Source organism: Phaseolus vulgaris, chromosome 10 (assembly GCF_000499845.2).
Source record: "Phaseolus vulgaris cultivar G19833 chromosome 10, P. vulgaris v2.0, whole genome shotgun sequence".
In the NCBI taxonomy this organism is placed as follows: Eukaryota; Viridiplantae; Streptophyta; class Magnoliopsida; order Fabales; family Fabaceae; genus Phaseolus; species Phaseolus vulgaris.
The window spans coordinates 998,903-1,068,891 of NC_023750.2; the positions used below are offsets into that span (position 1 = coordinate 998,903).

The following is a 69,989-nucleotide window of genomic DNA, read 5'->3' on the forward strand; positions in this document are numbered from 1 at the left end:
AAGGAGGCACGTCCATAAACAAATCACAAAAAGAAGATACGGGGAGAAAAGCCAGGACGTTTTGTTTTCGGAAAACCAGTTTTGTTCACTCTCGGTCTGGGACTTACTACGCCTTACTCCTTGGGTATTTTGGTCTGAAATTTTTACCAGACGTTCGTCACTGTGTCTACTGAGTTTTGGCTGAGATTGAGCCCAGATTCGTCCCACAAGATTGGCAATAAATTTTTATTCATCACTGCCAGGGCTGAAAGGAAGGTTCGTTTGTGTGTGAAACTGTTTGATTTTTTTCGTGGGTGAATACTCATCCGTTTGACCTGAAATTTGTCGCGTTTTGTCCCAAATTCAGTGGAGATTCTTACGTGGAATTTCAGGAAAAACTATTTCGGAGAATTTTTCAGAAATTTTGTGCAAACCAAGGCTATCCTCTACCAAAACTTGTGAAATTTCGCCCTACTTTCTGAAATTTTATTCTGGGTCCGTATTGCGCTGAAAAAATTCACACAAGTACTTTCATATGTTGTTTGCACCCAGGTAAGGAGGCACGTCCATAAACAAATCACAAAAAGAAGATACGGGGAGAAAAGCCAGGACGTTTTGTTTTCGGAAAACCAGTTTTGTTCACTCTCGGTCTGGGACTTACTACGCCTTACTCCTTGGGTATTTTGGTCTGAAATTTTTACCAGACGTTCGTCACTGTGTCTACTGAGTTTTGGCTGAGATTTGAGCCCAGATTCGTCCCACAAGATTCAATAAATTTTTTATTCATCACTGCCAGGCTGAAAGGAAGGTTCGTTTGTGTGTGAAACTGTTTGATTTTTTTCGTGGGTGAATACTCATCCGTTTGACCTGAAATTTGTCGCTTTTGTCCCAAATTCAGTGGAGATTCTTACGTGGAATTTCAGGAAAAAACTATTTCGGGAGAATTTTCAGAAATTTTGTGCAAACCAAGGCTATCCTCTACCAAACTTGTGAAATTTCGCCCTATTATCTGAAATTTTATTCTGGTCCGTATTGCGCTGAAAAAATTCACACAAGTACTTTCATATGTTGTTTGCACCCAGGTAAGGAGGCACGTCCATAAACAAATCACAAAAAGAAGATACGGGGAGAAAAGCCAGGACGTTTGTTTTCGGAAAACCAGTTTTGTTCACTCTCGGTCTGGGACTTACTACGCCTTACTCCTTGGGTATTTTGGTCTGAAATTTTTACCAGACGTTCGTCACTGTGTCTACTGAGTTTTGGCTGAGATTTGAGCCCAGATTCGTCCCACAAGATTGGCAATAAATTTTTTATTCATCACTGCCAGGGCTGAAAGGAAGGTTCGTTTGTGTGTGAAACTGTTTGATTTTTTCGTGGGTGAATACTCATCCGTTTGACCTGAAATTTGTCGCGTTTTGTCCCAAATTCAGTGGAGATTCTTACGTGGAATTTCAGGAAAAAACTATTTCGGGAGAATTTTTCAGAAATTTTGTGCAAATCAAGACTATCCTCTACCAAACTTGTGAAATTTCGCCCTACTTTCTGAAATTTTATTCTGGGTCCGTATTGCGCTGAAAAAATTCACACAAGTACTTTCATATGTTGTTTGCACCCATGTAAGGAGGCACTCCATAAACATATCACAAAATGAAGATACGGGGAGAAAAGCCAGGATGTTTTGTTTTCGGAAAACCAGTTTTGTTCACTCTCGGTCTGGGATTACTACGCCTTACTCCTTGGGTATTTTGGTATGAAATTTTTACCAGACGTTCGTCACTGTGTCTACTGAGTTTTGGCTGAGATTTGAGCCCCAGATTCGTCCCATGAGATTGTCAATAAATTTTTATTCATCACTGCCGGGCTGAAAGGAAGGTTCGTTTGTGTGTGAAACTTATTGATTTTTTTCGTGGGTGAATACTCATCCGTTTGACCTGAAATTTGTCGCGTTTTGTCCCAAATTCAGTGGAATTCTTGCATGGAATTTCAGGAAAAAACTATTTAGGGAGAATTTTTCAGAAATTTTGTGCAAACCAAGGACTATCCTCTACCAAACTTGTGAAATTTCGCCTGTATTTTGAAATTTTATTCTGGGTCCTATTGCGCTGAAAAAATTACACAAGTACTTTCATATGTTGTTTGCATCCAGGTAAGAGGCACGTCCATAAACAAATCACAAAAGAAGATACGGGGAGAAAAGCCAGGTAGTTTTGTTTTCGGAAAACCAGTTTTGTTCATTCGGTCTGGGACTTACTACGCCTTACTCCTTGGGTATTTTGGTCAGAAATTTTTACCAGACGTTCGTCACTGTGTCTACTGAGTTTTGGCTGAGATTTGAGCCCCAGATTCGTCCCACGAGACTGGTCAATAAAGTTTTTATTCATCACTGCCAGGGCTGAAAGGAAGGTTCGTTTGTGTGTGAAACTGTTTGATTTTTTTCGTGGGTGAATACTCATCCGTTTGACCTGAAATATGTCGTGTTTTGTCCCAAATTCAGTGGGACTCTTACGTGGAATTTCAGGAAGAAACAATTTCGGGAGAATTTTTCAGAAATTTTGTGCAAACCAAGGATACCAAAACTTGTGAAATTTCGCCCTAGTATCTGAAATTTTATTCTGGGTCCGTATTGCGCTGAAAAAATTCACACAAGTACTTTCATATGTTGTTTGCACCCAGGTAAGGAGGCACGTCCATAAACAAACCACAAAAAAAAACGGGGGAAAAAGCTAGGACGTTTTGTTTTCGGAAAACCAGTTTTGTTCACTCTCGGTCTGGGACTTACTACGCCTTACTACTTGGGTATTTTGGTATGAAATTTTTACCAGACGTTCGTCCTGTGTTAATGAGTTTTGGTTAGATTTGAGCCCTCAGATTCGTCCCACGAGATGTCAATAAATTTTTATTCATCACTGCCAGGCTGAGAGGAAGGTTCGTTTGTGTGTGAAACTGTTTGATTTTTTTCGTGGGTGAATACTCATTGTTTGACCTGAAATCTGTCGCGTTTTGTCCCAAATTCAGTGGAGACTCTTACGTGGAATTTCAGGAAAAAACTATTTCTGAAGATTTTTTCAGAAATTTTGTGCAAACCAAGGCATACTCTACCAAACTTGTGAAATTTCGCCCTAGTATCTAAATTTTATTCTGGGTCCGTATTGCGCTGAAAAAATTCACACAAGTACTTTCATATGTTGTTTGCACCCTAGGTAAGGAGGCACGTCCATAAAAAATCACAAAAAGAAGATACTGGGGAGAAAGCCAGGACGTTTTGTTTTCGAAAATCCAGTTTTGTTCACTCTCGGTCTGGGACTTACTACGCCTTACTCCTGGGTATTTTGGTATGAAATTTTGACCAGACGTTCGTCACTGTGTAACTGAGGTTTGACTGAGATTTGAGCCCCAGATTCGTCCTACGAGACTTTCAATAAATTTTTTATTCATCACTGCCAGGGCTAAAGGAAGGTTCATTTGTGTGTGAAACTGTTTGATTTTTTTCATGGGTGAATACTCATCCGTTTGACCTGAAATCTGTTGCGTTTTGTCCCAAACTTTGTGGAGACTCTTACTTGGAATTACAGGAAAAAACTATTTCGGGAAATTTTTCAGAAATTTTGTGCAAATGTAGGCTACCAAAACATGTGAAATTTCGCCCTAGTATCGGAAATTTTATTCTGGGTCCGTATTGCGCAGAAAAAATTCACACAAGTACTTTCATATGTTGTTTGCACCCAGGTAAGGAGGCACGCCATAAACAAATCACAAAAAGAAGATACGGGGAGAAAAGCCAGGACGTTTTGTTTTCGGAAATCCAGTTTTGTTCACTCTCGGTCTGGGACTTACTACGCCTTTCTCCTTGGGTATTTTGGTCTAAATTTTTACCAGACGTTCGTCACTGTGTAACTGAGGTTTGGCTGAGATTTGAGCCCCAGATTCGTCCTACGAGACTTTCAATAAATTTTTTATTCATCACTGCCAGGGCTAAGAGAAGGTTCATTTGTGTGTGAAACTGTTTAATTTTTTCATGGGTGAATACTCATCCGTTTGACCTGAAATCTGTCGCATTTTGTCCCAAACTTTGTGGAGACTCTTACGTGGAATTACAGGAAAAAACTATTTCGGGAAAATTTTCAGAAATTTTGAGCAAATCTAGGCTACCAAAACTTGTGAAATTTCGCCCTAGTATCTGAAATTTTATTTTGGGCCGTATTGCGCTGAAAAAATCACACAAGTACTTTCATATGTTGTTTGCACCCAGGTAAGGAGGCATGTCCATAAACAAATCACAAAATGAAGATACGGGGGAGAAAAGCCAGGACGTTTTATTTTCGGAAAACCAGTTTTGTTCACTCTCGGTTTGGGACTTACTACACCTCTCTCCTTGGGTATTTTGGTCTGAAATTTTACCGAGATGTTCGTCACTGTGTCTACTGAGTTTTGGCTGAGATTTGAGCCCCAGATTCGTCCTACGAGACTGTGAATAAATTTTTTATTCATCACTGCCAGGGCTGAGAGGAAGGTTCGTTTGTGTGTGAAACTGTTTGATTTTTTTCGTGGGTGAATACTCATCTCTTTGACCTGAAATTTATCGCGTTTTGTCCCAAATTCAGTGGACACTCTTACGTGGAATTTAGGAAAAAATATTTCGGGAGAATTTTTCAGAACTTTTATGCAAACCAAGGCTATCCTCTACCAAAACTTGTGAATTTTCACCCTAGTATCTGAAATTTTATTCTGTGTCCGTATTGCGCTGAAAAAATTCATACAAGTACTTTCATATGTTGTTTTCACCCAGGTAAGGAGGCACGTCCATAAACAAATCACAAAAAGAAGATACGGGGTAGAAAAGCCAGGACGTTTTGTTTTCGGAAAACCAGTTTTGTTCACTCTCGATCTGGGACTTACTACGCCTTACTCCTTGAGTATTTTGGTATGGAATTTTTCCAGACGTTCGTCACTGTGTCTACTGAGTTCTGGCTGAGATTTAAGTCCTAGATTCGTCCCACGAGACTGTCAATAAATTTTTTATTCATCACTGCCAGGGCTAAGAGGAAGGTTCGTTTGTGTGTGAAACTGTTTGATATTTTTCGTGGGTGAATAATCATCCGTTTGACCTGAAATCTGTCGCGTTTTGTCCCAAATTCAGTGGAGACTCTTATGTGGAATTTTAGGAAAAAACTATTTCGGGAAAATTTTTCAGAAATTTTATGCAAACCAAGGCTATCCTCTACCAAAACTTGTGAAATTTCTCCCTAGTCTCTGAAATTTTATTCTGGGTCCGTATTGCGATGAAAAAATTCACACAGGTACTTTCAATGTTGTTTGCACCCAGGTAAGGAGGCACGTCCATAAACAAATCACAAAATGAAGATACGGGGGAGAAAAGCCAGGACGTTTAGTTCTCGGAAAACCATTTTGTTCACTCTCGATGTGGGACTTACTACCCCTCAGTCCTTGGGTATTCTGGTCTGAAATTTTTACCAGACGTTCGTCACTGTGTCTACTGAGTTTTGACTGAGATTTGAGCCCTAGATTCGTCCCACGAGACTGTCAATAAATTTTTTATTCATCACTGCCAGGGCTGAGAGGAAGGTTTGTTTGTGTGTGAAACTGTTTGATTTTTTTCGTGGGTGGATACTCATCCGTTTGACTTGAACTCGGTTGCGTTTTGTCCCAAATTCTGTGGAGACTCTTACGTGGAATTTCAGGAAAAAACTGTTTCGAGAGAATTTTTCAGAAATTTTGGGCAAACCAAGGCTACCAAAACTTGTGAAATTTCGCCCTAGTATCTGAAATTTTATTCTAAGTCCGTATTGCGCTGAAAAAATTCAAACAAATACTTTCAAATGTTGTTTGCACCCAGGTAAGGAGGCACGTCCATAAAAGAATCACAAAAAGAAGATACGGGGGAGAAAAGCCAGGACGTTTAGCTTTCGGAAAACCAGTTTTGTTCACTCTCGGTGTGGGACTTACTACGCCTTACTCCTTGGGTATTTTCGTTTGAAATTTTTAACTGACGTTCGTAACTGTGTCTACTGAGTTTTAGCTGAGATTTGATCACCAGATTCGTCCCACGAAACTGTCAATAAATTTGTATTCATCACTGCCAGGGTTGAGAGGAAGGTTCGTTTGTGTGTGAAACTGTTTGATTTTTTTCGTGGGTGGATACTCATCCGTTTGACCTGAAATCTGTCGCGTTTCGTCCCAAATTCAGTGGAGACTCTTACATGGAATTTCAGGAAAAAAACTATTTCGAAAGAATTTTCAGAAATTTTATGCAAACCAAGGTTATCCTCTACCTAAACATGTGAAATTTCGCCTTAGTATTTGAAGTTTTATTTTGGGTCCGTATTGCGCTGAAAAAATTCACACAAGTACTTTCATTTGTTGTTTGCACCCAGGTAAAGAGGCACGTCCATAAACAAATCACAAAAAGAAGATATGGGGAAAAAAGACAGGACGTTTTGTTTTCGGAAAACCAGTTTTGTTCACTCTCGGTCTGGGACTTACTATGCCTTACTTCTTGGGTATTTTGGTCTGAAATTTTTAACAGACGTTCGTCAATGTATCTACTGAGTTTTGGCTGAGATTTGAGACACAGATTCGTCCCACGGGACTGGCAATAAAGTTTTTATTCATCACTGCCAGGGCTGAGAGGAAGGTTCGTTTGTGTGTGAAACTGTTTGATTTTTTTCGTGGGTTGATACTCATCCGTTTCACCTGAAATCTGTTGCGTTTTGTCCCAAATTCAGTGGAGACTCTTACGTGGAATTTCAGGAAAAAACTATTTCTAAAGAATTTTTCAGAAATTTTGTGCAAACCAAGGCTATCCTCTAGCAAAACTTGTGAAATTTCGTCCTAGTATCTGAAATTTTATTGTGGGTCCGTATTGCGCTGAAAAAATTCACACAAGTACTTTCATATGTTGTTTGCACCCAGGTAAGGGGGCACGTCCATAAAAAAATCACAAAAATAAGATACGAGGGAAAAAAGATAGGACGTTTTTTTTTTCGGAGAACCAGTTATGTTCACTCTCGGTCTGGGACTTACTACGCCTTACTTCTTGGGTATTTTGGTCTGAAATTTTTACCAAACATTTGTCACTGTGTCTACTGAGTTTTGGCTGAGATTTGAGCCCCAGATTCGTCCCACGAGACTGTCAATAAATTTTTATTCATCACGGCCAGGGCTGAGAGGAAGGTTCGTTTGTTTGTAAAACTGTTTGATTTTTTTCGTGGGTGAATACTTATCCGTTTGACCTGAAATCTGTCGCGTTTTTTCCCAAATTTAGTGGAGACTCTTACGTGGAATTTCAGGAAAAAACTATTTCGGGAAAATTTTTCAGAAATTTTTTGCAAACTAAGGCTATCCTCTACCAAAACTTGTGAAATTTCGCCATAGTATCTGAAATTTTATTCTAGATCCGTATTGCGCCGAAAAAATTCACACAAGTACTTTCATATGTTGTTTGCACCCAGGTAAGGAGGCACGTCCATAAACAAATCACAAAAAGAAGATACGGGGGAGAAAAGCCAGGACGTTTTGTTTTAGGAAAACGAGTTTTATTCACTCTCGGTCTGGGACTTACTACGCCTTACTCCTTGGGCATTTTGGTCTTAAATTTTTACCCGACGTTCGTCACTGTGTCTACTGAGTTTTGGCTGAGATTTGAGTCCCAGATTCGTCCCACGAGACTGTCAATAAATTTTTTATTCATCACTGCCAGAACTGAGACGAAGGTTCGTTTGTGTGGGAAACTGTTTGATTTTTTTGGGGGGTGAATACTCATCCGTTGACCTGAAATTTGTCGCATTATGTCCCAAATTCAATGGAGACTCTTACGTGGAATTTCAAGAAAATACTATTTCGGGAGAACTTTTCAGAAATTTTGTGCAAACCAACGCTATCCTCTACCAAAACTTGTGAAATTTCGCCCTAGTATCTGAAATTTTATTCTGGGTCCGTATTGCGCTGAAAAAATTCACACAAGTACTTTCACATGTTGTTTGCACCCAGTTAAGGAGGCACGTCCATAAGAAAATCACAAAAAGAAGATACGGGGTAGAAAAGCCAGGACGTTTTGTTTTCGAAAAACCAGTTTTGTTCACTCTCGGTCTCGGACTTACTACGCCTTACATCTTGGGTATTTTTGTCTTAAATTTTTACCAGAAGTTCGTCACTGTGTCTACTGAGTGTTGGCTGAGATTTGAGCCCCAAATTCGTCCCACGAGACTGTCAATAAATTTTTTATTCATCACTGTCAAGGTTGAGAGGAAGGTTCGTTTGTGTGTGAAACTGTTTGATTTTTTCGTGGGTGAATACTCCTCCGTTTGACCTGAAATTTGTCGCGTTTTGTCCCAAATTCATTGGAGACTCTTACGTGGAATTTCAGGAAGAAAACTAATACGGAAGAATTTTTCAGAAATTTTGTGCAAACCAAGGCTATCCTCTACCAAAACTTGTGAAATTTCGCCCTAGTATCTGAAATTTTATTCTGGGTCCGTATTGCGCTGAAAAAATTCACACAATTGCATTCATATGTTTTTTGCACTCAGGTAAAGAGTCACGTCCATAAAAAAATCCCAGAAGAAGATGAGGGGGAGAAAAGCCAAGACGTTGTGTTTTCGAAAAACCAGTTTTTTTCACTCTCGGTCTGGGACTTACTACGCCTTACATCTTGGGTATTTTGGTCTGAAATTTTTACCAAACGTTCGTCACTGTGTCTACTGAGTTTTGGCTGAGATTTGAGCCCCAGATTCATCCCACGAGACTATCAATAAATTTTTAATTCATCACTGCCAGGGCGGAGAGGAAGGTTCGTTTGTGTGTGAAACTGTTTGATTTTTTTCGTGGGTGAATACTCATCCATTTGACCTGAAATTTTGTCGCGTTTTGTCCCAAATTAAGTGGAGATTCTTACGTGAAATTTCAGGTAAAAACTATTTCTGAAGAATTTTTTAGAAATTTTGTGCAAACCAAGGCTATCCTCTACCAGAACTTGTGAAATTTCGCTCTAGTATCTGAAATTTTATTCTGGGTCCGTATTGCGCTGAACAAATTCACACAAGTACTTTCATATGTTGTTTACACCCAGGTAAGAAGGTACGTCCATAAACAAATCACAAAAAGAATATACGGGGTAGAAAAGCTTCGACTTTTTTTTCGAAAAACCTGTTTTGTTCACTCTCGGTCTGGGACTTACTACGCCTTACTCCTTGGGTATTTTGGTCTGCAATTTTAACCAGACGTTCGTCACTGTGTCTACTAAGTTTTGGTGAGATTTGAGCCCCAGATTCGTCCCACGAGACTGTCAATAAATTTTTTATTCATCACTGCCAAGGCTGACAGAAAGGTTTGTTTGTGTGTGAAACTGTTTCGTTTTTTTCGTGGGTGAATACTCGTCCGTTTGACCTTAAATTTGTCGCGTTTTGTCTCAAATTGAGTGGAGACTATTACGTGGAATTTCAGGAAAAAACTATTTCGGAAGAATTTTTCAGAAATTTTGTGCAAACTAAGGCTATCCTCTACCAAAACTTCTGCAATTTCACCATAGTATCTTAAATTTTGTTCTAGGTCCGTATTGCGCTGAAAAAATTCACACAAGTACTTTCATATGTTGTTTGAACCCAGGTAAGGAGGCACGTCCATAAACAAATCACAAAAAGAAGATACGGGGGAGAAAGCCAGGACGTTTTCTTTTCGGAAAACTAGTTTTGTTCACTCTCGGTCTGGGACTTACTAGGCCTTACTCCTTGGGTATGTTGGTCTGAAATTTTTACGAGACGTTTGTCACTGTGTCTACTGAGTTTTGGCTAAGATTTAAGCCCAAGATTAGTCCCACGAGACTGTCAATAAATTCTTTATTCATCACTGCCAGGGCTGAGAGGAAGATTCGTTTATGTGTGAAACTCTTTGATTTTTTTCGTGGGTGAATACTCATCTGTTTGACCTGAAATTTGTCGCGTTTTGTCCCAAATTCGGTGGAGATTCTTATGTGGAATTTCAGGAAAAACATATTTCGGGAGAATTTATCAGAATTTTTGTGCAAACCAAGGCTATCCTCTAGAAAAACTTGTAAAATTTCATCCTAGTATCTGAAATTTTATTCTGGGTCCATATTAAGCTGAAAAAATTCACACAAGTACTTTCATGTGTTATTTGTACCCAGGTAAAGGGGCACGTCCATAAACAAATCACAAAAAGAAGATAAGGGGGAGAAAAGCCAGGACGTTTTGTTTTCGGAAAACCAGTTTGGTTCACTCTCGGTCTGGGACATACTACGCCTTACTCCTTGGGTATTTTGGTCTCAAATTTTAACCAAACATTCGTCACTGTGTCTACTGAGTGTTTGCTGATATTTGAGCACCATATTTGTCCCGCGAGACTGACAATAAATTTTTTATTAATCAGTGTCAGGACTGAGAGCATTTATAGAGTTTTTTTTTTAGTATTTGCTGTCAAACAAAATTTATTTTTAAAACATACTTATTTAACAATTCCATAAATTAATATTTTAATTATATTTATTTTATTTTTAATATAAAATATTATTATATTATTATATATAGCTGTTATTAACAATTCAATAAATTAATATTTTAATTATATTTATTTTTTAATTTAAAATATTATTCTATTATTATAAATAGTTGTTAAATGAAAGTAAGTTAATGTTTGCTGTGTCAAACAAGTTTTTCCCAAAAAAAATTAAAACTTCAAAACCTAAAAAGAAAAAGAGGTGGCAACGGGCAAACGGTGTCCACAACTGCAGAATATCGTAGCAGAATCCCAACCATTAATTTTTGCAAGCAAAATTCCAAACGTTAACCCCTTTACAAAGAAACTCGAAGAAACATGTCACTCTTGCTATATATACTATCCAATTCCATGCTCCATCATCATCGAAATCACTAATTCTTATCTCCAAAGGCTTTTTCACTCTTTCTCTTTCTCCTTCATGGGTTTAGTATTTGGAAAAATCAGTGTGGAGACTGCAAAATACGAAGTGATCAAATCCACAAGCGAGTACGAAATCCGCAAATATGTACCCTGTGTAGTGGCTGAAGTCACATATGACCCATCACAGTTCAAGGAAAATAAAGATGGTGGCTTTATGGTTTTGGCCAGTTACATTGGTGCTGTGGGGAACCCCCAGAACACCAAGCCTGAAAAGATTGCAATGACTGCACCAGTTATAACCAAGGAGAGTGGTGGGGGTGGTGAGAAGATTGCTATGACAGCCCCAGTTGTGACAAAAGATGGTGCTGGTGAAGAAGGGAAGAAGAACAAGATGGTGACTATGCAGTTTGTTTTGCCAGCTGTGTATGGGAAAGCTGAGGAGGCGCCTAAACCTACTGATGAGAGGGTTCTGATAAAGGAAGAGGGTGAGAGGAAATATGGGGTGGTGAAGTTTGGAGGTGTGGCATCAGAGGAAGTGGTGAGGGAGAAGGTGGAGAAGCTGAGGGTGTGTTTGGAGACTGATGGGTTTAAGGTGGTTGGGGATTACGTGTTGGCCAGGTACAACCCACCTTGGACAATTCCTGTCTTCAGGACTAATGAGGTTATGATCCCAGTTGAATGAAATTGGAGGATTGTATACAAAAATTCAGTGTTTACACAAAATTCAGTGTTTTTTTTTATCTGTTATGATGTTAAGTTTTACTGGTGTTGAGAGGTTTAAAATATGTTGTAGTGCTGCCTTGTTTCAATTCAATACACAGAATAAATGTTTTATATGTTCTAGGATTTTTGGTCATGTCTCTTGTTGTCTGGTTGTTTATGATTTTGGTGACCGTTATGTAAACAGGACCAAAAGAAATCAGAAATTCAAAGGAAATTGAGAATGATAGCAAGACACATTCAAACTCAATACTTAACTAATACAACTGATTTACTCTGTTCATTATACATCAGAATTGAATTCATAGGATTGCAACTGTTCAGGGAACACAAAATGTACATATCATGCACAGAGCTTCAATGTCACTCTCTTAAGTTATCCAGAGACCAGCTTCACAATTATAAAGATAATGTTGAAGAGAATTAGAGGAAGTCTCAAGAATTGACAGGCATATATGAGCCCTATTATTTGCCCTTTAAGAGAATTCCTCCTAGGCTCTGTCATATCTCTCAAAGTCCATCCCCTTGGAGCAAGGAACCGCTCCTCATTCAAAATTGCCAATGCATTTGCAAAGAGCAAAAAGCCTTCTAAAAAAGTCCAGAAACCCATTTCCTGCCAGAAGAAACACAGAGTGTGCAACTTAGTACTCAGAGGAAATCTTCTTCACTAGTTCAACTCTACTTTTCACACAAGAATCAGATAAAGGAATTCAAATATCAACAGGGAATGAAAATAGTCAGGCACAAGCAAATTCTAAGGTCACCCATCAATAAAGGCTATCATTCTTCTGGCTTGATATGCATACAAGACCCATGCTTTAACTCCATGGAAAATCACTCAATAAGGCCAAAACCAAACTTCAAATACAAAGACGTGTTCCTTCTCTCCACAATCTGCCATTTCCTTCAAATATTAGATTGCAAAAAGACTCATATTTTGCCTATTCTGACTAATATAACATTCCACATAGAATTAACATTCTTATCCTAATACTAACATTTACATACTATAGCAAATTACTTACATTTGACAAAAAAACTCAGAAAAGTGATAAAATGCAAGCTGTTTTTCTTGAGTTGCACAGTGCTTCACAATTGTTTGGTATAATTTAATGATAGCCATATCACAAACCAGAAGAACAACAACCAAATCTCATACGCACAAGTGCAAAGAACAACCCAAAAAGCCAAATCATGGAGAACAACATGGATTGTAGAACCCCAAGAAATCAGAACAAACACTTAGCCCCACAAGGACTAAACTTTCACTCTAGTTTACTCCTCTTCTTCCACAGTTGAAATCACTGCAAAAGTGTTGCACGACATGCTGAATGAAAATAATAAACGGCGTGGTGAGATGAGAGGGAAGATGGTCAAAAGAATCTCAGTATATTCTGGTTGTCTACAATACCCTTAACAAGATAATCATACAAAACAGAGTTTATAAATAACATTCTTGATCCTCAAACACAACCAATTATGAGTAAGAAGTTCATTTTGATAGGTTTTAGAGTATAAAATGCAAAAATCAACTCGGACCAATCAAACCACACAAGATTCTTCACTGACAATCAAAGTTAAAAGACAAACAACAAATTTTACTTCCAACTTTCAACACAAGTTTTTTTCCAACTTTCAACACAAGTTTTTTTTCTTAGTAATAACTATTAACTACACATTGGTTTAACACAAATCTCTTTCTTGGACCAAATCACTCAGTAGACCGATGGCACAACCCAAACTCACATGCAAACAAAAACATATAAAATTGTAATCCCAGTTGAACAATAACAGAACCATATCAAATGAATTTTATGTGAACCCAAAACGGAAATAATCTCAATCCAACCAAGAAGTCAAACAAATTAAGAAACCAAACACAGAATTTTTTAGGGAAAAGAGAAAGAATGATGAGTTCCTTACTCACCTGAGACGCAAAAATGGAAAAAAAAAACAAGGACCTATGATGTCTGAGTCTGAAAACCCGTTCTTAAGAAAGAAATTTCTAGAAGACGATCCTATGACTTTCCGAAAACTCATCTAACGACACAGAATGGCGGTAGCTAACACGTCAGCGTGAGAAGTTAAAAAACACCCGTTGGATCAGAAGCCTAGGCGGCAACAACTGAAACACCCTGCACTCTATCATTCTCTCTAAAGTAAGTTTCACGTTACTCGATACTGTTCTTATTAGTACGAGTAACTATAGTAACTTAGATATTTGAGTGGTATTTTGAATTTTAAAAATTATTTTTGTAATAAGTACCATGGCAAAATTTATTCCCACAAATTTAAAAAAAATATTTTAATTTTTTTTTATAAAGTTGATTTTGAGGCTACGGAGAAGATGTGGTAGACTAACAAAACTTAATTTCATTTTAGTTTATAAGTATTTATTTATAGATTTTAAAGTCATTTAGTAGAAATTAAATACTTTAATCTTGTATGGGTAAATAGTAGAGTATATCTCAGCGTGGATTGGACATTTGAATAAGATAAAACTTTCTTGTAAAACCAATCCAACTCCTGAAAAACAAATTTTTTTTCCAATATGGGACTAGTGTATTATATATGATTGAATACATCATGGAATATATCGTAAAATTTGATCGGATATCCAAACGAGTACATCTTGAAAAACAGAAACAAAAGAAAACATTCCTTTAAACCATTTTATTAATTAAATCAAAGTGTATCGAATATTTGCTTAAACACTAGGATTAACTCAATAGTTCATACTAAATCAGGTGCATCGACACATCTTATCCTATAAATACATGTTCTAGAACAAGATAAAGGTACACATTTAATAATATTTATTGTCTTCAACCATCGAATACTGAGTACTTAAGTATTGGATGACCTTTTACAGGTACTCTCTCTTGACCAAGTTCGAAGACCGAGACCTATTAGAACCAATATCGAGGAGCACACACGATCACGAAGATGTCTCCTTCCGCGACCCATACAAAAACAAATTTGGACAAAACTATTAATGACCTTAAAAGTTATTAGTATGAAAATTAATGTGATGGTATGAATGATAAGGATATTTCAATCTTCTTGTATTGAGTTGATTTAAAGGATGACATAAAAAAAGTGTGTAACCTAAAAAGATTCTGAATATAAAATAAGTGAGATTAATAATGGAGAATAAATTAGATTTTGACCATGAAATAATCAAGACTAACACTCATGATTTTAACTAAGTGATAAAAGTAGTTAAGTGTAAAATATGGTCATGTTTCGTGTGTGAGACAATAATATTCATTTAACAATAGATAATATAAAACGCAAGTGTTTGGTTTGGTCTGTGGACAATACAACACTATATTATTTTTATATGTTTGATAACACATAATTATGCTATGATGATATACGCACAGAGATTTAAGTTAATCTCATACTACACAAACATTTATATGTTTATTCTATGTTGCAAGAAATGTTTGTTACTTTCGTCAGCTAGTATGAACTATTTAAAGTATAAGTCACACCAAATGATCTATTGGATAAAGAGATAAAGTTGATTTCTTCAAAAACTTCATGACACTAGCATTGTCAACTTTGGAAAGAATATGGAAACACTAGAAGTGGTTGTTTGACAAAGAATAATCTGTTATTAGTTATGAGTGATTGTTGTTCAAAAAATACTCTTAAACGGGTTACTCATAATCAAATATAATTCAAAATAATACTTGATTTTAATCAGGAGTGGTTGTGTGTCAAACAATACTTGTTTTAGCCAATAATGGTTATGTTCGAAATAAAACTTGTTTTAGCTAGAAGTGATTGTGTTCCAAACAATACTTGTTTTAGCCAGGAATAGTTTGTTTCAAGAAATACTTATTTTAATTAGGAGCAGCTACGTTTAAAAAAATACTAGGTTTTAGTCAGGAGTGGTTGCATTCTAAAAAATATACTTGAAGGGGTTAGTAAAGAGTGACTACGTTTACAAACAATACTCGAAAGAGTTAGTCAAGAGTGGCTACGTTTACAAACAATAATTGAAGGAACGAGCTTTCATTTTGTCTTTGATGAGAAGGGAAGGTCCGTCTGAAAAAGACTTTCTAATGCTTAAGTCAGTAGGAGCACAAAAGTGATATGTTCTTAACAATATAAGAGTTAAGAGTATGAGATAAGATAAAGTGTACTTCCTAGAGAGTATGTATTTATAGATTTTTTAGGTGATGTTCTTTGAGTTGGTCCATGAGACCTTTAGATTAACCATATGATTACTATTTATTGTTTCATAAATAGTCGTTCATCATTTAAGGCTCAACAATTAGACCGTTTCACTCATAATGGTCATTGATGACAATGAAGGTTGAGTTAGAAGATGTATACAGTCACCCCAAACTCTTTAATATTTCTGACCTTAAGATGAGTGGCTACATATTCATGGTCTATAATTATAAAAAACCTATTAAGTCATAATATATTTATATTAAAAAACTTTTATAATCTAATCCACATGTTATCTTAAAAAATAAATGCAATAACTTTCTTACTAATATATACATGTTCCAGCCAAGAGTCGTGGTGACCTTAGACCTAAAACATTCAGTATAGCCAATAATAAGTATACTCTTAGCTAGCGTGTGATCTGTCTTTCCCTGACATCTTCTTGAGTATATATATTGTTCTTCACCCTCTGCTTCTACATTACCTGGTTTTATTATTGACCTTCTTCCATAATAAATACTCTCCTTTACTCATATGCTGATTACTCGAAATTCTCACAATTTGTACTGATATGACATAAAATCTCTTTAAAACCACCTCAACAAATGATCCTTTAATATACGGGTTTGATTAATAACACTATAACTCCTAGTCTCGAGTAATAGTAAGTCATTAAAACTTAAAAACCAAGTTAATTCAAACTATCTTCGATCAATCTACATTTCCTTAACCTCAAATTCGACCCATATCACTACAATACCATACCAATAAAATCTAAAATTTAGACTAACGAAATTAGTGTATTTAAAAATCTAAAACAAAAATCAAATACACACAATCCGCCTGTGAGTACGCATCAAACTAGTCTCCTTAAAAACATACTTCGAACTTAAACACATTCCGACCCGATTCTTTTGAACTTGGTAGCGTGACCCGATAACATCCTTAACAAAGCCGAAAAACCAACATCAACGATAACCCTTCTACCCAACACTGATCCATCAACCCAAAATGGCGTCACTTCACCACCACCACCACCACCTTCTTCTCTCTCTTCCGTTCCCTCACTCTCCAACTCCACCCAAACGCTTGTTCTTCAAAACCACACGCCCACTCATTACAACACGCGCCACCGTCGAATCCCCAACTCCAAAACGACGCGGCCGAAAGAAGAAGCCCCCACCACCCGAAACACCACCTGCAAACGACACGCCGGAGCCCCAAAACGCAGAGGCTAAAAAGGAACAACCTTCGGAGGACGACGAGCTCTTCGACTACGACGACGGCATCGACTTCCCCTACGAGGATCCGCCTCTGGTGTGCTGCTACGGCGCGGCGCGGAGGGAGTTCATCCCCGGGGTGCGGGTGCAGTTGCATCCGATGCATGCGGACAAATACTCGGAATGGAAGATGCTGCAGTGGAAGCCACCGGAGTTCGCGCGGGCGCCGGGGGGGCCGCCCTCGAACGTGGCGGTGGCGCACGTGCGGCTTGGGGGGCGCGCCGCGTTTTTGGGGAAGGTGGGGAGGGACGAGTTCGGGGATGATTTGGTGCTGACGATGAACAAGGAGAGGGTGCAGACAAGAGGGGTTAAGTTTGATGAGGGGCGCAGAACTGGGTGCTCGTACATGAAGGTGAAGTTTGAGGAGGGGAAGATGAAGATGGAGACGGTTAAGGACTCTGCTGAGGACGCGCTTCTTGCATCTGAACTCAACCTTGCAGTTTTGAAAGAGGTATTTGTTTTGATTCTTCAACTGTTTTGTGCTTAGGCCTATGAATTATTGCTGTTGAGAAACATTAAGAATGTGTTTGGAAGTTTAATTGAATCAACTAATCAAGGTTTTTACTGAATTGAAGGGAAAGGAAATTGGTTGGAGAGAAAATGTAAGGTAAAGGTGAGTATAGATGAACTCTAGAAGTAAAAGTTCTAATTTTCCTTCCTTGTAAAATTCAAACATTTTTTTGTCTCTCTTATTTTCTTTCCATATCAAAGAGACTCTAGAGAACCACGGTTGAGCTTTGAGGAGATCAACTTAACCATTAGGTTTAAACTTAGTGACATAGAATAGAACCAACAACAACCTATTGTCTTCTTCCCAGAAGGAAGATGAAATAACTCCCATGTTTTGTTATGTTCAAGAGCCGCATTTCAGTAATCAGGGTTTGTCACCGTCTAGGATGATCAAGTGCTTTTGTCACATTTTTAGGAATAGTAATAGAAAAAACAGAATAAATAAAGGAAAAACAGGAAGGAGACAACTTGTGGTAGCTAAGAAAATTGTAAATAGGGTGAGGACCACAGGTAGAACAAGCACCTTTGCGAATGGTAATGGGCCTACTCGAGTCATCATGATCAGGAGCTCATGGTATTAAGTGATGGTTAAGGACCTGCTTGGGGCACTGAACTAGCTATTTGGTTCCTGCGTTGATAAGTAATAAGAGGTGGTGGCGATGGTTTAGGAGGATTGTGTATGGAATTTTGGGTGTAAAGAGTAGAAGGAACAGAATATTCATTAAGGGCACAGGTAGAACATGTTGGAAAAAATTAGAATCCTGTGTAGAAGGATGGAAGAAGCGAGTTGGTCCAAAAAATGTGACATTAGCATACATACTTCTTGGTGGGGAGTAACTGATATCCTTTTTAAAGTTGAGAATAGTCCAAGAAGACTCATTTGATGCTCTAGCTGAGAGTTTATCTAACCTAAATACATGCCATGGACAAACAAGTGGAGAGATATGAAAGAGGGATTATTTTTAAAATGGAATGGAGTAGGAAACTTTATTTTCAAGTTAAGAAGAAGACATTATGTTAATGAGAAAACAGGCAGTTAGGCTAGCATCATCCCAATCTGTTAATGGTTGTGGGATTTTTGAATATTGTAGTTGCATATTTCTTGGACTTGGAAAAGCATTTAGCAACTATGTATAGACTTGGTAATGCTGTAAACAATTCTCATTAAGCTGAGTGTGGAGGCACCAAGTGTTTATTTTGAATGATCTTTTTTAACACACTGCACTTTGGATAAAAAGGTGATGAAAATAGCAGCTAATCTTTTATGCAGTGCAAAAAGGATGGGTGAAATTTAATGTTTGTGCTTACTGTGAGTAGTGTGAGAAGGATGACAATTTAAGATGAAGGAAGGTTAAAAGAAATTATTGATGGACAAAGAGTGCAAATCAACAAAATATTACATAACAATTGAATACATTGCCAATTTGACTGTTGTTACATTTCTTTTGTTAGCTTGCAAACCAAACACTTTATTTTGATGTCATAAAGATACTGGGTAGGGAAATTGAATGTGACTTTAGGTGGTATAACTCCATAGATGAAGATATTTGTTACAGTAAGAGTGGGACTATGTTGCCTTGTTTGTTGTGTGAAGTGTACACTGAGTTTGTTGTGATTTCTTTTGTGTGGACTACTGCAGGCCAGGATTTTCCATTTCAATTCAGAAGTTCTTACATGCCCCACTATGGAATCAACTCTATTCAGAGCAATTAAGTGGACAAGAAAGTTTGGTGGTCTTGTATTTTTTGATTTAAATCTGCCATTATCCTTGTGGAGATCTCGCGATGAGACTAGAGAAAGAATAAAAAAAGCATGGAATGAAGCAGACATCATTGAAGTTTCAAGAAGCGAGCTAGAATTCCTTCTAGATGAAGAATATTACGAGAGAAAGAGAAATTACAGGCCACAATACTTTGCTGAAAGTTACGAACAAACCAAGAATTTACAAGAGTATTACCATTACACTCCTGAAGAAATTGCTCCTTTGTGGCATGATCGACTTAAATTCCTGTTTGTAACCGATGGAACAATTAGAATTCACTACTATACCCCTTCTTTTGATGGATCTGTTGTTGGAACTGAAGATGTGCTCATAACTCCATTTACCTGTGATAGAACTGGCTCAGGTGATGCTATTGTAGCTGCTATTTTAAGAAAGCTAACCACATGCCCAGAGATGTTTGAAAATCAAGATGTTTTGGAGAGACAACTACGCTTTGCTGTTGCAGCAGGAATTATAGCCCAATGGACTATTGGTGCTATCAGAGGTTTTCCTACTGAAAGTGCTACTCAGAACCTCAAAGAACAAGTTTATGTACCTTCAATGTGGTGATAAATTGTATGTGTAACTTCAATAGAGCTTAGCAGAGTTCAAAGGCATTAGTTGGCAGTTATTGTTTGATTATTCATTTGGTTCTTAGATTGCTAAAGTTGTTTAGTTCTTTGCTTTGGCTCCAATTCATGTCATCCAATGCCTTACTTTTTCATGACAGGAGGCAGGGTGTGAATTGAAATTTTTGTAGGTAATAGTTGTAATGTACACTATTTTTGTAACACTTTGTATTTCTAATGTTCTTCTCTTTCTTCCTCATTGTTGACCTTCTGCTGCTTTAGTTTTAGGCACCTTCGTTCTATTCATGCAACAATCTACTATTTGATTTCTTTATTTCTACAAAAAATTTAGCATAAAATAATAGATTTTGTTTGGTAATACATCTATATTTTTGAATATTTTGGTCATTTGCATATACTTTACTGTTAACAACTAAGTGAGTGAGATTATGGTTACAACTTCTTAGATGAGAGCATATTATATAAGGTTTTAGGTCTCGGGTAAAGATTACACTGTATGTGCTAAATTTTGCGATATGTGATTACACTATATGTGCTAAATTTTGTGTTTTTAGTACAAGAAAGGGACAGCAAGAGTGTTATACAAAACAATTCTTTCACATAAAATTATATCTATGTAGCACAGACACTGATACGATACCGACACGGACATGGAGATACGTAAAATCTCTAAAATGTAGGATACGAATCTATATATTATATAATTATGAATTATATAAATTGACAATAAAGAGTTATGCGCACAAGTATGTTCTAAATTAATTTTTGGAGTAGAAAGATGTTTTTCATGACTGGTTTACAATGATTTGTTTCTTATTTTTATAATAATAATAACAATTTATACAATAAAGTTTGATTTTTTAGAAAATTAATGTATTTTTCTTTTTTAAAATTGTGTTAAAACCATAATAGAATTGACATAAATCTAACAAATAATTGAAAACTTCACAGATACGTATCCTACAGGTGTCAATGAGTATCGGTGTCCGAGACACACCATTTAAGAAGAGTTTCTGAAGAATTATATTGTGTTGTGAATGTTGATTAACTTTCTAGTAATAATTTAAGTAGAGTTATCTTTCTTTATAAATCCTTCCTTTTCTTTTGAAGATATCTCAAACAAATACCTATAATTCTAGTTTTCAAATTATATGAAGCCAAACACATTTCAAATTGGACCTATTATTATTATTTTTGTCATCTTTTTAATAAGGTAATTTTAACTTTTAATAAATAAAATAATATTTTTATTTAATAAAATAATTGAGCATCCTTTTACTAATAAATAAGCCCATAACTGCTCTATTTAAAAGTAACCACCAAATAATTTTTTTCAACACTATTTCAAAAATTATATATTTTTTAAATTATATTCTTTTAATGTTTTTAATAATATCTTTTTAAAACTGTATATTTTAGAAAGTGTAATATTTTTAAAGCGTAAATAACGACAATTCGTTGCGAGGTTACTCTATTTAAAATTTCAATAATATTTTCTCATATGAATATAAAATATTAATAAAGTAATATGATTTGAAATTTTGGTTATTTACGTTTATAAAATAATAATAATAATAATATGTTTATGAAAGAAAAAAAATATTTAATAAGAATAGTGTAACCTTTTTCACACAAAACTACGATAATCTCTATCATAAAAACTATAACAAAAGATAATTAAAGTAAATAACATATTATCTTCATTTTTAACCCTCTAAATAAATTAAACTCTAATTAATATTAATTTATTAAAAAAGTAAAGGATATAACTCTTACCACTAAATTTTGATTAGTCAATTAAGAAAAAAAATCTAGTCAGAATGTTAAATAAGGAGACCTTAATAAAAATGGAAAGAAAATAAAATAAAGAAATATATATGTGAAATTAGGAAACTATATTATTGTTATCATAATAAATTTGTAATATTTTGTATTTCCCTTTTTCCCTTAAGTATAACAAACCATCTCACACTATCTCACAATATTTTCTCCACTTTCTCTTCTTCAAGTTTGATTTCAAAGTGCAAAAGATTGTGAGTTGTGTATTTGATTTGATTCGGAGTGTTTTCGTGAAACAATTTTGTTGAACGCATTCAAAGGTGTCGTTTTCAATGACTTGTGAAAGGGATAACGTTTTTCACTCTCTAGTTGCCTTCATTGTTGATCAATATCTCTCACAAAACCAATTCTCCCAAACGCAGGCCATCTTCCACAATGAAGCTTCGTCACTCTTTGCAAATTCATCAACAAATGAGGTTAATCTTTCTACTTTTTTAACCTTTTGTTGTTTTCTTTTCTCTTTCAAGTTTTCACGAATGAGTTCGCGTTCTTTTTTCACTTTTCTCCCAAATTTGTTGTTTTTGCGGTGTTTCAGAATTTGTTGAGTTTGGAGGAGATGCTGAATCAATATGTATTTATGAAGCAACAGACTATAATGTTAGAGAAAGAAAAGGTGATGGTGATGCAAGAGAAAAATAGAATCCAAATGTTGTTGCAAAACATTCAGAATGCTCTTGACAGTTTCCATGCAAGATCACCTTTGTCCAATGCCGCAACTATTATCACAAATTCTGCAGTTGTTCCTCCAATGCAAAGTTCTAATAGAAATCCTCCAGGTTGGTACACTATTTTTCTAGTTCTTAATGAATTAAAATATGGTTAATGTTGATTTTTGTATTTTTGAGTTCTTTTCATCCTAAACCTATATGCAAAACACATTGTCGTTGTCACCTATACCCGTGGACAATGTAAGCTTGTCATCACCTATGATCAAAGAGCTTGACGAAAAGAGAAAAGATACTCCCATAGTAGATGGATCTATAGTTGCAAAGAAACCTCGTGGTAGACCACCCGGCCAAAAAAATAAAGTCCAAGGTATAGAATTGTTTATATTTTTGTAAAGTATACACTAAGTTTTTATATGTGATCAATTACATTTTTTACTTTATCCTTATTTCTAGGTATAAAGAAATTGTTAACATCTCCAAATAACAAAGTAGATTTTGGATCCAATTCTGCAACAACTCAATTGGTCCAGAACTGTGCACTCGGGGAATGACATATTTCAACTAATTCATTTCAATGTTCTAATGCATCCCTGCCTATTGAGATTTCAACCAATAGAGTTATGGTTGAAACTGTAAAACAAATGGTTTGTAAAGAAGACAATCATGACATTTCTTATATTGAGGCACATAGTGATCAATCAAATAAGGAGAATACAAATTAGACAAGTTAGAGAGATGCAACCAAGACAAGTACGAGGACATTGGACAAGTCATCACCAAATGAGATTCCTACCTCTGAGTCCCATAAGGACACAATTGATTGGACACACCTTGAATTTCAAACATAAGATTCGACAATTGGTCTATAGTTGATTTTTCAAACTTCGAAATAGATGACTAAAATGTATCAATAATAATTTCACCTTCTGTTGCTTTATTTTTATGCTTTTTCTATTCCTACAACAATCTTCAAATTAGTGTGACACACTTCAAATAAGCAATGTTTCATGGAGGCTTAAGATATATCATTTTTATATTATTAACTTTTAAATTGATTAAAAGTGAACAATTTTATTATAAATTTCCCATCACATTATAAATATTATTTTTATTCATATTTGAATTGTTATTAATTATTATATTATTATATTATATAATAAAATAAACTCAAATAGATTACGTTGTTCATTAAATTTCCTTTAATACTTACCAATAACCCTAACCATAGAAAAAATAGATGTGTACTTATATATTTACAAATAAAAGAAAAAGTGTTGTACCTTGATAAATGTTGCAACTCTGAAATCAAATTATGATAAACCTTTCATAATGTGATGTTTAACAAAAGAATATAAATTAATTTTATTTGTAGTTTTAGTCTTTATATTTTATAAAATTCATAATTTAAGTTATTTAGTTTTCAATTATTTTTATTTAATTTAAATTTGCATTATATCTTATTTTTTTCCTTTATATAAAATTAAAATTATTAGACTAAAATAATATATTTCTTTGTTTGTTGAGACATCTATATTTTTTAATATTTTGATCATTTACATAATATATCATACTCTCACAAATCAAAAATTCTCCAATTGACTATATTGCTACATTCATTAGTGCAAAATGTTAAAATAACTACTATTTATTAAATGCGTTTTTACCTCAAACGTAGTCTTTCAAAAGACGGTGACATTTTTTAAATTATTTTCATTTATGAATGTGTCTATTTTTTTTTTCTTTTCATCACCATTCTATGTTGTTGTTCAACTTTCTTTTGTGCTTGACCATGACACACCTTGCTCGTGGCCTCATTTCCCGTATACTTCTCGGAGACATTAGGTAAGGTTCGAGTGGACGATCACCAAATGGGTGCTCATTGCCAGGAAAAATCCTTAATTTTTTATTCCTGTCCTGTATCCATTAATTTTTGGACACACATTGAGTCGAGTTGGTCCAAGAGAAGGTTGAGTCAATTCATTATGAACCCAAGTTAAGTCAAGTTAACCTAGGTTCAAATTGCGTTCAGTCAATCCATGTCCAAGTCAAGTTGATTCGGCTTGGACACACATCGAATTAAGTCACCCTAGACCTAAGACAAGTCGAGTTGGCCTAGATCAAGTCTAGTCAGAGTCAACCCGAGCTCGAGTCCAGCTTAGACCTAATTAAGCCGATTCGATCCAGACTCCAAATAAGTTGAGTCAACTCTAGCCTAGGTCAATTTAAGTTGGTCAGACTCAAGTCGAGCAGAGTAAGCCCAAACCTAGATAAAGTTGAGTGAGCCTAGACTTAAGTCGAATCGAGTTGATCCAACCTAGGTTACGTAGAGTCAGCCCAAACCAAGTGCAACTAAGTCAACCTAACCCAAGTCAAACTGAGCAAGCCTTAACCCAAATCAAGCTAAGTAGACATGGACAAAAGTCAAATTAAGTCATCCCATACCTAGGTCAAGCTTTGTCATTTTAGGTTAAGGTGAACAAACAAATAAATATATTATTTTAGTCTAATAATTTTATATAAAGGAAAAAATAAGATAATAGATGAAAATTAAATTAAATTAAAATAATTAAAAAATAAATAAGTTAAATTGTGAATTTTATAAAATATAAAGACTAAAAGTACAATTAAACTTAATTTATATTCTGTTGTTAAACATGACCTTATAAGCATATAAAAAGGTTTATCTTAACTTGATTTATACAACACTTTTTCTTGTTTCCAAATATATAAGTAAAAAATTATTTTTAGACGGTTATTGGTTCAGTACTGCACTAAAAGATAATTTAATGAATAATGTAATTTATTTGAATCTGCTTTACTATATAATAATTGATAACAGTTAAGATATGGATAACAAATACATTTATCATAACATAAGTTGTGATGGGTATAATAAAATTGTTCACTTTTAATCAATTCAAAAGTTAATAATATAAAAATGATATATCTTAAAGCCTCCACGAAACTCTTATAGTAGTTTTTTTTCTAAAAGCTTAACTAAGTATTTATTTCTTTGTATGCTTAAGCCGAACCAAATTCATTATGTTTTGTTACAATTTAAATAATTGCACCTAATTATTGTCATTTTTCAAATGCTCTTCTAACATGTTATGTAACTATATATTTTCTTCAAAATATGCTTGTTCAAAGTATAGGTAAGCATTACATCCAACTAATGAACCAAAGAGTAGGTTTCATCTTAAATGACAACATAACAAAATGAAACTTTGTAAGAATTGATGTAGTCAAAGTCAGACTTGAAGAAAGTCAGCTCTAGTTTTATTCTTGAAAGAAAAGAAAAAAAAACACAATTAAAGGTTTATTAATTCGAATAAATTTTCATGATGACTTTTTAAATGGACTATTTTCAATAACTTATTTTGAGTGAACCTTGCAAATCACAAATTAAGAGTGCGAGTCCACTTTGTGTCAAAAAAATGTGAATGAAAACATTAAGTAACAAAATAATTTCAAATTAAAACATACTTCTAAGGATTATCCCTTGACGATCAAAAAATTATTGATTCAGGATTTCTATATCTCTTGACATTTTAGTCATCTCATTCAAAGTTTGAAAAATTAACTTTAGATCAATCGTCCAGTTGTGTGTTTGAAAATTCAAGGTGTACCCAATCGGTTGTGTTCTTGTCAGACTTAGAAGTACGAATCTCATTTAAAAATGACTTGTCCAATGTCTTCGTACTTGTCTTGGTTGTATCCCCCTTACTTGTGTAGTTTGTATTCTCCTTATTTGTTTCACCATTGTGTGCTTCAATAGGAGAAATGTCATGATTGTTTTCTTTACAAACCATTTGTTTTATAGGTTCAACACTGACTCAATTGGTTGAAATCACATATACTTTGTTATTTGGAGATGGTAATAGTGTCTTTATACATATAATTGACGATAAAGTAAGAAAAATAATTGATGACATATGAAAACATAGTGTATACTTTACATATACATAAACAATTCTATACCTTGGACTTTATGGACTTTATTTTTCTGGTTGGGTGGTCTACCACAAGGTTTCTTTGTAACTGTGGACCCATCTACTGTTGGAGTGTCTTTTCTCTTTTTGTCAAACACTCTAATCATAGGTGATGACAAGGTATAGGTGACAACACCATTGTGTTTTGCATAGGAAAAATGGTACTAGTAGACAAAACTAACATAAAAGAGAAAAAATAAATCATTAGGAACTAAAAAATGAAAAAAATCAACATTAACAATATTTGAATTCATTAACAACTATAAAAACTGTGTAACAACATGAAAGATTTGTATTATAATTTTGCATTGGAGGAAGAACTACAAAATTTGTTATAATGGTTGCGGCATTAGACAAGGGCGATCTTGCATAGAAACTGTGGAGAGCATTATGCATTTCTTGCAATAACATTTAGATTATATTTTTCTCTTGCATCACCATCACCTTTTCTTTATGCAACACTATATTATGATTTTTCATAAACACATATCGATTCATCATCTCCTCCAAACTGAACAAATTCTGGGACACCAACAAAACAAAAAATTGAGGAGAAGAGTGAAGAAGGAACGCCAACTCATAGGTGAAAATTTGAAAGAGAAAAGAAAAGAACAAAAAAAGGTTGTTAAAGAGAAAGATTAATTCATACTTTTTTTAAAAAAATAATTATTCAATATATTGGTATAAAATTTTAATTAATTAAAATCTACATAAAAAAATCCTCATATTTTTATTATTCAGATATTTTTAGAAATAATGATAAATTTGTAAAGTTACATTTTAAATATTTTAAAAAAATTATAAATTCTCTCACAATCATCACACATCACTCACGAATTCTACTAAATATTTTCTATAAATTTACTCTACATACTTTAATCTAAAGAATCTTACTTTCTTCGTATTTTCTCTCAAATTGCTCCAAATTTACTCTGTTCTTTAATAACCTCAATTGGTAAACATTCTTTGTGTTCTTTCAACATAGCAAGGAGGCTGATTGACAATATAGGTTGACATTTTTTTTTCTATCTTCTACTCTCTTTTTTATTATCTATACAACACATTATTTATGGAGTCTCACATGAAAGCTTGAGTTTGATTATTTTTTTTCCTCAATGAATCGGTAATCTATTTGGATTAGATTTTGAATGACTTTGTTTTACAAATGATGAAATTTCAAATCTAAGAATTGTTAGAGTGTAGAAAAATTATTTGACTAAACCCTAATCTTCAATCAACGAGTTCGTGATTGTATGAGTTTTACTTATATTATTGATTAGTGTGATATTAATTAATTTAAAGTGAATTTAAATGGTGATAGTTAATAGTTGAATCAACGTAAGTAGTTAATCTGTTTTAATCTTATTCCTAATTTTACAAAATCAAATAAAATCAAACGAAATCAAAACAAATCAAATCAAAACAAATCAAAGAAAAGAAAATCAAAAGCCATAAATCAAAGCAAATAAAATAAAAATAAATCAAAGCAAATAAAATAAAAATAAATGAAATCATATAAGTAAAATAAATCAAAATGAAATCTTAACAAAATAAAAATAACCATATCAAGAACTATCCTAGACCCTAAAATATTCTTGATATTCTAAAACTAACCTAAAATCTTATCTTATTTATAAAATAATTAAATATAACACTGATGAATATAAGTAAAATTCATACAATCATTGATTCATTGATTAAAAGAAATAATTTTTCTACACTCTAACAATTCTTATATTAAAAAAATAGAAAATAGAAAGAAAGATGTGAATCCGTGTTTGGATTAAGAATAAGATGCGTCAATGACGAATTTTGAGTGATTTGTGCAGAAAGTTTATTAAGTTTGTGAAGATGAGATGGTTAGGATAGAATTTATAATTTTTTAAAATTTTAAAATTTGTTCTTATTTTTAAAAATATTTAAATAATAAAATATAATTTTTTTTGTAAGTCTCAGTTAATTAAATTTCTGTACATTATTTCTTGAATAATTATTTTCATGTTGGAACATGACTATAAAAATAAAAATAATACTTGTAAAGGAAATATTTTTAACTAAGAAATCACCATTGTTTTAACTCACAACTCAGGATAGAAAAGAAAACCATCTTGATTGAATTTAAAAACGATTAAATTTAATTTAAAAATAAAAGATCAAACTAAATCTAATTAAAAATAAAATTATAATTTAACCTAAATAAAGGAACCACGTGTCATAAACGTGTACATATGTCCCTTCTAAAATAAAATAAAAATGTGCATGTATTAAGGGTAATATGGTAATGTGATGTGTTTGGACCAGCCCATCATATTATTAATAGAATAAAAAGGATAAAAAAAGATAAAACTCTGAGTAAATGTGTGTGAATAATGAAGATAAAGATATAGAGATAATATTAGATAAAAGAAGATATGAAAAGATAAAAAAAATGGAAAGATAAAATAAAGAAAATTGGGAAAGTATAAATAAATTTGAAACTTTTATATTTTCCTTTTTCTTCAAAACTCACTTACCCTCTCACACTACTCACACTATCTTCTTCCTTTCTCTAATTTTAGAGTGCAAAAAATCTTGAGTTCTGTATTAGATCGTCATTTTGGTATTCCTCTTTTGTTTGATTTGATTGGGTACTGTGTTTTTGAAACCATCTTGTTAAAGGTATTCAAAGTTGTGCTTCACAATGACCTGTGAAAGAGGTAACTTTTCTCGTGCTCTAGTTGCATTCATTGTGGATCAACATCTCTCTCGCAACCAACTCTTCCAAACGCGAGCTTCCTTTCACAACGAAGCTTCCTCACTCTTTGCCAATGCGCCACCAAATCAGGTTATTCATTTGTTCTTTCTTTCTTAATCTTCTTCTTCTTTTCTTTTTTCTTTCAAATTTCTTTCTTCACTCTTCTACTCAATCTTTGTTTTCTTTGTCTCCCAGAATTTATTGAGTTTGGAGGATATGCTGAATCAATATATATTCATAAAGAAGCAGAATGTAGAGTTGAATAAAGAAAAGGTGATGCTGATGCAAGAGAAAAATAGAATCCAGAGACTGTTGCAAGACATGCAGAATGCTGTGGACATTTTCAATACAAGATCACCCTTGTCGAATGTCGCAACCATGATCACTAATTCTGCACTTGTTCCTCCAATGCAAAATTATAATACAACTCCTCCAAGTAGGTGCACACTTTTTCTGATTATTAATCTTTGAGTTCTTTTCATTTTTTAACCTTTGGATTTGTATTTTTTTCCCTTTTTGTTAGTTGCATCTACTAGTACCGTTTTTCCTTTGCAAAACACAATATCGTTGCCACCTAAATCCATGAACACTGTAAACGTCTCATCGCCTATGGTTAGAGGATTTGACAAGAAGAGAAAAGATAGTACAACAATATATGAGTCTGGAGTTGCAAAGAAACCTCATGGTAGACCACATGGTAAGAAGAAACAAGTCCAATGTATAATTGTTTATGTTTTTGTAAACCCTAAACCCTAAACCTTAAAGTCTACAATAAATTTTTATGTCGTCAATTATATTTTTACTTTATCCTCTTTTGTAGGTATAAACATGCCGCTACCATCTCCTATTAACAAAGTAGATTTTGGATCCTCATCTGCAATGACTCAATCATTGGTCGGGAACTTCGCAACCAGCGTATCACACATTTCAACTAATTCAGTTTCGACAACACATCCCACACCCAGTTCATTTCATAGTGATACACATGACGTATCCCCGCCTACTAATATTTCTCCTATTGCAACATGTAATGGGGAGGTCATTGACCCTTCTTATAATGCGATTTCAATCAAGAGAGTTATTGTTAAACCTCATGAACAAATGGTTTATAAAGAAGACAATCGTGACATTTCTCCTCGTGATGTTGGTAAGAAGGATATGGTGGACAAGACAAGTATGAGGGTGTTGGGCGTTACTTCTTCCCATATAGTTGAAAACTTGGACAAGTCATTTTCAAACAAGATTCCTATTTCTGAGTCTGAAAAGGAAAAAGACGATAGCGCACATCTTGATTTGTCAAACAGAGAATTGGAAGACTGGTTACAAATTGATTTTTCAAAGAGAGAATTGGAAGACTGGTTAAAAAATGATTTTCAAACTTCGAAATAGTGGACTCATTCACTAACTTGTCAAGAGATATAAAAATGCTGAATCAAGAATTTTTTGATCATTCATCTTAGAAGTAGTGCTCAAAGGTAGAAGTAGTGTCAAAGGTATGTTTTAATTTTGAATTTTGTTGTTATTTAATGTTTCTATTTCACATTATTTTATTGTAAATTGTATTTGGTAGTCAAATTGAACTTGTTACTTTAGGTGGTATAACCAAAAAGGTGGAGATGATAACAATTTGTTATTTTAAGAGGAATAATACTCTTCTGCATGAACATTTTGTCATGTGAAGAGAAAAACTGAATTTGTTTTAACTTTTTTTTCTTCTTCTTTTTTTTGTGTGGATTATTACAGGCTATGATTTTCAATTTCAATTCAGAAGTTCTAACATGACCACCATGCAATCAACACTACATAGAACTTAAATGAAGTTGAAAGTTTAGAGACATTTTATATTTTTTTTTTATGTAAATCTGTCATTATCTATAAGACTATGTAATATATATTTTGTTTATAAGACTATGTAATATATATTTTGTTTATGTAACTATGGTTGACTTGCTGACGATTTATTATTTAGAACTCAGAATATAAATAATGTGACAATATCACCAAGAGTTGAAATATAATAAAAAAAATTGCAATGATTTTACATGGTTTAAATTGAGGTAGTTGTTCGTTGTTGTTATAGTTTCAATTTGGTTTCTTGTTAGATGTTTTTCTTATTACTTCCACCATCATTCTATAAAACATGACACTAAAGTGTCACAATGAAGAAAGTAAAGTGTTTTGCATTTGAAAAAATATCTTGAAAAATTCAAAAGGAATCACATTTTTTAATTTATTTGATTTCCAGTTGTTAGATTCAGTTTATAATTATACTAGTTTCATTCACTTGTTACTGAAAAAAAATTATAATTAGAACATGAGATCATAAAAAGACAAGAGCAAAACAAAACATGTACGTTTATTTACGGTTTCTCCAAATTTTAAACCAAGAAAACTCAGAATATCATAAATGAAGAGACTTAAAATAAAGCATGAACATTTATTTTTATACCTTATAAGAGAGACTATTTTGATAATAATAAAAATATAATTTAAAAATATCGTGACTGAATTATGAGTATAATTTACGTTATAAATTTGTTTTTATTATTATAATTATTATTATGCACTATTTTATACACACGAATTCACATTATAAATTTGTTGTTGTTTTTATTATAACAATAATAATAAATAATAAATAATAATAATTCTTATTATTATTATGCACTCTTTTATAAAATTTATAAACAAGTTCACACAGGAATTCTGATTATAAATAATTTATTATTATTATTATTATAATTATACACTAGTTTATAAAATTTACAAATATAATTATAATTATTATTATTCAGCGAAAACACAGAGCGGATAAAACATATCATTTAAATATAATATATAATATATAATTAAATTATAACAATAATCAAATGGTATAAAACATATAATTTTAAATTTTAAATTTTTTTAAAATTTTCAAATTTTATTTATTATTTTCTTTATTTATTCTTATTGAGATAAAAATAATAAATTGTTAAGTATTATGATTCTGCCTTGGTTTGTGCTGCGTTTACTGCTAGGACTAATGTTCCGTGGATGCTTCAGAATCGATGGAATACTTGTCTTAATTTTTGTGGGACAATCAGGTTTAGGGTAACTCATATTTTTCGTGAAGGGAATGCGTGTGCTGATAAGTTGGCTAATTTAGGATTTATTCATAGAGAATCATTTCATTGGTATAATAGACTCCCAGCTAGTCTGTTCTTAGAATTCTTTATGAATAGGTATAATCTACCTATGTATCGTTTGTGTTAACATATGGATTTTGGTCTAGTCCCCCCATATTTTTGTATTTTCTTTCTTTTTTTCTTTTTTTAATAATATTTTTTTCATGTGATGGCAAATGATTGTTATTACTTGAGGTGTCAGCTTAGCTGAGATGTCAAGTTGCATAGTGATGCCTAACACAAAAACTTTATAAAAAAAAAAGTATTATGATTTATTTGATTCTCATAAGAAAAATAAAAATCGAGTTACAACGTGAAATAAATAAATTAAAAATTAAAAAAAATAATAAGTGAAAGAAGTAAAAACAGAAAGAAGTTGCTTGGTGAAACAGTTTTTAAAACAAAATTATAATATCGTTTTTAAAATGTTATAAAGCGGAATATAATAATGAAAAGAAAAATCCTATATATTTTATAATCCTTTCTTCTTCTCTACAATAATGTCGTATTCGGAACGTATTCATCTTCTGCGTTGACATCCACATCAACAATAACATCAAGATAACTTTGTACATGTGCAAAAGTCTGAATGTCCTGTATTCAAGTAAGTTCGAAATATTCTGCTTCTCTATCTTTTTCTCTTCCGCCTTTACTTGTTGTACAAAAATAAAAAGCAGAGTAAAAGAAATAAAAAATAGGGTCATTAACAATTAAACAATGAGAATTTATACAACTTGTATGAATTGATCAGAACAAAATAAACGATAATGACATTGGTTCAATAAGAAATACAAGAATGAAAAACAAGCTAAGTTTTTGTAGTTTACATCCTTTTTTGATATTTATTATTCTTTTTTTTTTTCGTTTCAATTTTTTTTTCTTACACTTCTCTTAAATTTTTCTTTCAATTGTGCCTTCTTTTTGTGTGTTCGAGGTTGTTAAAGTAACTGTTCATCAAACCAAGTTTCAATTCAAAGTTTTATTTAACTCATTCTTTTCAAATAATTGTAGTGCAGACACAGTTTCTTTCAAATTTAATATTAATTTTTTTTAGTTGAAATGTAAGTAAATGTCATAAGGTATTATATTTTGATTTTGACAATTGGAGTATGATGTGTGTTTCTCTCCTTTATAAATAAAACTGATTTTATTTGACATATTATAGGTCTGTAGTTTAGGCTAAAACTGCATCATTTTTCAAATTCAATTTTCATAGTTGTTTTCACTCTATTATTGACCACACTAGACCTGCATGGCAAAAAAACAAAATAAAAGCAAATAAAATAAAATATAAACAAATCCAATAAAAGAAAATCAAAAGCAATAAATCAAAGCAAATAAAATAAAAATAAATGAAAGCAAATAAAATAAAATCAAAACAAGAAAATCAAAGGCAATAAATCAAAGCAAATAAAATAAAAACAAACCAAAGCAAATAAAATAAAATAAAATAAAATGAAATCATATCAGTAAAATAAATCAAAATGAAATCTTAACAACATAAAATTAACCATATCAAGAATTATCCTAGAACCTAAAATATTCTTGATTGCAACAACTCCAATTTGATATTTAAGTTGTACTATACATAAAATAAAATAATTAAATATAACACTAATCAATATAAGTAAAATTCATACTGATTGATTAAAGATTAGGGTTTAGTCAAATAATTTTTCTGACAATTCTTAGATTGAAATTTCATCCTTTGGAAAATAAAATCATTCATTTTCTAAGTCTCAAATTAATATAAAATATTATTAATAATAATAATAATAATATGTTGATAAAAAAAAATCATATCTATTGATATTTTACTAAAATTTACTAAAATGTCAAGAGATATGAAAAAATATTTAATGTTTGATCTTTTTATTGTGCCCAATTCATATCATTAATAGAATAAAAAGGGTAAAAAGATAAAATTCTAACTAATGTGTGGATAATTAAGGAAAAAAAAATCTATAGAAGATATTAGATAGAAAAAGATAAAAGATAAATAAAAAAAATGGAAAGAGAAATTAAGCGAAATTGAGAAAGTATAAATAAGTTTGAAAGTTTTATATTTCTTTCTTCCCTTCAAGACTCATCACAGACTCTTACTCTGTTCTTCCTTACTCTGTTCTTCCTTTCTCTGTTTCAGAGCGCAGAAAATATTGAGTTCTGCATTTGATCGTCTTTCTGGTATTTCTCTTTCGTGTTTCTGAAACCATTGTTGAACGCATTCAAAGTTGTTCTTCGCAATGAACTGTGAAAGGGGTAATATTTCCCGCGCTCTACTTGCCTTCATCGTCGATCAATATCTTGCTCGCAACCAATTCTCCCAAACGCGAGCGTGCTTTCGCCATGAAGCTTCTTCGCTCTTTGCCAATGCGTTACCAAATCAGGTTATTCTTCCTTCTTTCTCAATCTTCTCTTTCTTTTCTTTTTCTCTTTCAAATTTCTTTCTTCACTCTTCTCTTCAATTTTATTTTTTTGTCTCACAGAATATGTTGAGTTTGGAGGAGATGCTGAGTCAGTATATACTTATGAAGAAGCAGAATATAGAGTTGGAGAAAGAGAAGGTGTTGCTGATGCAGGAGAAAAACAGAATCCAAAGGCTGTTGCAAGACATGCAGAACGCTATGACCCTTTTCAATGCATCATCACCCTGGTCGAATAACAATGTCGCAGGCGTGATCGCTAATTCTGCACTTGTTCCTCCAATGCAAAATTCCATTACAACTCTTCCTCCAGGTGTGTGTGCACACTTTTTCTGGTTTTTGATTAATTAAAATATGGTTTTCGTGTTCATCTTTCAGTTCTTTCCCATTTTTTTAACGTTGGGATTTATTGTTTTTTTCCCTTTTTTTAGTTGCATCTACTACTATGGTTTTTCCTGTGCAAAACACAACGTCCTTGCCACCTTCTAAACCCTCACCACCCATGAACAGTGTAAACTTCTCAACACCTATGGTTAGAGGATTTGACCAGAACAGAAAAGATAGTCCAGCAGTATATGAGTCTGGAGTTGCAAAGAAACCTCGTGGTAGACCACCCGGCAAGAAGAAACCAGTCCAAGGTCCGAAACAAGTCCAAGGTATAATTGTTTATCCTTTTGTAAAGTCTATACTAAATTTTCATATCCTCAATTGTATTTTTATGTTATCCTCTTTTGTTCTTTTGTAGGTATAAACATGCCGCTACCATCTCCTGTTAATAAGGTAGATTTTGGATCCTCTTCTGGAATGACTCAGTCGATGGTTGGGAATTTTGCAATCAGCGGATCACACATCTCGACTACACATCCCACACCCTTTTCATTTCACAGTGATACACATGGTGTTACTCCAGTTACTGGTATTTCTCCTGTTGCAACATGTAATGGGGAGGTCATTGTCCCTTCTTCCAATGTGATTTCAACCATTATGGTTGAACCTCAGGAACAAATGGTTTATAAGGAAAATAATCGTGGCATTTCTCCTCCTGAGGCAAGTAAGAGTGATAGTGTGGACAAGACAAGTACTGGGGTATTGGATGTTAATTCTTCCCATACACTTGAAAACTTGGACAAGTCGTTTTCAAAAGAGATTTCTACTTCTGAGTCTGAAAGGGAAAGAGACAATTATGCAGATCTTGATTTTCCAAACAGAGGATTGGACGACTGGTCAAAAATTGATTTTTCAAGCTTCGGAATAGAGGACTCATTCACTAACTTGTCAAGAGATATAGAAATGCAGAATCAAGAATTTTTTGATCATCAAGCTTAGAAGTATGTTTTAATTTTGAATTTTGTTGTTGTTTAATGTTTCTATATCTCATTCTTTTGACACAAAGTAGACCTACTTTTGCTTCTTAATTTGGGGTGTGCATTTCTAGTAGAAATAAGTAACTGAAAACCGTCTATTTGTATGACAGTTTGTCCTAGTAAATAAAGTTTTCAAATTCTTTGGTCTAGGCCTTTAATTGTGTTTTTTCTTTTCTTTCAAGAATAGAACTAGAGTTGACTTTCTTAACGTCTGAATTTGATTACTATGAAGTATTGAATGTGATGGATTGAATTGATTTTGAGAATTTTGACCATAAAGTTTTCAACAGGGAAAAGTTGGATGTGTGATTTTTATTGTAGCTACATATTTTTAGAACTTGATAATGTATTTAGGAACTAAATGAATCAACTTGTTACTGCTGTATATATTTCTCATCAACTGATTGTAGAGGCACCGATTGTTTGTTTTGAATAATCTTTTTGAATCTAGGATAGGTCAAAGTTTAAGATGTGTTTTGACTTCTTTTTCTTCTTTTTTTGTGTGGATTATTGCAGGTTAGGATTTTCAATTTCAATTCAGAAGTTCTGACATGACTCACCATGCAATCAACACTACAGAGAGCGGCAATTAAGTGGAGTTGAAAGTTTGGAGACCTTGTATAATTATAAGACTACAATAGATATTATTTCATTTGTGTAACTATGGTTGACTTGCTCACGATGTATTATTTAGAACTCAGAATATAAATAATGTGGCAATATCACCAAGAGCTGGAATATATCAGTTGATTAGATAATCAAAATTGCAATGGCTTTCTTATCGTCTAAATTTGATTACTGTGATGTACTGAATCTTACTAAGTTTCATTCTTATATTATTATTTTCACTTATCAGTTTGAACTAACATATCTTGATAAAGAAAAGGAAACTGTTGTTTAGTCAAATGGGAACCACATTCAATTCGTTTTTAGGTTGGGTTGCAACTTATTAGTACAATGTTTTTCTTATCAGTAACAACACTACTATTGCAAAACTTAATTCGTGTGAAATTGATTTCGTTAATAGTTGACTTGTTTGGGATTGATTTTGAAAATTTTGACCATGAAGATTTCAACTGGAAATAGTTGGACGTGGGGATTTTTATTGCAGCTGCATATTTTTAGAACTTGATAATGTATGTATGAACTTGTTTCTGCTGTATACATTTTTCATTGAGCTGACTGTAGCCGATTGTTTATTTTGAATGATTTTTTGAATCTAGGATAGGTCAAAGTTTAAGATGTGTTTAGTGATGTAAATTTAAGATGAGGAAAAATTAAAAGAAATTGATGGAGAAACAGAGCAGTTCAACAGAATATTATAGCACAATTGAATACATTTTTAGTTTTAATTCTTTCCCTATTACACTGTTTTTGTTTGCTTGCAAACATACCTATTTTTTTCCATGTTGTAAGTTGTATTTGGTAGGGAAATTGAACCTGTTACTTTAGGTGGTATAACTAAAATGGTGAAGATGTAACAATTTGTTATTTTAAGAGGAATAATACTCTTCTGCATGGACACTTTTGACATTTGAAGAGAACAAACTGAATTTGTTTTGTAATTAAGTGGAGTTGAAAGTTTGTATCCCCTTGCCCAATGGTTAGATAGGTCTGTAGTTTAGACTAAAACTGCATCATTTTTCAAGTTCAATATAGTTGTTTTCATTGTATTAGCAAAGAGCTGCTATTGGACTTAGACGCATTAATCTTGACGGTCTACTATGGCTGATTTTTTATGCAAAGCTAACATATAGTAACTACATGTCCACGACATTGATATTTGTTTCAATATCAAGTTAAAGCAGTTTTCTAGTGTCTATGATTTTAGGAAGTAAGCTCCTTTTGAACTTAACTGTAATGTCATAGTTTTTTGGCTATGTTTGGACTGATGGTTTGAAAATGGATGTAATAGAACAAAATCAATTTTGAGAAGGTCTACTACTGGCATACAGGGCAAGTTGTATGCACTTGTAGTATTAGTTAGCTTATTTGGTTTCTTATGCTCCTTAGTCTTCAGTTTTATTCATTCTATTTTGGCATTAAGTCATGGTATGTAGGTATATTGGCCACCTCAAGGAAAGGATTCTAGAGGATCAAATGGCCAAAGACCCTACTGAAGTCATTTGCAAAGCTGTTCTGCATATGCTGCCCAGAAACAAACTACGTGATGGAAGTGATATATTCACCAATAATTTTGGAATTTTAAGCTCAATAAGGAATTTCATTACTAGGGTAAATGAGGGTATTTTCATGTTTTGCTTGTATATTACTTAGAATCCCAGTAGAAAACCCTTTAGCAGGAGTAATTCCTGCTGTTCCTAGAGAGACCTTATTAAAATCACAACCATTTTTAGAGTTGTATCCTCATCTGAAGTTTCTTGGCAATCTTATTGCACAATTTGTTATCATTTCCTGTAAATTACGAAACTGAAAGTTCATTTTAGTCATCTGTGTCAACCAAACAGGAGCAAGTGATCATATTTTCTCAGAAAACTTCAATGAAACTTGCACCTGTAAACCTTACACAATGTGAAGAAAAAGGATTAAATTCTCCTTTGAATGATTTTCTCTCTCTTTTTTGACAGGGTAATTAGAAACATTACTTGAAGAAATCAAAAGGAATCACAGGAGGATGATAGTTCCATCTTTGTTTTTATTTTATTTTGCAAAAAAAAATCATTCTAAAATTACTTTCGCCAAATGATTAAGAAAATACAGTTATATGTAAAGCATCTGTCATATTTAATAGATTGAAATTTCGAAATAAAATGTTTATTTCACTTACTAGTGAAAACAACAAATCAAGTCATTGTTTCAATATGTTAAAGACAGACTGATAAAACCTTTTGAGAACACAAGTGATCGTAACCTATTAAAACATTATTTTAAAAGATTAAAAACATTTTAAGTAATTTTAACATATTAATTCAATAATTTAATTAGTTAAAATCTATGTAGCACAGACACAGAATACTGATACGACACGGACACGCGGATACGGAGATACGTAAAATGTAGGATACGGATATCTATATATTATATAATTATGAATTATATAAATTGATAATAAAGATTTATGTGGACAAGTCAGATTATTTTTTGGAGCATAAAGATATTTTTCTTAACTGATTCACAATAATTTGTTTTTTATTTTTATAATCATAATAACAATTTATATAATAAAGTTTGAATTTTTAAAAAATTACTGTATTTTTTCTTTTTAAAATTGTGTTAGAATCGTATTATAATTGTCATAAATCTAACAAATACTTTTTGAATTGGACATTTCACAAATACGTATCCTACCGGTATCATACGAGTGTCGGTGTCTGATACACCGACACGTCATTTAAAAGGAGTGTTCGAGTTTCATACTTTCTTAGGTTAAAATATTCATTGTAATCCTTTTAAGACTTTACAAAGAACACACACGGCTAATAGAAAAAAAGTCTTTAAACTTCACGAGAATTGAAATAGTATAATGTAACAATTGAAATATATGAAACACACAAAAAATAACCAAAACACCAACATAGCTCAAAACAGTTCATATAGTTCAAAACAATTTAAAGCATTTATCCAACAATTAAAAAAAAAACATAACATAGTCATAAAAAAAATAAAAATCATAAATAAAACAAAATGATTAGAACTAAGTAATATTGTTTTAACTCATTCTCTCTCTATATATAAAAGTTCATTGTCTTTAAGATTGCATATTTGATTGGGCATGATCTAAAAGATAAAACTTTGAATACCCCAAATGGTTATGTAATCAGTATCCAGATTTTGAGAAAATATAGAAGAATGGGCGATTACCATTTCGTGTACAAGGACGTTGAAGGAGCCTCTACTCAGTGGGACGATATTCAGACAAAGCTCGGAAATTTGCCCCCAAAGCCACCCGCTTTCAAGCCCCCACCTTTCACCCCTTCATCTGATCACCAACCCAAAGACAAAACATGGATCGATTCCCAAACCTCCGAAGAACTCGAAGACCTCGAAGACGACCTCGACGATGATCGCTTCCTCCAAGAATATAGGTTATGCTTCACTTTTTTGTTTTTTTCAAGCTTTTTCTTTCGTGGGCTGGTTTTGTTTCTCTCCATGGTGGTAGAGAATGAAGAAAGTTTAAAGCTTTTCATGAATTCGTTGGTGGGGCTCTTTGTGTTGTTTGGTAGAGAACAACTGTATGAGACTTGTATTTGTTTGTTTTTTTATTTGTTGATGAGTACAATTTGGTTGGGAAATGTTGTGGATTTGATATTTTATAGCAAATTAATGCTTAGGAGTCTATTTATTTACCCTTTTTTCCATCTTTTCTATGTTATTGAATACAATTTTGTTAGATATTGTTTTCTGGATTTAACATTTTATAGCGAATTAATGCTTAAGAGACTATTTGCCCTCTTGCTGATGGCTTTTTGGTGCTGAACTTACTTGAAAAGTAGGAATAAATGAGATTAGGAGAAAGCAAAATTAGGTGTGTGTGTGTGTGTTTGTATTTAGTCTACTTGTTCTTAATTGAATCATTTTTATGCTATAGGAAGAAGAGGTTGGCTGAGATGCAAGAGGCAGTTAAAATACCGAGGTTTGGATCTGTGATTCCTATTTCAGGATCTGATTTTGTTCGAGAGGTGTCACAGGCTCCATCTGATGTTTGGGTGGTTGTCATCCTTTATAAGGAAGGGTATGATTTGATTTTGGAATTTCTTTGATTCTATAATCTATGGTTTTTCAGGCTCGTGTTTCTCATGGTGATTGTTTATGTGTTCTTGACAGGATTCCTGAATGTGGCTTGTTGATGCAAAGCATTGAAGAATTGGCAATAAAATATCCTGCAACGAAATTTGTTAAGATAATATCTACAGATTGTATCCCAAACTATCCAGATCGAAATGTTCCCACTTTATTGGTTTACAACAATGGGGCAGTTAAAGGAAATTATGTGGGTTTGCATAGTTTTGGGCGAAGATGTACTCCTGAAGGTATTTATGTCTAAAATTGCCAGCCTCGTTGTTTTGTGTTCTTTTATTTTGATGGAATTAAGGGCAAGCTTTCAGTGGAGTTTCTAGCCAGAAGTGATGCATTTTTTATGACATACTAGAACTAGTTTAAAGGATTTTGTTTCCAGTGTGAATGTAATCCTGATCAATTTTGTTAAAGGACTAGTGCTGCCATAAGACTATAATAATGAGGTGTTGCCGCCGTCAATTTGTGAAGGGAGGCCAACTATGGCAGCATCATGGGTCACAATTGCGTCTTTATATGGTGAAATGTTGGCCTTCCTCCATCTGTCATTGATAACCTTGATCCTGATAATCTGCTTAATTAGTCAGATTTTGTTTTGGTCTACATTTTGACAACATTATTACATTTAGGTAGTGTTTGGTTAGCTGTTCTGTGGCTTTTCTTCTCCTTAGAAGGAGAAGCTGACACTCTTTTCATAAGCAGCTTATGTTTTTTTAAAGGAGCTTTTAAAGCAGCTCTTTGGAGGAGCTTAAGATCTGCTTATGCGGAGCTTTTTTGGCAAGACTCCAATTTGAATACCATCTCCATCTCTTTTCATTTTCTCTTCCTGAAACAATTTAGAAAACCTAAACTTCTCGACCAATAGACTCTTCCCACTTAGCAAATTTCCTCTGAGTAATTGCAGTTCTCTCACATTACATTGTTATTGTTGTGCGGTTCAGATCTAATGTACTGAGATTTTCGTGTTGTTGGTTAGTTTAATTTCCTGGCTTCGGACTCCTTGTCCTAGGTTTCGTACATTGTTCTGCTCTTTGATGGTATTCCTCTTTCATGTTTTGAATATTTGATGGAAAACCATCCAGCTACAACATCCACAAAATAAAAAGGTTGAAGACCTAGAGATCTAATCAGGAGCTGACAAGCAAATTGGGTCAGGCCTTAATCTGTAATAAATTGTACAGACTAGATTAAGATATTTTGGGCCTTGTATTGGACCAAGTAGTGTAGGACATTTGGGCCTTGTATTTAGGCCAAGTAGTGTGGGGTTTTGGGGTTGTACTTGGACCCTGAGTAGATTAGGGTTAGAGTAGTCTTGCTAGAGTTTCAATTGGACTCACTTAAACCAAGAGAAACCATAGAATGTCCACCATCTAGAAGGGAGCACATACTTTCCTCATTTTGAGCATATTGCTCAAATGCGGGAAGCATGAGTGGACAAGTGTCACTTGATCCACTTTATAACCTAGAATCAAGGGAATTTGAATTCAAATTTCCCTCTTGATACTTCCCTCAATGACCAGCCCCCAAGGCTATATATAGGACTCTCCACGCCTTTGTAAATTGACTTTTGAATTAGTAATGAAATGTTGTCCAAGTTAGCACTCTACTTGTTCTTGAGTCACCTTAGGAGAGCCTCCTAAATTCGGCTATCCTCGCCCATCCTTCCTAGAGGAGTTGGCCTCACCTCTCCTGTAGAATCCTTCTCCTTATTCCAATTCTTCCACCGAAATCTCTCCTCCTTCCAAGCTTCTGCAACCATCTTTCCATCTCCAAGCATTTGAAGATCAATGTGGGAAGAAGGTTATTAGTATTTGTGGCTTTTTTTTGTCTCTATCAGTCTCTACCCTTTTGGTAGTCATGCCAATATCATTAGCACTCCTTTGTCTCATACTCCACACCTCATTCTTTGTAGACAAATTTTGTGTCAATCCACTTGGTTTGACTAAGTTGGTTATTTTTTTTTACCGAATAACTTTTACCTTAAAAGCAATTTTAGGTTTGTAAAAATGTTAGGATTCAATTGCAAGGTATGACTTAAGAGTTCCACACTAAAATATGGGATTCCAGTATGCATTTTCTAAAGTTTATGGCTCTCCAACTAAAACAACTATCTTGTGGTATTGTTCCTCCAAGGTTCTTTAATAAAAAAAACATATAAGACGAAGTAGCAAACAGACAATTATTTTTTTGAAGTATTTACCTTTAGTTTTAATTTAAAGTGGCTGCTAAATTTAAAAAGAAGAAAAAGATAGACCAAACATTGTTTTCGGCTCATGTATATATAGTCTCTTTGCCACTTGACATATAACTTAGAGAACATGTAACTTAGTAAACATGTAACCATGTCCTTACTATACTAATTTACAAGATTAGCAGTGTAGACGGTGTTGTATTTACCTTATTTAGTGTCCCTTGATTAGATTTGTTCATCTCTCGTGGCAACCCTTTTCTTACCTTTTTTACATTCTTACAAAGTTGTGAAGTAGTAACTTATTGAATTATTTGCATGTTCTGGAATATCAGGTGTTGCATTAGTCTTGTGCCAATCAAATCCTGTACTTAATGATGGTCATAGTAAAAATGAAGCAGTCATTGAAGGAGTCCGCAAACAGTTTATAGAGAAAGTTGTTGCTGATCACGAAGAAGAGGGCGATGATTACTCTAGTGATTAATAGTGTTTTTTTCTTGTCTTTGTGTTGTGTTGTTTTCTTTGGAGGAGTGTGTTTTTCCAACTATCTTTTGGTCTCACTTTTAGAATTTTGCCTAAAAATATACACTAGTTGTAATGTTAAACTATCTTTGTTGTATAGTCTAGTTTCATTCCAAGTAATGAGAGTAATGAGATTATTTTGTCAGCACTACGTGTATCAAACTGATTTACTTTTTTGTAAACCTATGAGAAGTTATGGACGACTCAATGTATGTAAGATCTGTTGAATTGAACATCAAAACCTCGAAATTAGTTTACATTTCAAAACAATGACGTATAAATCATGAAGTTCGGACACGTCTGTTGAATGGTATATGGTGTATTCGTGTGTTTGACTATGAACACGTCTGTTAAATGGTGTTTCTTAAATTGTGTGTTTGTGTGTTTGACGTTTATTCTAAAATAGATATCGTTTATTTATCTTAAAAAGAATATTAGTATTAATTGATTAAAGATTTTAAATTTATTTTTTTATCTTAAAAAGAATACTACAAATTTAAAATAGAGATTGAACATTTTAAAGAAATGAAAATTGAAGAAAAAAATTATTAATTAAAATTAAAATTCATACATATTCTTTAAGAACTATACAACAATGATTTCAATTTTAAGGATTAAAAATAAAAAGGTTTATAGAAACCAAAACAATAATTTGTTACTTTTATAGGAGCTAAAAATATATTTAAGTTTATATTATATATATATATATATATATATATATCAAATGCTAAAATCTATGTATAATAGTTGTTAAAATAATTATATGAAAATTGTAAACGTGAGTAATTTTATAAAAAAAAAATCAAATGTTCGGAGTGAACTTAATAGAAATTTGCGTAAGAGTAGGGTGAGAAAATAAATCTATTTATTCATAAGTAAATGCATTCCATTTATCTATTAAAAGGTAAACAAAAATACCTTTAAACTATTAATTGATTGCAAAGCATATTAATGAAATATAGCTTCGTTGCTCTTATTTGTTGAATAACAATTAATTAAATTATGAGTAGAAACATTAAACATTACTACTACCACTTAAAACTATTAAAGAACCATTTTTCATTTTGATTAGGATCTAGAATGTTAAGTAAATTTATATTAAAGTGAAGTATATCAATCCAAAATCTAATTGAGATGTTAGTTAAATGGTAAAGGAAATAGTTTTATATTAAGAGAGCATGGACAAGTGAAACTAAAAATTTATTGTTCAGTCTAATTTAGTTCTTGATTTATGTGAAATTTCTGACAGATGTTTAATTCTTACTTGTTAAAAAAAATTAAATTCATTGATAAGTTTATAATTAAAATTAAACACATTTTTATTTCTGAAATAAAGATTCATTTTTTTGCCTTTATAATCCTTAAATTTTGATCCTATATTTTTCTTTCAATTTTGACCCTTGACAGTGTGTTTTAAATCATGTAAATTTATTTTTTTTAGAATTTATAAAAAAAAAATCAACTTGAGTTAGTCCCTTAAAAGTAAATAATATAATTAGTACAAGGAAAAAAAAATGATTATTCAAGAGGGATTAAAATAAAAATAACAATGACAAAAACTATACTCAAGCCAAGAAATTAAGGGGGGGAAATCTAAACTAAATATTATATTGTAGTTATCTCAAAACCTCACCTCAACAATTCCCTAAAATGTTTTATAAATAAAATTAATATATAAACTACATCAAGATACTTATACATAAGATATGTTTATATTTCAAGGACATAAATATTATTCTCCGCTAAGAATAGAAAAAGATTCCAAAAGAATAAAGTGGAGATGCAGTGAAAAAATACCAATGAAAATCACTACAGTTAATTAACAATGGGAAAAAATATAGCAATTTAAGTAGCAGTGTTTAACAGTGAAGGAAATAGCTGAGGACCAAAATGCTGATTATTCTAAACTTGAAAGAAATATCACTGAAAAGGATGCAAGAAACGGCTATGATGTGAATCAATCATGCTCTTAAACCATGATGCTCTTTACCAACTGTAAAAATTTTCAAAAACAATTCAACATGACATATTATAGGATTTGGTTCCATGCAAACAGAGACAGAAGATGGTTTTTCCATTTAAATGATAATCAGTTCCTCCAGCAAAACTATCTTCATGCAGTTTCTTCTTCCTGCGCTTCTCTATTTTTTCTCTTCTTTCCTTCAGCATTCTGTTGTTGCTGCTCAACTTTCTTCTGTGCTCGAACCATGGCACGCCTTGCTCGTGGCCTCATTTCCCGTACACTTCTCGGAGGCATCACATAAGGTTCGAGTGGACGATCACCAAATGGGTGCTCACTGCCAGGAAAAATCCTTAATTTTCGATCCCTGTCCTGCATCCATTAACAATAATGCAAGTAAATGCAACTTAGAAGATCAGTTCTTCAGTATTATATGGAAAAAATAAAGTAAAAACAATTAAAAAATACAAGCTATTAAGAAAACTATGCTTTAGCAAAAGATACTTGATACTTCATTTCCTCATTTCCTAACATTTATGACAATGACCTGATGATTTTATATACACTGATAACTCCGTTGGTCAATCCTAGTCTCTCTTTCAGAAACCATGTTAATAAATTACTAAAAGCAATGTTATTGGATTAAATGATAACTAGAAGGAACAATTCATGAAGTAGACAATAGGAGGTTTGGCACCTGCTGCAACTAGTAGATCGAACTTCAAAAGACAACAAAAATGGTCATGGGTTCAAAGCTTTTTTATGCACTTTCATTGGTAAATCTGCAAATACCATTGCAAAGCCATCTACAAGGCTAGTGACATGCCCTAATCTTAAGGGGAAACCTTCCCCTTTAGAAAAACCTTTCTAATTACCCTGTCAAAAAGAAAAAGGAAAAAAATCATTCAAAGGAGAATTTAATCCTCTTTTTCTTCACATTTTGTAAGGTTTACAGGTGCAAGTTTCGTTGAAGTTTTCTGAGAAACTATGATCACTTGCTCCTGTTTGGTTGACACAGATGATTAAAATGAACTCAGTTCGTAATTTACAGCAAATGAACAAATTGTGCAATAAGATTGCCAAGAAACTTCCATTCAGCATCCATAATTAAAACTGCCATGACTCATAAGTCTTGTTACAGTAACGTAAGATGAATTGTTCTTGTCTCGTGATCCAAATATCAGGAATCAGAATTACTATATACAATACTGAGAAATATTCATTCTTCCACGAGATGAGGATACAACTCTAAACATGGTTGTGATTTTAACAATGTACAATTTCTTAATATTCAATTGTGATTCTTCTTTTCTCTTTAATTGCATTTTGACTTCAAATGATGATGAGAATATTTAGGCTAGACAGTAAAGAATCATGAAAGAATTGATGCTGAGAGAATAGAATTTTAAATTTTGAATTTATTTGGGTTCTTTTGTAGGTATAATAGCAGAGATCTTTTTTTAAATCATTGGATGCACTTGGCAAACTACATTTAAAATGTTGCTCCTATTGATCCTTTCGGAAAACTATTGGGTTTTGTCCATTACAACAGCTACCTCTTGATCTCTCTAGGAACAGCAGGAATTACTTCTGGGTCTTGACCTACCATTTTGAAAAAGTCAAAGTACACTTCTCAAGGGTTTTCTACTGGGATTCTAAGTAATATACAAGCCAAACATGAAAATAACCTCATTTACCCTAGTAATGAAATTCCTTATTGAACTTAAAATTCCAAAATTATTGGTGAATATATCACTTACATCACGTAGTTTGTTTCTGGGCAGCATACGCAGAACAGCTTTGCGAATGACTTCAGTGGGGTCTTTGGCCATTTGATCCTGTAGAGTCCTTTCCTTGAGGTGGCCAACATACCTACATACCATGACTTAATGTCAAAATAAAATGAATAAAACTGTGAAGACTAAGGAGCATAAGAAACCAAATAAGCAACAATAGTGACAATAAACTAGGAAGCATTTCATAGAAGATTGGCATCTTAACAAAAAAAACTATTTATTTTACAGTATGTCAGTGAACAAAACGAATAAATAATATATTTGATTAATTCTAACTAATAGTACAAATGCATAGAACTTGCCCTGTATGCCAGTAGTAGACCTTATCTGTGAGTTTTCTACCAGTCACACAAATATCCTTTGCATTAAGAACAATGCACATATCTCCATCCTCACGATTAGGGGTGTAAGTTGGTTTATCCTTTCCTTGAACTACAGTAGCTATTTGAGATGCTAACCTCCCAAGGACCTATTAAAAAGAACATCTGTATTAGCAAAAAAATCAAATATGCAAATTGCTCAGTCGTCAACTGGACTACAAATGCCAATTGAAAGTTAATGAATTGGAAGCTTCGCTAACCCTTAGTATGATCTCTACTAGCATTTGCTTATCAGTTGCAACTTATTCCGTGATAACAACTCATGATAATGGAGACAAAATATACATGATCCCTTCTTAGTTGGTTTCAAAACTAGATATCGCAAAAGATATATATATTCATTCCAGATGGTTATCAAATGAAATCTCCATGAAATTAACTTTTCTAAATCCATAGATAACTCGTCAGAGGATTTGATTTCCAATCCTAGTCATACATGCCATGCGAGCCAATAGGCTGACTTTTGTAAAGCACTTCATTAACCTAATTTCAAACATTTTATTCTTGTACTGTGGAAATGCTAAAAATTATGCATACCAAATCACATAGACTATGCTTGGGTATCTAATTTTCTAATTATGGATAGAATGGAACAAGGTGATATGAAATAAAACAGAATAAAATTACCATACAATTAAATATATAATGGAATAGGAAAAACTGTCACCCAATGCTAGAGATTTGAAAAGAATTAGAACGCGAATGGATAATAATTTTGTTCCACCCAATTCTGTCTCATAATAAGGGGTAGAAATAGAAGTATTTCCTATTCTAAACAAACAAAATGATGGCAATTGACGTGATTCTACTCCATTTTGTTCTATTACATCCATTTTCAAACCATCAGTTCAAACATAGAAAAAAATGAAACGATAACATTACAGTTAACTTCAAAAGGAGCTTACTTTCTAAAATCAATAAGACTAGAAAACTGTTTTAACTTGACATTGAAATATAATGTCATTGGCATGTAGTCACTATATATTAGCTTTGAAGGGAAGAAACAAGAAAAGACTGCAGATCACCTGGCCTTTTGCATCGAAAACCCGCCATCGTAGACCATCAAGATTAATACGTCTAAGTCCAGCAGCAGCTCTCTGCGAATGTAGTGAAAACAACTATAAAAATTGAATTTGAAAAACAATGCAGTTTTAGCCTAAACTATAGACCTATTTAACCATTGGGCAAGGGGATCTCTTTTAAGAAAAACAGGCTCCCAAAAATTTAATCACCTTCATGTTGCCAGTAAAAGCGGTTACCATCTTCATTTTTGTCTCGGTTTCTTTGATCAATCTTCCTCACAATTCAAAAAATAAATCTTCACCTCTGGATTCAAGTAATGAGATAAAAAAAATGAACAAAAAGTAGTGTGAGAAAGGGATCAGAATATGATCAAAAGAGGAGCAGGAGCTTTAGAGAATGAATTCAGGAAAGAATGTATCATTCAGGAATATTTAAAACCAATGTAATTCAGTTGAATCACCAACTTTGTCAAGGTACTTATCACAGGTTCTACCAAACTACCATTGAGTCACTAGTATCACAGGTTCTACCAAACTACCATTGAGTCACTAGTATCACAGGTTCTACCAAACTACAATTGAGTCACTAGTCAAACACGGACACACAGATATAGAAGACATGTCAAATAAGAACTAGTTTTATTTATAAATGAGAAAAGAACACATTGACCATCAGATCATACTCCATTTATACATGAATTGTCAAAATCAAATTATAACAACCATATGACATTTTTAAGTAGCCATAAGGCCTTCAAGTCACCTTTAATCTGATCTTCCATATATGGTAGTATGGTCAACAATAATCCTCTCATTCTTGTATAAAAATACACCTCTTACTCAATGTTATCAAAAGTCGAGGGTCATAACTCTTTCAAGAGTTATGCAAATACGAAAGTTACAGGCATGAATACAAATTAAAAATTACATAGACAATAATTAAGATCCAATACATTACTCAATTAGTTTCATAAGCCATAAATTAACTCATAACAACTAATAAATTCACAATTGCTTAAAACAAATTATGAACATAACAAAAAACTACAAACCTAAATGGAAGCGCGAGAACAAATAAAATATTAAGAAGAAAAAATATAGAACAAAACAATGTAGAAGAAATATCTGTTTAACTGTAATATTTTACTAAAAACAAGAAGAAAAAAATCTGAAAAGGCAAAGCAACTACTGACGCACCACCAACAGGTCTGTGAGTCGGAGATGGTGACGCGAACTTTGTGGAGGGAGATGCAAGCGCCGCCGACAGCAACGCCGCGGGTGGTTGCGATAGTTTGCAACTACGACGCGCGAGTTTAGAATGGCCGAATACCAGTCACTGTGAGCGGAGAAGGTTGATATCTGGTTTTTCTTTGCGACCTAGGAGAAAAGGACAAAAGGGTCATTTTTTGTTTTTACTTCTTTTAATTGGGTCTATAAACCCAGCCCAGAAAGCCCAATTACAAGAGATTTCAAAATTGCGTTGATTGATTAAAAAAATTAGAAAATAGTATTTATAATGCGAATTTGTGTGTATAAATTTTATAAAATTTTATAAATTTGTGCGAATTTGTGCAATAATAATTATAATAATAACAACAAATTATTTATAATGCGACTTACAATGGTTATAAATTTTATAAAATAGTTCATAATAATAATAAATTTTTTATGATCAGAATCCTGTGTGTACTTATTTATAAATTTCATAAGATAGTGCATAATAATAATTATAACAAAATAAACAAATTTATAATGTGAATTCGTGTGCATTTTCAATGTTTATGAATCTTTTATAGTCTCATAATTCACTCGTGATATTATTAAATTATATTTTTTTATTACCAAAATAGTCTCTTTTGTAAGGTATCAAAATAAATGTTCATGCTTTATTTTAAGTCTCTTCATTCATGATATTTTGAGTTTTCTTAAGCTTGGTGTGAAATCACGTAGATGTATATGTTATGTTTTGCACATGTCTTTTTTATGTGTGTAATTATAAACTGAATCTAACAACTGGAAGAATATTGTTTTAGTATTCTTATATATATTTCTTCTTCATGCATACACTTTTTATATATATATATATATATATATATATATATATATATTTTAAAGAATCTAAATTAGATTCTCCAGTGTGATATATTCCAACTCTTCATGATGATATTGTCACATTATTTGTATTCATAAGCAACCCAACACTACTTACATAAACGAAATCTCTCATATAGTAATCTCAGAGATAATGACATATTTAAATAAAAATAAGATACACTGGAACTCCATACTTTCAACTTCACTTAATTGCTATTTATAAGTCAAAACTTCTAAATTGAAATGGAAAATCCTAGCCTTATGGAATTTATGAGATTAAAATCATGTTTTTGGAAGTTTCTTGCAAATCTTAGAGGTTATCTTGATTGTTCAAGGAGAAGTAAACATGATTGTTGTTTCAGTTTAGTAATTAAGTAAATCAGGTGATATCTTTCTTTTGTACTATTTTTGAGTAGATTACGAGGTTTTTTTTTCTGAATAGGGTGTTCAAATTGAAGATGTGTAACAGGTTTTTACAAGGTCTTTTTGAATATCTTCTTATAGGGTGCAAAAAGTTGATTCTTGACATACATGTTAATGATTTTTTCTGTGTTTAGCATTAACTTAGCTAGTGTAGCTGAATAACTAGATGTAGCTCTTCAAAAAGAGTGAATCAATATAAAATTTGTTATGTCCTTTTTGTTTTCTTGATCTTATAAATTGTTGTCATGTTCACTATTTATTGTTATTGTGATCGATTCAGATAATCAACTTGTTTAACGACATACTAAAATATTTTTAATATACTATTTCAACAAAGTATTTTCAACTAATCACAAAAGTTTTCAAACAATTGACAAAGTGTTTTATTGGTTCAATTCATCCTCTTAACTTGGGTGTCTCTTCTTTAGAATATGTTCATGTAAAGATATAGAGATTAATAAGAATAAACTTAAATAAGGCATATGACTCTAAATCAAAGAATGAAACATTACTAGAGGTTGTCATAATCCATGAACAACATTACTTAAGACATGGTAAATGTACTTAACATAAGAACATCATTTGTTGTTCAAAATTAAACAACAATTTATGAATGAATACACAATCTTAAGTAGCAATGAACCTGTGGACATAATTATTGACAAAAACAAACTAGCAACCAAATTGAAATAGCAACAAAAACAATAAGGAAAATGAAATTTGTGATTACCAATGGATTTCTAGGATTCATACCAAATTGCAATTTCAATCATGTTCTTTAGTAACCAAATGATTAGGACCAAACATGCATTGGAAGTTTATGATATGAAGATTCATTAAACATAAATTAGATAGCATGAATCTCATTTTCACTTCTTAGTGTGCATTTGGATGTCGAATCAGTTTGAATCATAAATTCTATTCAAAAAAGAAATTCAAAACAAGAATAAGAACAACAATTGAATTAAAAGAACAACTATAAGACACAAGAGAGATAATGGATTGACGAAAATATAAAGATAAGATGAAGAAGACAATTAAACTATCCAACAATTAGAAAAACGAAAAAGGTAGAAAAGACTTAAAGAGATGAAAGAAGCTCTAATGGCCAATAGAATTTGAAGACCAGTAGAATTTGAAGAAAGGTTCTTCATTTCCAAGATCATTTCCATGAGAAATTGTCAATTGATTCATGAGAGCTCAAGAAGATAAGATGCAAAGAGGATTATCACTTTTCACAAATATCTTACAAATAATTTGTCATATATTTTCAAAGTGAATTACAAGAAAAGGAGATAACTATTAATAAGCTAAGCCATGTGAAAAATTTTCATTTTTCCTTGCCACCTCTTATACTCTTCTCTTAGTCAACCTAACTAAGCCTAATCTAAACCTTATTAGTTACACCTAAAAAGATAGAAGAATGAAATCCTAGAAATTAAAGTTCAAAGAATACAAAATAATAATAAAAGAAACACTTTTTGTATTGAGCAAGAACATCTTATCTTGTAATACTTTTTATGATTCTTCTAATAATGATGTATTCAATATATAAGGAAGTGTTATTTGGACAATAATTCATGCAATAACTTACACCATTTTCCTCTATCACTTTTTAATTATATCTCTTTTTTTTTCTCTCCATTCTCATTATCTCTTTTTTCTTTCTCTACATTGTACAAATTACATTTCTGATGATTTTTTGTTGTTGCATCCATTTCATTTCATTGTTTGTGTACTGCAGTAAATGCCAACACAATAGCTCATCTCCCAGATAATTTCACCTGTGACAACCCAGACAATGTTTCATACACAATAATTACTAATACTGAACAATAATTACTAATAGTGAACATATGATTTATCACTATGAACATGGACACACTCTAATCTAATTAGATGTAGAGTTCATTCTGATATTTCAAACGTGCACTATATGAATCAACTAAGCATGTATCCAACCATGAACTTTATAGGCCAATGAATCTCAGGTAAAAACACTTAGAACTTTCACTTTTTGATTTAAAGAATTTAAAAGTAGGGGTAAAAAGGCTGCACAGATCTCATGGAATATGATGTAGAAAAAAAGTGAAAATAAAGGAAGCTTTTGGGTATTAGTAAAATATTAACTCTTTTCTATTCCTAGATGTCTAAAACTGTTTGATATCATTGTTCATCTTCCTCCATACAACACAATATGTTTTGTGCATTTTTAAAAACAAGAGAACCTTTCTTGGTCCTTTCAACAATTTGCCTTATCAATTGCTGTTCCACCTCGTTATCATCAAAACCATTACTTTCAACTTCAGTACCAGCTAGTTCATAAATTCTAGAGCTGTGCCCTTCCAACACAGTTACCTCGCTAGAATCATTTGCTCCACCATGTTGAACCCCTAATACATGCAAATCATGTAAATGTAAACCTTCCCTGTGGTCAATACTATCATGTGGTGAATTTTGTTCAGAGTCATTTATCTTTATCAGTTCTTCATAGGCCTCAGTGTATGCATCTAGAGCTTCACCTGATAAATTGAGGATTAAGGGTTGGGACATAAGGTCACAATCATCATTTCCTCTACTAAAGGAAGATGCCTTTTGAAGATAACCCTCTTGCTTTGATTCCAAAAGCATCACTTTCCTCTCGCTATTTTCGAGGGCAACCTCAAGCTCCTGCACGCGTTGCTCAAGTCGAGATTGTATAACTTCATGCAAACGCAAACTCAGTTCATGAGGCAAAACTGCATAGTTAGCAGGGAGAGGTGTTGGATCACCGGCATCCTCAGTGGATTTTGGAGGGACAGAATCTTTACCACTGACCATGTCAGCTCGTAACTCACCTTGGGAAAAATCTGCTACAAACTCTGAATCAATCTGCAAGAGTTTGTTTACCATTAACCCATTTAAGAACCATCAACTTCAACCACAAGCAATAGAAGAAAGTATAGAGTTTTCACTTGAAAAAAGCAAATGTGTATGATTTGCAAAACAAAGAAGCATTGGAACTTCCAAGAAAAATAAGGCACGTAAAATTGGCAAAGGGAGCTAAAACCAATATATATAGCAGTGCAAAGATTTCTTGTTCAGTTGATCAGCTCGCTGATGAAAGGTTGGCTGTGTGTCAGGAAGCTCAGTTATTTATTGCAGTATTCTGATTTCTACTGTCATGATAAATTAGTTATGTGAATTAGAATCCTAATAGATCAAAACAAGTGGAAGTTGCCCTTCTTGTTACAGACCAAGGTTATACTTTGTACTCTCCATAAAGGTGAAAAAGGTTAACAGGGAAGAATTCAGTAACATAAACTCTTTTAAGGAACTTAAATAAGAAGGGGTCATTTCCATTCCATTTTTTGTTATTTTCACCACAGCCAAGAATGAGAGACCAACTAAACTAGGAGGTGAATACATTGCAGTTGGCACGCAAAATCTTGCATGAATGATCCATATTTGGCATTTCAACAAGTTTTACACTAGCTGCCAAAAGCATCACACAACCCTCCTCCCTCTTACATGGGCTTGGGACCAACAATACTACCATAGGCTGAGTTAGGAGGTGAATAAATGGAAGAACTAATAATAAAACACATCAAATATATTTCAAGACGATGTTTTGTGCTAGAAGATCATGTAATTACTAGGCAATGTGAAAACAGACATATATTCTTACCTCAACAAGCTCAGATAACTTTCTTTCTAGGCTTGATGCATTCATGTCCAATCCCAATCTCTCGAGTTCAGCTTCAAGCTCAGCTTCAATTTTGCTCATGGATTCTGAACTTTGTTCTACCTTTTGATGACATGATTCTTTGGAGTCAATTCTTGGTGAGTTATCAACATGCTTTTCAGGGGAAAATTCATTTAGCTCCTTATCATATGAGGAATGATCACAAGTATCCTGCGAACCATAATTTTCATTCTGCAACTCCTTCACAGTCATTGCATCTTTCATTTCAAGTTCCTCTTGTAGATCTTGAACCAAGTTTTCAGTCTGCTTCAACAACTCTCTTAACTTGCCTGTTTCTCTTTTATTTGCCATAATGGAAGTTATCATCCCATAAGAAATCCCAAGACTGAAGAGAAGTGTTTTATCTGATGAATGTGGACATGTTAACGAATTTAGTAATCAAAGTATAACACTTTACATTATCCAAATCAAGTACCTAATACATGTCCCCCCCATGAATAAATAGAAACCTAATTCATTTCAAAGATCTATATTTGCAGTTCCTTATGAAGATGATATTTTTGGGTTATAATTTACAAAGCTAGGCTTGATCAAAACAGTTAAGATCAGATAATAAAGCCCTTTGGTAATTAATGCTGGGAATGCTGCTTTAGGACCTGAAGCAATATCACCCCTAAAAAAAATCCATTTGCAAATGAACAGTGATATTTCCTATTGTGTTTCAATATCAATGAGATTCCTTTACAACTTTTATCCTCACAACAATACAGTAGGAGACTGTTACTAAGCATATCACCAAGAAATTTAAAAACATACATACTATCATATTATCATCCTCAAGAGTAGCTAACAAGTGTGATTCCTACCATGAACAACAAATACATAAATCAAACATTTATTATTTAAATCGAGAAATATTATACCATATTGTTGTGTATGGACAAGACTTCCACTCGATACATTGTCAGAAGAGCTCAATCTTCGACTTCTCCCACTGACTGCATTAAATTTCTCCTTAGCATCATTTACAGATCTGACTTTTGGTAAGGAAGGAACCCCAAATACGTTTTCATTTTTTACTCGACCAGCTTCTTTTTGTAGCTTATATTCCTTGCTTCCAAAAGAAGCACTAAACAGACTGTTATTTTCTCTGTTGATTATTTGGCTTCCATTGCTTACAACAAATGATCTCGTGGTTGTGGACGGCGATGCAAGAGAACCAAAAACATATTCTTCTGTTTCAGTGTGCTCCTTGTAAAGCTGAGCCATAAAGCAACTTTCTATGGAACTTAAAGGTCTAGTCACACGCTCAGACAAAAGCTTCATCCTACGAAGGGTTTTTTGTCCAGAAGAGTTGTTGATAGGAATCACTTCAGCAGAAGAACCTGGAATAAGGAGACCATGATCACCAACAATGCCAGAGCTTTGGCCATTTGCATCATCAACAGCCTTGAAGTTATCATCATATGGTGATAAGGGCATTGCTAAGTTTGATAAAGATAGAACATCCTGCTTGCTATAATTCCAAAACTGCTGCATTTTTTCACCATTAAACCCTCTGGAAGAAGCCACTTCTCTTGTCACAAGACCATCCTGTGTGTACTGGTCTGAAGCCCTTCCATCAGAAAACACATCCTTTCCCAAATCATCTCTTCTGGCTTGTTTGGCGAAAGGAGAGGGGCAGCTAGGGGTGACAGGATTCTCAAAACATGAATCCTCTGAAGACACATGACAGGATCTATCACCATGTTTTGCAACCGTGTTCCAATATTTAGCCAAATAGCCAGCTCCAGTAGCAGCTGCAACAACCCATAAATCCATTCTATCCTCCCTACCACAGCCACTACCCAAACTCCACAGCACAAGTCACACCTTTTCTCTCAACAATTAGCACCAAACAGCATAGGGAAGAACCTTCCATGAATTAAAGATATAACCCTTCACCTCTTCCAGCAATAACAAACAAAAGAACCAAAAAATCACTTCTTTCAAAACTACAATCCTTCACTCACCACACACATATTCCTCCTCCTAAACCAAACCCAACCCCGACCATTCACTACTCTAAAGTCAAAACCGCAAGAACCTACTCCCCAGTCCCCAACAAAACTAAATAAGAACCTGATACTACCCAGAAACAGAGGAAATCAAAAAGGGTTAATTCACAAATTTCTCCCAACTTCAAATGGCAGAGACAAGCACAGTTTATTACAACAAAAACAGATTTTCATGGGAGAAACACAACCCCATTTGTCCGAAAAGAACAATAGAAGCTGACACACACAATTCACCAACAAAATAACACAGGCTTTTAATATTCTGGCATTGCAGCAAAGAAAAAGAAAAAATGAGTTTTTTTTGGGAATCGGTGGTGATTGTTGTGAAAGGAAATGTACTACATGAAAAGGAGTCGAATCTTAGAGGTCAGGTACCTCCAAACACAATGAATAAGACCTGCTACACCGTTTTCTCCACAGAACAGATACAACACGACGTTTTCACTACACAAAAACACCACTCGCTAATAAGATATCACACGGATAAGAAAATCAATAACCATTTATTTTTCAGCACATAAATTTCTATGCTTTTCTCTCTCCAGTTTTTATAGGGTCCATTGGAGTCTCATCCATTTACCCTATGTCTTCAAATATGAGAGAGAAAGAGTTGAAGAGAAAGGGTAAGAAGAATGAATGAGATAATTAAGAAACAAAGAAAATGTCTTGTCTTCTATATCTTCTATGTTCACAATTTTTTCTAGGTTGTCCCTTTTCACATTTTTTTTCTTTCTTTTTGGAATTAGCACATGGATTATTATTATTATTATTATTACACCATGTAAATAGATTTTTGTATTGCTATTCAATTATAGAATATGAAAATTTATTGACTTTTCAATCATGGTATTTTAGTTTAAACAATGTATAGACTAAACATTAATTTTATTTAATTAAAATGTATTTTTTAATATAAATAAGATACTGTAGTTAAACTTTGTAATAAAAAATATTTTTGTATTTTAGTACTTTTTTAAAAGTTAAAAATTAATTTAAAACTAAAAATATTGGAAATTAAAAAATTCTAAAACTGTTTTCGCCGAGAAAAAGTTTCGAAAACTGAAATCGTAAAATAAATACTTTTATTGAGAAAATTATTTTAATTTTGGAGAAAGAAAAATATTCAAAAAGTGACAACTGCTTTATAATTGTTTATTAAATGACAGAATAAATAAATTGCATAAAAAAATTGTCCACCAAATAGTTGCGTGGAAACTTTTCTTAAAGGAGATGAGAAGAAACTATTAAAGTATATTAATCTCATTTGTCAAAGCTATATACTAAATATTCAAAATTAAATTTCCTTAAAAAATTGAACATTAAACTTTAGTCATCGTGTATAAAGGATCTACATGTCTGGTATTTTATTCAGAATTAATTTAAATTTGACACTTAGATGTATGTAAGATATGTGAGTATGATTGATCTAAACACATGTTTTAATCATTATTGGTTGATTAAAAGTAAATTAACTTTATTGGCAAATTGGACTCAATCACCAATTATTATATTAATTTATTAAAATCTAAAATAAAAATAAAAATTAGTTAGTTAAAGTAATTATTCTGATTCTAAATTGGTGTAGACCGTTATATCTTTAAAAAAATTGATCTCGACTTTTAACTAGTATTTACATGCGTTAATGTTTCAATTTTAAATTTGTTGAGATGACTCGACTTTTAACTAGTGTTCACGGCGCTAATATTTCAATCTTAAATTTGTGAGATGATATCTAAGATATGGTATCTAAAATATTGTCTGTTTTGTAGTTCAAAATTTTATGATGATTTTATTTTTGAAACAATTTTAATTTTTAAATTATCTGGGATTATTAGACATAATAAAATGTAATTAAATTCATACCATTATTATTTTTTCTCTTTCTTATTTTAGTATGAATCCATTATGCAAGGTATTCTTATGTTATTATTCGTTTGTTTTCATATAAACTTTACGAAAAAGGTTAGAAAAAGAGTGTCCCAACCACACTTCATGTCTGTAACATGTTTATTTAAGTTTGGTTTGGCTACGAAATTATTGGCTTGAAAGATGAAGCTTTGCTTCAGTTATAAATAAATTTCTTTTAGTATGTCAACATATTACTATAACTTTTTTTTTATTTAAATTTATGGCATTTTTTTAGCCTTTAAATGAGTATGTTCTTCTTTTTAATGAATGCATTATAAGAACTAATTAAAGAACCTATTATATGTAGTAATATTAATTATAAAGTGTTACTAGCAGTATCTAAAAATAAATAAATATTTTCTGTAAAAACGGAAGAAATAAATAAATATCTAATGTTTTTTTTATGTTTTCGAGATAATGAACGTCTTTTTACTTTTCTTTTCAAAATTAATTTGTTAATTATTTTCCTTTTAAAAAACATTAAAATTGATATAGGCAAATAAGAAGATATACAAAGGAATTAAAGAGAAAGGGTTCAGTAAAAGATGAAGAAAAGATATGTGCATTATTTCATTCACATATGGAATATTTATAGAAGAAAATAAAATATTATGGATGCAGGAGGTAAGAAAAGTTGATTATGTAATTATTGGTTAACAATAATTTAGTTAACTACATTGTAACTGTTATGCGTGCTATACAATTTATTAAATTGACTTGTTTTGATTTTAAGTAAAGTACTTTTAAGGAAGTGATTTAAAGTGTTTTTTTTTATATATATAATTTTGGACGTGTCTTATTTTAAGAATTTTTTTGTTAGTGTTTATTAGATAAATTAAACTATTGGATAGCAAAACAACTTCTAGAATTCAAAGATTTAGGTTGTTTTGGAGTTGCCAAAGTATTGGTAAATTAATTTTCTTAGACATGTTAAAGGTGATGTGTTATGATCGACATACTCATTGTTTAAAGAACAACTTATGGTCGATTAACTCATTGTCTAAAGGACAACTTGTAGTTATCTTACGCTTATATTCTAGATTTTTCTAAGTGTGGAATGATACACATTCTCCCGGTCTTGAGACAAACAAGGCAAAAAGGCATAAAAAGTGTTTTAGAACTGATACAAGACCGTCCAACGACCACACTTTTGGTTAAGAGGAAATGAGAAGATGTAGCTTCTCGGATGAAGAATCAACATTTCAAATATGAATATTAATAATATTTTCCTTCTTCTTAGTTTTTTAAAAATGTATATAAGTAGACTTATATAAAAATAGGAGTATAAATTCTTGGAATATTCTTTCTCTTGTATAAAGTAAAAGCATAAATAGGCTTATTTGGAGTTCAAAATCTTAAGTTGTAGAGTCAACATACAATCCTCTTTATTAGGAAAGTCAAAACCCTAATTGAAAAGGCTAAGAAAGAAGGCAAAACAAACCACCTCCCATCCACATGACTATGCAAGATTCAAAAGAGATTTGGAGCTTATAAACCCTTGAAAATTAAAAAAAAAAATGGCAATGTGGGACTTGATTCAAGGAGGTGACCAAAATTTAAAGTAGTTGTGTCAAGAAAGTTGGTCCTTGCAGCTTTGGCTCATGTCCTTAGATATATTTGAATGTTGATGTTTAATGCAAGTCTTCTTGAGGATATATGTATTGTAAAAATAGACTCAAACTTTAGGAATATTCTTTGATCTTGTGTTAGCTTGGAGTCTACATTGAGTTTATCATTTGATACTCCTTCACTTCTTTATCAAACATTCTAATTGATCTGTGTTATGTAACTTTCGCCTAACAATGCTTATTAGATGACGTGAAAGTTCTATTTAATGTTCTTTCGTCTATTCTTCGTTGTTCTTCAACTGATAGGCGTTGTTGTTTATTAGCAATTTTGATGCGCCGATATGATCTGAACTTCATCTTATCAGGTGTAGCTACTTTCTTAATTTAAACACTTAATGAACTTTTAACAATTTGTTATGATCAAAACATGAGGTTGTTTTATCAAGACTCATGAATAAACTCTTAAAGATTGTATTGTTTTGGTGAAATCGTCCAAGTAAAACGAAAGTCATAGGAATTCATTTTAATGATTAATAAAAGAATGAATATTCCAAAAGTAATTTTCAGGTACACCTCTCCTTACCATTTGAGATTTTAGACACATTGATTGGTGATACATGGGCTAAAATATTACATGTCTTAACCACTAATTTTGTACAATAGAGACATTTTTGTGTGATATCATAACCTCTGTATAAACAAAAGGTAGTGTTATTGTTAATTGTTTCGGGCCCAAAACTTATGTTTGGGTAAATAATTTTTAAAGGATGATTTTTTTTATAAAATATTTCTCAATCAACATTAATTAAGGCTTTTTTTCAATCAATGTTGATGAGATATTTTTCAACTAATGTTAACCATAATTTTACTTTTTTGCTTAATGTCAATCAAAGTTATTTATTGTTGATAGATCACTCTCAGCTAAAATAAATATAATTGACAGTATTAAAAATCAATGTCAACCAATGTCAATTTGAAAAAAAAAAACCTATCAACATAAATTATAAAAATCTTACAGAAATTTAACCGAGAAATAAGCTCAACCAAATGCTTGTTTAATATTAAACTATATTCTTTTATTTAGTAATAATTGAAATATCTATCAAAAAATAAATAAATTTCAATTAACTTGAATAGTAAACGGTCCAAATTCAATGCATTTTAATTTCCTTTAAAATGTGAAATTTCATCTCCAAAGACAATAAAAAAAGCTTGGCAACATAATGTTGAAGTGTATTTATACTTCTTACAAAAGCAACATGAGCATTTGCACAAATAAAATAACAACCACAAAAGAATTAAAAATGACAAAAGAATAATAAATCTAATTTACCAAGAAGAAAATTTTGATGACAACTAGAAAGAAAAGAGATCAAATGTTAATTTATTCAATTCCTCGAAAAAAAAAGTTTAGCATTTCATGCGAAGGCAAAAATACAAAGATAAAAATATTGAGTAGCAACTACAGAGAACACATTAAATAAATCAGTAAGACATAAATCTAAAAATTTTAAACAGTGAGATGGTGACTGCATACCAATCCTCTTCACATGGGAAACTTCTCATGCCGGCTCAGAAGAAAACAAATGGAAAAAAAAGAAGCTACCCCAATGAGTTTATAAGGTCTTTAAAATTGAAAACTAGCCAATCAGCTTTCACAGCAACAGATTCTCGAAGTTGAACACCACCATAGCAAATGAACAAGTCAGCACCACCTGGTTTTTTAGCCTAAAAGTGGGGTCATAAAAACCATACAATTACTATCACATATGAACAAGGCATGAACAAGGCATAAGAGGAAATAACTAACAATGATACAGCAATTTGGCCAAAATATTTGTAAAAACAAGTTGGTTCACCAATAAAATCAACAAGTTGTATGATAGTGTCATTTGTGTGTGAAATCAACAACTTGTTTAGTTTAGTAAGACAATATAAAGAGAAGAAGAAGAAATGATTATAACATTATCATTATGTAGTGTTCAGATGGGTGATTTCAGATTACAAAAAAAAAAGTCTAATCAGTTGGAAATGAGATTTTCTATAAAATTACAGGAAATACGTTTTCTTACCTCAAAATCAGTAGCACCATCCCCCACCATGGTTAAAGTATTGAAACCACGAGCCTGAAAATCAGTTTGATCAGCTTTAAGCAATGAAAGTAGTGCAAGAAAAGAAATTAACATGTGATTACAGGCTGAACCTTCTTGATCTGTTGGACAGCAACAGCTTTTCCTCCACTCCTTGAAGTAGGCTCATTTTTATCAAACCCCAGAAACTCTCCATTGCTCCCAAAACATAGTTGATTGGCAAAAATATTCTCTTTTGGAATTCCAAGTATTGATGCAACAGGCTTCATAAGAAGAGTGCCAGAAGTTAGAAAAATAAAGTATCTAATCCCTTATCTTTTCATAGAACATGTCAAATGTCAAAAGCACTGCATAAAATTCTGAATGCCATATCAACATTAAGCTATAAAACGCATTTGCATGGGAAGAGCATTAGAAGACAGAGACTATAGCTGCTAATTCAATATTCATTGCATTTCAAAATAATAGCATGCTTGCGGGATGGCTTAAGGGCAATGGAAGAGGCCCTGATCAAAATTCCAATAACAGATTTGATCCCCTCCTTCATACCCAATAAAACGTTCAAAATTCATCAAGCCTCTCTCACATTCATTCCAGATTCTAAAGTAAAGTATAAATGTATTCAGCAAGAGATATGTGTAGGAAATAACATGGTGCTAATCTTAAAGATTACGATCATTCAATGACTGTATGAACTAGTTATGAAATATTTTCAGTGGCAGTGCACTGTAAAGAAGAAAACAAGTTTATCCAAATTCACAACATGCCATTGAAACTATTCATTTCCTCCCAAACACAAAAATAGATCAAAAACCATTAACTATTCTTCGTACAATGATCATTTGGCGGAAGCCTCCAGAGACTAGATAAACAACAATGCCATTAGCCTTTAACTTCTGGATTAACTCTTCTATGCCAGGGGAAAGCCTGCACATTATGAAATAGAATCATAAACATTATTCCAAATCTGTCTGAATAGAAGGTGAAGAGAAAGAAAGTAATCAGTCAAGCTTTGATGATTCAAATATCAACCGTTTGTCTCATCAAAGATTAAGTTAAGTAGGGATAAGTCAATAAATCTCTTTCACAGAGTATCATTTCTCTACGGCACTTTCATTTTATCGAGTATATAGTGTAGTTTCTTTTCATAATTGAATTATAATTTAATAACAATTTGAAATACAATTTGAATACATTTTTTTGTTCTATAAACCATGCAGCTCTTTTTTGTTAGGGGTCAAAAGCAAATATATAAATATATATATATATATATATATAAACTTGCATTGGGTGACTGATTATGCATTAGTAGCTACTGCTAGAAAGTGCCCACAAGGGTTGTGGTTGCAATGGGCATCCTAGGGGAGAGTGACCAAATCTCTAGAATCTATACATACCCTTTATCCCCATTTATCTGTTTCAGGCATGGATGGATATGTCAAACAGACAAAACTGGTTTGATAGTCAATGGTAGACCATAGTATAAAACTAACATCATTTCTCTTCCAGTTACAGAAAGACATTGCACAAGTACATAAACTGCAGTGTTAAAGATACAGTGATACTGTGATAAGGTCTTTCCATCACTAGGATGTTTGATTATATAAGCAAAAATACTACATCCAGAAACTTTGTCAGAATTAATTTGCACTTTGTTTTAACCAGTATTTGAGTATTGGTAAATTTCAGGCTGAATTATGTAAAAAAAAATCCTGACTTGTAGCAAAACTCACAAAAAAAAGCACAAAATAAATCCTTTCAATGCTATCAAATTAAAAGCCCAAAAGTACAACCTAATGCTATAAAGCTCTTGCAATGACCAGTCTTGGGAAGGGTCAGAACAGGTCTATTGTAGGAAGCCTTACCTTGCATTTACAAGAGGCTCATTCCACAACTAGAACCTGTCATCTTCCTATTCACACGGCAACAAATCTAACCACTGCACCAACAATCCCCTTCTAACAAATTAAGAAAACCTAAGGCAAGCATAATTGGGAAATTCCCAAAAAAAAAGCACAAAATAAATCCTTTCAATGCTATCAAATTAAAAGCCAAATCAAAAGCAAAATGCTCATACATTAATCAATAAAGTAGGTCATTGTTCATCAACATGTTAAATCCGAAAAAGGCCAACAAACAAAGAAAACTCCTAACAAAATCATTGTTCAGTCTCCCTGAGTCTCACCTTGGCGGCTTTTGCTCAAGAAAATTCTGAACTTGAGACAAAGAGGGGTTGAACAAAGACAGCCTAGCAGCCAAGGCTTCCTCAAACGGAACAGAACCACCCATCGCTCTACGAAAATCCAACACTAAAATCAGATATACCAGAAACGACAAAAAAATCTCAAATAAAACAAAAACTCTTCAATTTTAACAAACCCCAGTTAAACAATCCAACCTAGCAGTCCATTCAGCAACAGCCTTTCCAGCCCCACAGAACTCAGCAAGCTCATCAATCCCTTCATCCAGACACACAGTACTATCCACATCAAAGCACACAGCATCACCCTTTCTCCAAAGCTCAAGAACCTCTACCATCACAAAACATCACTATATTATTGTTCCCCAAAAACATGAAGCAAACAACATGAAAAACATGTAATGTACATAAATAATATAGCATAATAACCTTTGGAAGGGAGTGTGTTCTCAAAATGGCCCACTTTGGAGCCCCCAACAGATGCAGCCACAACGAAACACTTCTGTTTCTTCTTCTCCTCAACCCCAATTCCAATTCCAATACCGTACACGCTATTACTCCTCAGATGCAGCGTTGATGAAGGAAGAAAACGAGATTGGTGCTTTGTAACACCAAAAACACGAATTGTTTTGATCCCAGAACTCACCAACCCTTCCATGGAAACTAGCTTTTTTCAAAATCCAGTGACAAAAACGGTTGCTTTATCAAAAACCCATGAGAGGATGAAGGGTGCTAAATTTTAGGATCAAATGGGTACCAGCAGATGAAGGAAATGAATGAATGAGAGAGGGTTGGTGGCTGAAAAGGTTCAATCTCAGAATATGTGAATCAACGAACATTGTTTCTTTCATTTTTAAATTTTTTTGGAATAATGTTGTTTTCTTGTTTTTGGTAAGAATGTTCCTTTCTCAACTGATTGAGAATCACGACTATTGTGAAATATAAAAAGAGAAATGATGTCGTGATAATTTTCTTCATATATAATTCTTTATAATAATAATAATAATAATAATAATTGATTTTCTTATTTATGTTTTTCTTAAAAATAATTAAGTAATTGTAAATTAGTTATATAATTAATATTGTTTATCAATATATAACTACTCTTATAAAAATTATTTTACATTGTTATTAATATGGTTTACAAATATAAAAATACGAAATATATTGTCACATCAAAAATATGATAGTCATTATTCACATGAACCTTGTAATAATATTAAGACGATTGTAGGATGATCTCTTCAATCACTTATGAAAGTTAGTTATGAATGTTTTGCGTAATTAAGTGATTTTGAGTACAAATAGGAAAAAGCTTAAATCATGATTAGAAGGTGATTGGGCCTTGCTTAGCCATCCCTACTACTAAAGGCCCAAAGTCACCTCTATAGATGATTGTTTCTTCCTATACCTCCATACCTTCTTCTCTCACCTCCATAAATTTTTTAATTTTCAAAAATTTCCCTCTATAATATTCTGGATTGCGTAATCCGGAAGTCATTTTTCAAATTTGTAATTAGCTTCCGGATTACATAATTCATAAGCCTTTTTTCATATGCATGATTACTTTCCGGATTACATAATTTGGAAGTCTTATTTAGAAATCTTTTTTCAAATGAGTTTCCGGATTACATAATCCAAAAACTACTCTATGGGGGTGACACAAGAAGGATAAAAATGTATTTTTATGTTGTGTATGGAGGTGGCAGAAGAAGATATGGAGGTGCAATAAGAAACAGTCCTAGAAATACACAATCACTTTATGGGAAAGGTATGAAAATTCTGATCCAAAACTAACACATTTACTCGAACCTAAATTGATTTGAACGTCAAAGTATAACTGAAAATACTCCTACCAGAGAAGGTCGAGAAGACTAAGAGGAACCCAAAAGATAAGGAAGCAACATGTAACAAGGACTTAGAATCATAACACGTGACATCATGCCCTACAAACCATATTAAAACATAACATAAACCATATTAGAACATAACATATAGTAAGACTAAGTAGAAATGCAGTCTACAATAGTTCTAAACTTTCTCATAACAATATAGAGAAACAAAGAAGATAAAAGAGTCACTTGTATAAGAACTAAAGTCAAACAATGTTATAAACTGTCTTCAAACTAATTATAACACCTACAACTATCAATATAGTATACAAGCAAAGCCTTTTGAAAAGGAAAGAGTATAAGTGGCTTAAAAAAATGCAAGTTATTTAAAAGGCAATCCCTCTTTAACATTAAATATTTTTCACTTTGAGTGATACTTATGTTAAACATTTTTTTTTATTAAATATTAGAAATCACTTATAAGTTTTATTTAGAGAAAAATTTATTTAAAATATTTTGAGAATATTCTTTTAAAACATTTTTTTAAATGTTTTTAGAAAAAAAAAATTTAGATATCTTAAAATAAAGAATCTTGTTTTTATGAAATATTTTTTATTTTATGTTTTCCAACCTCTTTTTCTAACTTCTTGTTTTTTTACTCTTGTTTTGGTATATCTTCATCTTTCTTTCTTCTTTTATCTTCAAATATGTTAGTGTTACTTTAAGATTCTCATTTTTTTCTAGAAGAATGTTAAGATTCCTCTACATATTTAAAGGAACGATTGTAAAAAAACTATTTATCCATTTTACTAAGGTTAAATATGATTTTTTTTTAATTTATTGATAAATTATAGTGAAATTCAAATTTAATAGGTTACTGAGGACATCAAATTTTACATATGGAGTGAATGGTCAAATTCTAGATCCCAGCCAAAAGCTTGATTTAAAGAAAATGCATAAGATGATGTTCCAAAGTGTTATGCATGCATGTTTCATGGAAAGTAATGTTATTTTAATAATTTCAGGGTTTAGGCTATTTAAGCATGGAAAGTAATGTTATCTCATATGGTTCATCAAAAAGAAAGTAATGTCTTTTAATGCCCAAGAGATAAATAAATATTTTTTATTTATTTAAAGATTACATATTTCTTTGAAACTCAAGCAATCTTTGTATTTGTTGTGCCATGGAGAAATCACTAAGTTCATGAGGTTATTTAATTTCCTCTTTTGGTACTTCAACCTCCAATCCAACTTCTTTTGGATAAATGTTGAAATGAATAAATAAAACAATAATTGAAAGACAAATTTAAATTGTTAGGCATATTGTAAATCTATAGATGATCTTGCCACTTCAAGTTTTTTTATGGGATGAAACTTATCTTGCTAAAAAATATACTCACTTTTCCTTTCCATATTATTTTCCTTTTTTTCTTATTTTTTTAATTTATTTAATCTTTATTCACCTATTGAGAAGATGAATGTTTCAATTTAATCTGATGTCTCATGTATAATAAAATAATATATATTAATAACAGTATGATGTATGAATTTTTCATTATATTGTCATTGTATTCACAATAACTAATTACTAGATTTTATAGGAAAAAGTTCACTAAAAACTTGATCACAACATTTATATTTTAAGATTATTTTATAGGAAAAAGTTCACTAAAAACTTGATCACAACATTTATATTTTAAGATTATATTTTAAAATTTCAATTTCAATTTTCATAATATTTTATTTAACTTTTACTAAATGCATTACTTTTAAATCAAACAAGACAAGAGGAATATCATATTATTAAAAATACAAGAAAGATGAACATCTATCACATTAAAAACAAGGAAAATATTTTCCCAGAAAATAAAGTATTCATCATATAACATTTATTAGGAGAGATAAGTTTAATTTTCTCCCAAATTATTTATCAAATCAACTCAAGTGTGCTTAAAGGTCAAGTCTCAAGATTGACAATTAAAAAAATGGCATAAATTTTGAATTACTTTCTAAGAGATTCTTTAGAAAAAGAAGAAGATAAATGACCCATCACTCCAATCAAAGTAGCATAAACCATGTTGAAAAAAGTTTTCATTAGCTGTCTTTCACAAAAGCACAAGCGTTTCATTTAAAAACAGTGAGAATTTTATCCATAGAAAAATAATGAGATATTAGCTTACAAAATAAGTTAATGAATAAGAATAAAAAAAATAAACAATATTTCTACAATAGTCTGCAATTCATGGCAGACAGATACAAGATGAATTAAAACATATAAACAAGAGATCTATTTGTGAACGTATGAAGCTAGATTCCTATGTATCAACAAACAACTGTTCAATCCAAAATTGGAAACATGTTCCATTTGGCAAGAATCCTTCAAAAAAGAATCAATGAATATGAAATGATTTTTAACAGTATAACTCTCCCATCAAAAGGGGTAACTATTGTCAATGTCAATATCCCCACCAGTGTAATTCTAACCTTTGCTTTCTCTATTTGTACCATAGTGTGCCTTTTGATTATACACAAAAAAAAAAACCCTTCCATTCTTGCCCTTTTCTGTGCCACAAGGCCCCATTGATTCTTCAGCAGCCTCATCATGATGAACCAGGTTGGACAAAGGAAGCACATTCCCACCACAGCCTCCATGAGCTTTCCCTTCAACTTTAAGGCAATGTCATATGTAATGCATGATGAAACCACACTGTTTCTTTAGCCTTACCTTGTACAAAACAAAGACACTATCTTTGTGCCTGCACTCCAAACCGATGGTCTAGTTTATGGCTTGAAATTTGCTCCTCAGACTTGTTACACACGCAACCAGGAAAGGGATTGGCGAAAAAATTCTCCTCTGTTCTTGGTGACTCTCCTACCTGTCTAAGATAAGGCGAACCTAGCCTACTGGAATGTATATTCTTAATCTCAGAAGCAAATGCTTCCCAAGATATGCCACCCTCATCCAACTGATCGATCAGCCTTACAAAATTCAATCTGAAAAGTTCAAGAGACACATTACACCATCAGTAACATGTAAAATGGCAACACAACTTGCCCCTAAGAAAACAAGCATCACAACTCCCAGATTAGTTTTGGTCATGTTATTGCTGTCAATATTGTTGTCTTTTTCTCTCTACACAAAAACATTAACTGCTTTCTTTCTACAGGAAATGATCAGGAAGATTTTGATGGAAGAAACATTGTTGTCTTTCTTCCATCAAAACGCCTCCCAGTTTGTTCTATACAAGAAATAGTCCCTTCTAGAGATTTTGAGAAATAGGAAATAATTGTTAAGAGAGTTTTTGAAAACAATGTTTCTTTCATCAAAACTTCTAAGTTTAATGATTATTTCTTGTTTCGTATAAGAAATAGTTCTTGCGAGAGATTTTGATAAAATAGGAAACAA

The 69,989-nt window shown here is 32.4% G+C and overlaps 10 protein-coding genes and 1 long non-coding RNA gene across 15 annotated transcripts in view; 6 read left to right on the forward strand and 5 right to left on the reverse strand.

Annotated features, from left to right (window-relative positions):
* Positions 1-10,800: 10,800 nt before the first annotated feature.
* LOC137818362 (heme-binding-like protein At3g10130, chloroplastic) lies at positions 10,801-11,715 on the forward strand. Its single transcript, XM_068621735.1, has one exon. It carries the CDS (start codon positions 10,928-10,930, stop codon positions 11,549-11,551), a length of 624 nt encoding a protein of 207 aa, XP_068477836.1. The 5' UTR covers positions 10,801-10,927; the 3' UTR covers positions 11,552-11,715.
* Positions 11,716-11,813: 98 nt separating this feature from the next.
* On the reverse strand, positions 11,814-13,648 carry LOC137818363 (protein transport protein yos1). 5 transcript variants are annotated; one of them, XR_011082065.1, is made up of 3 exons: positions 13,517-13,628; positions 12,354-12,483; positions 11,814-12,202 (listed from the first exon to the last, which is right to left on the reverse strand). XR_011082065.1 is itself a non-coding variant. In XM_068621737.1 (2 exons), the coding sequence occupies exon 2, from the start codon at positions 12,197-12,199 to the stop codon at positions 11,966-11,968; it is 234 nt and encodes a 77-aa protein (XP_068477838.1). In that variant the 5' UTR covers positions 12,200-12,202; positions 13,517-13,648; the 3' UTR covers positions 11,814-11,965. The 5 variants fall into 5 exon arrangements, 4 of the variants coding, with proteins under 4 accessions (XP_068477838.1, XP_068477840.1, XP_068477837.1 ...); XM_068621737.1 differs by lacking the exon at positions 12,354-12,483 and having other exon boundaries at positions 13,517-13,648; XM_068621739.1 differs by lacking the exon at positions 12,354-12,483 and having other exon boundaries at positions 13,513-13,536.
* LOC137818364 (uncharacterized) lies at positions 12,273-12,482 on the forward strand. Its single transcript, XR_011082066.1, has 2 exons — positions 12,273-12,404; positions 12,436-12,482. It is a non-coding gene; the product is annotated as an uncharacterized lncRNA (long non-coding RNA).
* A 3,022-nt stretch (positions 13,649-16,670) lies between the features above and the next one.
* On the forward strand, positions 16,671-20,154 carry LOC137818696 (fructokinase-like 1, chloroplastic). Its single transcript, XM_068622260.1, has 2 exons — positions 16,671-17,505; positions 19,204-20,154. Exons 1-2 carry the CDS (start codon positions 16,786-16,788, stop codon positions 19,894-19,896), a joined length of 1,413 nt encoding a protein of 470 aa, XP_068478361.1. The 5' UTR covers positions 16,671-16,785; the 3' UTR covers positions 19,897-20,154.
* Positions 20,155-29,095: 8,941 nt separating this feature from the next.
* LOC137819081 (uncharacterized) lies at positions 29,096-30,538 on the forward strand. The gene is made up of 4 exons (XM_068622822.1): positions 29,096-29,239; positions 29,345-29,585; positions 29,673-29,846; positions 29,970-30,538. The coding sequence occupies exons 1-4, from the start codon at positions 29,096-29,098 to the stop codon at positions 30,536-30,538; spliced, it is 1,128 nt and encodes a 375-aa protein (XP_068478923.1).
* A 4,021-nt stretch (positions 30,539-34,559) lies between these two features.
* On the forward strand, positions 34,560-36,065 carry LOC137819083 (uncharacterized). Its single transcript, XM_068622823.1, has 4 exons — positions 34,560-34,703; positions 34,803-35,052; positions 35,171-35,395; positions 35,485-36,065. Exons 1-4 carry the CDS (start codon positions 34,560-34,562, stop codon positions 36,063-36,065), a joined length of 1,200 nt encoding a protein of 399 aa, XP_068478924.1.
* A 3,702-nt stretch (positions 36,066-39,767) lies between these two features.
* Positions 39,768-43,713, forward strand: LOC137818523 (uncharacterized). The gene is made up of 4 exons (XM_068621994.1): positions 39,768-40,149; positions 40,653-40,796; positions 40,889-41,094; positions 43,382-43,713. The coding sequence occupies exons 1-4, from the start codon at positions 39,914-39,916 to the stop codon at positions 43,528-43,530; spliced, it is 735 nt and encodes a 244-aa protein (XP_068478095.1). The 5' UTR covers positions 39,768-39,913; the 3' UTR covers positions 43,531-43,713.
* A 1,674-nt stretch (positions 43,714-45,387) lies between these two features.
* On the reverse strand, positions 45,388-50,084 carry LOC137818873 (uncharacterized). Its single transcript, XM_068622511.1, has 7 exons — positions 49,974-50,084; positions 49,924-49,936; positions 48,937-49,030; positions 48,730-48,801; positions 47,627-47,793; positions 47,289-47,400; positions 45,388-45,900 (listed from the first exon to the last, which is right to left on the reverse strand). Exons 3-7 carry the CDS (start codon positions 48,970-48,972, stop codon positions 45,682-45,684), a joined length of 606 nt encoding a protein of 201 aa, XP_068478612.1. The 5' UTR covers positions 48,973-49,030; positions 49,924-49,936; positions 49,974-50,084; the 3' UTR covers positions 45,388-45,681.
* A 3,237-nt stretch (positions 50,085-53,321) lies between these two features.
* Positions 53,322-57,671, reverse strand: LOC137818498 (uncharacterized). Its single transcript, XM_068621957.1, has 3 exons — positions 55,852-57,671; positions 54,911-55,332; positions 53,322-54,114 (listed from the first exon to the last, which is right to left on the reverse strand). The coding sequence occupies exons 1-3, from the start codon at positions 56,747-56,749 to the stop codon at positions 53,410-53,412; spliced, it is 2,025 nt and encodes a 674-aa protein (XP_068478058.1). The 5' UTR covers positions 56,750-57,671; the 3' UTR covers positions 53,322-53,409.
* A 4,153-nt stretch (positions 57,672-61,824) lies between these two features.
* LOC137819030 (phosphoserine phosphatase, chloroplastic) lies at positions 61,825-65,661 on the reverse strand. The gene is made up of 7 exons (XM_068622737.1): positions 65,181-65,661; positions 64,950-65,082; positions 64,737-64,844; positions 63,385-63,478; positions 62,665-62,814; positions 62,534-62,587; positions 61,825-62,189 (listed from the first exon to the last, which is right to left on the reverse strand). The coding sequence occupies exons 1-7, from the start codon at positions 65,407-65,409 to the stop codon at positions 62,064-62,066; spliced, it is 894 nt and encodes a 297-aa protein (XP_068478838.1). The 5' UTR covers positions 65,410-65,661; the 3' UTR covers positions 61,825-62,063.
* A 3,098-nt stretch (positions 65,662-68,759) lies between these two features.
* The window catches only part of LOC137819027 (O-fucosyltransferase 19-like), a 4,969-nt gene continuing 3,739 nt past the window's right edge, over positions 68,760-69,989 (reverse strand). The window contains exon 8 of the mRNA XM_068622729.1: positions 68,760-69,577. Coding sequence (XP_068478830.1) covers positions 69,328-69,577 — 250 coding nt within the window. The 3' untranslated portion in view covers positions 68,760-69,327. The remainder of the gene's footprint in view (positions 69,578-69,989) is intronic.

Bases quoted from the DNA above. Each gene is read 5' to 3' on its own strand.
- LOC137818523 (XM_068621994.1), top strand. From the start codon at position 39,914: ATGGGCGATTACCATTTCGTGTACAAGGACGTTGAAGGAGCCTCTACT. The intron at 40,150-40,652 runs GTTATGCTTCAC...TTTATGCTATAG, and splicing joins CGCTTCCTCCAAGAATATAG to GAAGAAGAGGTTGGCTGAGA. The intron at 40,797-40,888 runs GTATGATTTGAT...TGTTCTTGACAG, and splicing joins GTCATCCTTTATAAGGAAGG to GATTCCTGAATGTGGCTTGT.
- LOC137818873 (XM_068622511.1), bottom strand. From the start codon at position 48,972: ATGAAGATGGTAACCGCTTTTACTGGCAACATGAAG. The intron at 48,802-48,936 runs GTGATTAAATTT...CTACATTCGCAG, and splicing joins CTTTTACTGGCAACATGAAG to AGAGCTGCTGCTGGACTTAG. The intron at 45,901-47,288 runs GTAAGTGATATA...TAATGGATGCAG, and splicing joins CCAGAAACAAACTACGTGAT to GACAGGGATCGAAAATTAAG.
- LOC137819083 (XM_068622823.1), top strand. From the start codon at position 34,560: ATGAACTGTGAAAGGGGTAATATTTCCCGCGCTCTACTTGCCTTCATC. The intron at 34,704-34,802 runs GTTATTCTTCCT...TTTGTCTCACAG, and splicing joins CCAATGCGTTACCAAATCAG to AATATGTTGAGTTTGGAGGA. The intron at 35,053-35,170 runs GTGTGTGTGCAC...CCCTTTTTTTAG, and splicing joins CATTACAACTCTTCCTCCAG to TTGCATCTACTACTATGGTT.
- LOC137818363 (XM_068621737.1), bottom strand. From the start codon at position 12,199: ATGGGTTTCTGGACTTTTTTAGAAGGCTTTTTGCTCTTTGCAAATGCA.
- LOC137818696 (XM_068622260.1), top strand. From the start codon at position 16,786: ATGGCGTCACTTCACCACCACCACCACCACCTTCTTCTCTCTCTTCCG. The intron at 17,506-19,203 runs GTATTTGTTTTG...GGACTACTGCAG, and splicing joins ACCTTGCAGTTTTGAAAGAG to GCCAGGATTTTCCATTTCAA.
- LOC137819030 (XM_068622737.1), bottom strand. From the start codon at position 65,409: ATGGAAGGGTTGGTGAGTTCTGGGATCAAAACAATTCGTGTTTTTGGT. The intron at 65,083-65,180 runs GTTATTATGCTA...TTGTGATGGTAG, and splicing joins GAACACACTCCCTTCCAAAG to AGGTTCTTGAGCTTTGGAGA. The intron at 64,845-64,949 runs GTTGGATTGTTT...GGATTTTCGTAG, and splicing joins GTTGCTGAATGGACTGCTAG to AGCGATGGGTGGTTCTGTTC.
- LOC137818362 (XM_068621735.1), top strand. From the start codon at position 10,928: ATGGGTTTAGTATTTGGAAAAATCAGTGTGGAGACTGCAAAATACGAA.
- LOC137818498 (XM_068621957.1), bottom strand. From the start codon at position 56,749: ATGGATTTATGGGTTGTTGCAGCTGCTACTGGAGCTGGCTATTTGGCT. The intron at 55,333-55,851 runs GTATAATATTTC...CACATTCATCAG, and splicing joins TGTCCATACACAACAATATG to ATAAAACACTTCTCTTCAGT. The intron at 54,115-54,910 runs GTAAGAATATAT...AAACTCTTGCAG, and splicing joins AGTTATCTGAGCTTGTTGAG to ATTGATTCAGAGTTTGTAGC.
- LOC137819081 (XM_068622822.1), top strand. From the start codon at position 29,096: ATGACCTGTGAAAGAGGTAACTTTTCTCGTGCTCTAGTTGCATTCATT. The intron at 29,240-29,344 runs GTTATTCATTTG...TTTGTCTCCCAG, and splicing joins CCAATGCGCCACCAAATCAG to AATTTATTGAGTTTGGAGGA. The intron at 29,847-29,969 runs GTAAGAAGAAAC...CCTCTTTTGTAG, and splicing joins ACCTCATGGTAGACCACATG to GTATAAACATGCCGCTACCA.